At 34.3% G+C, this 72089-nt stretch overlaps 3 protein-coding genes across 6 annotated transcripts; all 3 read right to left on the bottom strand.

Moving 5' to 3' along the window:
* Positions 1-9010: 9010 nt before the first annotated feature.
* Positions 9011-21933, bottom strand: LOC132703933 (luciferin sulfotransferase-like). Its single transcript, XM_060673490.1, has 5 exons — positions 21602-21933; positions 17900-17996; positions 15817-15997; positions 13888-14008; positions 9011-10664 (listed from the first exon to the last, which is right to left on the bottom strand). The coding sequence occupies exons 1-5, from the start codon at positions 21801-21803 to the stop codon at positions 10276-10278; spliced, it is 990 nt and encodes a 329-aa protein (XP_060529473.1). The 5' UTR covers positions 21804-21933; the 3' UTR covers positions 9011-10275.
* Positions 21934-28215: 6282 nt separating this feature from the next.
* On the bottom strand, positions 28216-40736 carry LOC132703830 (rab5 GDP/GTP exchange factor). 2 transcript variants are annotated; one of them, XM_060673331.1, is made up of 8 exons: positions 40608-40736; positions 38338-38449; positions 35429-35614; positions 34993-35305; positions 34681-34937; positions 33971-34128; positions 31085-31327; positions 28216-29231 (listed from the first exon to the last, which is right to left on the bottom strand). In XM_060673331.1, the coding sequence occupies exons 2-8, from the start codon at positions 38432-38434 to the stop codon at positions 28467-28469; spliced, it is 2019 nt and encodes a 672-aa protein (XP_060529314.1). In that variant the 5' UTR covers positions 38435-38449; positions 40608-40736; the 3' UTR covers positions 28216-28466. The 2 variants fall into 2 exon arrangements, with proteins under 2 accessions (XP_060529314.1, XP_060529313.1); XM_060673330.1 differs by lacking the exon at positions 40608-40736 and having other exon boundaries at positions 38338-38763.
* A 3692-nt stretch (positions 40737-44428) lies between these two features.
* On the bottom strand, positions 44429-55708 carry LOC132703849 (uncharacterized). Of its 3 annotated transcripts, none has more exons than XM_060673365.1 (5): positions 54462-54544; positions 53895-53949; positions 49760-49828; positions 46867-46981; positions 44429-45007 (listed from the first exon to the last, which is right to left on the bottom strand). In XM_060673365.1, exons 1-5 carry the CDS (start codon positions 54511-54513, stop codon positions 44831-44833), a joined length of 468 nt encoding a protein of 155 aa, XP_060529348.1. In that variant the 5' UTR covers positions 54514-54544; the 3' UTR covers positions 44429-44830. The 3 variants fall into 3 exon arrangements, with proteins under 3 accessions (XP_060529348.1, XP_060529347.1, XP_060529346.1); XM_060673363.1 differs by lacking the exon at positions 54462-54544 and adding an exon at positions 55411-55708 and having other exon boundaries at positions 44432-45007; XM_060673364.1 differs by lacking the exons at positions 49760-49828; positions 54462-54544 and adding an exon at positions 55411-55708.
* Between the last annotated feature and the right edge of the window lie 16381 nt (positions 55709-72089).

The following is a 72089-nucleotide window of genomic DNA, read 5'->3' as shown; positions in this document are numbered from 1 at the left end:
TTGCCAATTAAATAGTGCATGACTTGCCAGCTGATATAACTTATCGGATTAATGCACGGCAGATGAATCATTTAGGTTATTACAACATGAATAGTAAACATATGACTAATCGTATTATACAGTTCGAATCCCTCAAACTTTTCAACAAAGCTTTTGAGTATATTTGAGTATAATTATTTTTTTTAACAATGCTGCCACAAACGGTAGTTAGCAACAGCTATCGAAATTGTGTTTCAATCAACGTCAAATTATCAAGCCCGTGATTAAAGTACCAAACACGCTTGGCCTGGCTTAGGACAATGCTGATGAAGCTGACGTCTGATCTTGTTTGATCATAGGGTGCTAAAATAATACTTTTTTGGGAAAAAAAATTGATAATGCATTCTCAATAGGAACCCAAATACAGATCCGAAGATTCCGGGTAGGGGGAACTCCTCCACGGTAAGTTCTGTGAGTTCCCTACAAGTTTAGTATTTTCAAATTTTCTTATAACTAATGATAAGCCCTGTAAGTGGGGATGTCAAATTCCAACAATACATTCTGTACGTAAATATAATTATATATTTTTTAAAATAGTATCACATTTATACATTAATTAAATTTATTTATTTGATAAATTTTACAGTAGTAGTAATAAAACAAAAAACGAATAAAACAAAAAACGTATGAATTTTGGTTTTGGTGTCGACAATTTATGGGCAACGTATATTGCCTGCCATTTTAATTAATGTATATTGTAAATAATGTAATATTTAAATAAAACATCTACTACTACTACTAATTACTAAAAACTGTATACAGTGAACGGCTAAAATATCTGACAAATTCATTTAAAAATGAGGTATTCGATTTCAAGGAAAATGCTTGCACGCGTCCATCATATTTTTTTTTGCGTTTTTCTGCAGTAAACAGAAAATATACAGAGTGCGTTAAAAAATAGATGTGCATTTTCGAATTCTCGCATTTCACGCGTATCTCTTACTTTTTATAAGAAAATAATCAAAAACAAATTACAATTACAAAGTGTTACAATTACATTTCTGTTAGTAGGAACTGAAAATGGTGCATCTAAATGAAACCCAGAGAATTCAAATGTTCATTTTTATTGAATATGAAGATAAAAGGAATACTCAAGAAGAAGTTTATAGTTTGCTCATTGATCCCCTTCTACAAATCCACTGCCAGTTAAACAACGTATTTAAATATTCACGCACTTGTCGAGAAAAAGGGGGGGAACATTTTATATTCTTTATTTAATTGTATATGAAATTGTTCCATCCAAAGCTCATAAATGACGTTGGCAAATAAACATAAATCTCAGAGGAAGTCGAAATTAAAGGCCCAGTTAAAATAAAATATTTATTAGAAAATATTAGGGGTCATATTATAATTGTTGCCTCCAACAAATCATTCATCTCGACGAAATTTAAACACCTCTGTCCATGAAAATTAGAGTATATTGTAGTGCCTTTGACCAGTTGTTCAGAAGAACCGAAGTTGAATAGAAGCTTGATTCGTGTCCACTGCCATTACAATTTTTTTTTCGGCCCCATTCAGTGATATTAAAAGTTCATATGACCACCAACACTTACAAATATTTTACTTTATGTAGGCCTCGTGTCGTTTATCAATCTTGTTGCATAATATAGAATTTTGAAATTGATTTAAAAGATTAAACTAAACCCTGGTGTTTTTGCAACCGAAATCACGTACGCACTTGTTTTCCGTATTAAGGTCGCACCTACTTGTTCAAAGTTCGAAATTTTTATTTTTTTGGTGCCAAGATCAATATTGACCCATATAAAAAAATAGATTTTCTGTTAATAACTACTTATAACTGTTTACTCAACACATCAATACAAAAGTTTAAATTACCCAACAAACTATGTCAAAAAGAAAATTAGTAATAACATATAACATGCAAGTAATTTTCAGGTGCAGTATTGCGAAATATAAATTATATATTATTAACGTCTACGTATTTAAAACAAAATATTTATGGAACAATTATTTCATTGCTTTTTTTTTTTTTTGGATCTTGGATTAGTTTTAGTTGTATAATTTGAGGCCGAAGTATGAAACCATGTGTTGTCACTGACTATTTGCACCAGTATGAAATATTAAATTATTTGTTTATGTTAACCCCTGTTTACGTAATTGTGACAAATGATGTTCTTATATTGTTCGTGTAAGTATACAAAATTTCGCAACCGTTGTCTAGTATAAAACTCTTAGGCTCGAGTACGTCCTTGCAGTAAAAAATACTTGTTCGACACACGATAATTTAACAGTAACTCGACAAGCGCTTCAGAAATCAAGATTACATTTTTCCTTGACCTAATATCTCGCAATAGATAAAAGTTTGGTTTTAAGAATCTTAATTTATTAAATAGGTAAAAAACATATTGTTCCCACTTTAATTGCTTCCTTAATTTTACGCTTAGGTATCGAGTACTAGTGCGATCTTTTCGGGATACTGCCCAATTATCTACAAAAATCTCGCTATGAGGTGGTCGGCTTTTTTCGAATATTTTAACCGAGATTTAAATTTTACTTTGGCGATTCCAGGATATTCTAAATAATTGTAAATTCAGTATTTTCCTTGGCTTCATAATTTGACCATCCCGAACAGAGATATTCAAGAGTTTTCTCCAAAGTAGTTTGTCCAATCATAACCTTTAGAGGCGGTGAGCAAGGCAGCAAAATTATAAGTAGCAAGGTTTGAGTTCATGTTAATCATGAGCTGTGGTTCGTTGATTATGTATAAGTAGGCTGTGACCTTAATGTAATGTCAATTAAGGACATAAGAATAATTAACTAACCGTTGAAATTTGAAATAGCAAGTCCAGTTGTTCAATACCTTAGTCTAATTGACGTCTAAAATTTAAAAGATAATTTAATCTTTTTAGAAGGGGTCAGCTTATTATGTTTTATTATTTTGTATTCTAATAAATATTGTCTTTTGTTTATTACATTAAATTTGTCGAAAATGTACACCTGATATTTCTTAAGTAATCTAAATTATTAAAATTTAAGCATCATATACTTTTCCCGTTCTACTTCCAACAAACAACTGGTACAGGAAAAATGGTAATTACACTTCAAACACAGTAGAGTAGAGAGTAGAGCGAAAAACATATTTTATTTATAGTATTTTTATGTATACATGGTGTTCCGTTGTGCTAGGCAGTAACCAGCTTCATTTTTTTAAATGGAATGCTATGAATATTTTTAGAAATTCTAATTATCCGCTTGATTTTAAGTATTTTTTTGTCACCATGGGGCATACGAAATTTGGAGTAGTTTTTGAAAAAAACGAATTTTCAGATCCGTGGAAGTGGTTAATATTGAATGCTTCGACCTATCTATGGCGAATATATATAATACACGGTGACAAATTGCCATAAATAATGTTTTTCATAATTTGAAAAACTTTTTTTTTTAATGGAACAATGGCGCACCTCGGGGAAGGAAGCCTTACCTCTGCATGCGGGGCTCTGCAGAGGTGGACCGTTTTTTTCCCTAGCTACTTGTGGGACCTATATGGAACCTGAAAAAGTTAAGAAGGAGAAGGGGCCCCAGGAGGCTTCAGCAAGCAGGGGCGTTCTCAGGAAGGTCCCCTACAAGGACGATCTGAGGAGGATCCCTAGGTCGCGAGCGGAGTGGAGGGCTCAGTACGAACCGGGAACACCACCTCGTCGACACACCTCCCCAGACACAGGAGTAAGGCGGAAAAAAGGAGGGCGAAGAAGAGGAATCTCGAGATGATGGTTCCGGAACCATGGACAGGCTTTCTTCCGGCCCCCAGGAATCCCACCACGCCGTCAACGGGGGGCTCCATAGGGGGCACACCGGGAAAGGCGGGCCGTCCCGGGGGGAGGACTCTGACAGGGGGCTCGGCCCTATGCGCAAGCGGGGGCGGGGGGACCTAAACTGGTGGTGGGTCTCAGAGGGCAGGAAACTAGCCTGTCTTCCGAGGACTTACCGCGTAAGCATGCAGGGGGGCAAAACACCCCTCCCCGGATACGCTTGGTTAGGCTGCGTAGGAGTCACCTCCTGATCGAAATGATGGATGAAGAAACCAGGGAGTGGGTTCACAGGGAGCTGAGCAACGTCTGGCCCTGGGGGCTCGCAAACCTGGTGGAGGTCGATCCAGAAGGATGGCGATCTGGATTCCGGGCCTGGGGGCGGGTGTCTCGAACGAGGCACTAGTTCGCTACCTGGCAGCGTAGAATGGCCTAGATTGGCGTGCTTGGAGGGTCTTGCAGAGGACGGAGGACGCGAGGGGCCCAAAGTTGGTGGTGGACGTGCACAAGAAATCGGCAATCGCCATCACGGCTAAGGGCTTCTGCCTGGCGACCCAGGTTAAAATGAACCTAGCGGCACCGAGGCCACAGGGGAATGAGGATGCCGCGGGGGCTCACACGAAGACGGCTCGTTGATGGTTCTGTTAGAGAGGCGGCGCTCACAGCTTCTGGGGAGGAGAATTCCGGATGGCCCTCAGAGGAAGGGAGAACCGAGGAGGAATCTCGGATGGAGGTGGACTGGGGATCTCCTCCACCAATCAGGAAGCGGGGCGGAGGGAGGTGCTACCTCTGGCTCAGATTCGACCTGAGGCTAGCATCGTGACCCTCACGTGGTATTAACGTAACATCTTCACGGGGATATACAACGTCCCACTTATGCAGAGAAATTTCGGAGGGTGGTACATCCATTGTACTGATCCAAGAGCCCTGGATTGCAAAATCAAGGGTTAGGGCTTATCTCTGGGAGGGTCGATGCTACATAGTGTCGACTCCTCAGAGGGCTGTTCCAGGGCTTGCATACTAACCATAGGGCTGGAGGCCTTTTTCCTAAGGGACAAGGTGTCCAGGGACCTGCTTCCTATTTCTGGTCACATCCCCCACTCGGGATGGCGAGAGGTAGGTAGTAGTCGTCTCTGCGTACTTTCCAGCTGCCCTCCGCAGGAGATCAGTAACTTGGTCTCCTACTGTAAGGAGGCGAATCTTCCTCTTTTGATTGGCTGCGATAGCAATGCTCACCACGTTCTGTGGGGCAGCGCGGCGACTAATCGAAGGGAGGGAGACCTCGTGGAGTTCATGGCCTCGGCAGGGCTGTAGGTAGCCAACAGAGGGGTAGAATCCACGTTTTTCATGACGGGTCGGAGCACGGTAATAGACTTGACACTCTGTACCAGGGCTCTGCCCCCGGAAAAAATTGGGTGGTGTGTCAGTGGGGAGGACTCTATGTCGGATCATAGATACATCACCTTTGGGTTGGAAATGGGTGTTCGGGAAACGGTTAAATTTAGGAACCCATGGGCAACAAACTGGGAAAGCGATTGGGAGGAGCTCGCTTGGCGCCTAGGGGGTTTACCAAGAAAACACCGGACATTGGAGGAGATTGTGGAGGCCGCCGACCGCGCCAGCTCCGCTATGATACCGGCTTTCGAGAAGAGCTGCCCTGACACAGAGGAGCATAGGGCGGACTCCTTGGTGGAGTGACCCTGCGGGAAGACTGGGTGTGGTCCGCAGGACCGGCGGTGGCGTCACAGCGGGATCAGCTTACATACTACAACAGTTGTTCACCACGCACTTCCCAGGGTCCGCTGATCCGGACACAGGAGGGAATGTTGAAGCCGCCACGGCAAGGAGGGTGGTTACCCATAGTAGACTGAGGTCTTTCAATCGTGGCAAGGTGGAGATGGTCATCTTCACCAGGAAAAGGAAGTTGGAGGTTAATCTCAACATTGCCTCCTTCTGCAAGCGGTAGCGTCAAGTACTTGGGGGTATGGTGGGACTCCAAGTTCCAGGCACGTATGAGATCAAGGATCAGGTCGACCTTTGGAGCTCTGTGGGCGTACCGGAGAGCGGTAGGGGGCACTTGGGGCCTGGGGTCAAAGATCATGCAGTGGATCTACGGTACTATGGTGGTGCCTATGCTTTCGCACGGGACAGTGGCAAGGTGGCCGGGGACCAAAAAAGCAGGAGCAAGGCTAGTTCTTGACAAACTGCAGGGATTGCCTTGCCTCTGTATAACGGGCACCATGAGTACGGCGCCCACGAGGACCCTAGAGGCTCTGGTGGGTTTGCCCTCTCTGGCGGATCGAGTGCGGATGAAGGCGGCCAGAACGGCTGTCAGGCTGGCGAACTGCGGGCTCTGGAGGGAGGGAACCTTCAATCGGGGCCTGTACGCCCAGGGATCGCGGGGTCATGGGCATGCCGAGTGACGTCATGATCCCGGCGATAATCTTCTTTGACAAATGGACCTTTCTCTTCCCATCAAGGGAAGAGTAGAGAGAGGGCAAAGTGGGCGCCTGGGATGGACTTGTCTGGTACACGGACGGGTCCAGAATGGGAGATTTGGCCGAAGCTGGAGCGTACTGCGAGATCGAGCTTGTCGATCCCTCTGGGTGAGTACTGCACTGTGTTTCATGAGCTATATTGATGGCAGCCAGAGAGGTGCTTCGGCTTAACCACGGAAGCAGGATGGTATTCTTCAGCTCGGAGGCAGCGGACGCCTTAGCCAGGGAGGGCTCCTTCCATAGCCATATGGGACCAGAGCCCCGCTTGGGGATCGCCCCGTGTGTGAAACCTGGGCGAGAGACCGGGCCGCGGTGGGCTGGAGGGCTGCTCCGGCAATGATGCAGGCGAGGCTTATGATGTATGGGCCCGCCCTCCCTCGGACCAGGGAGCTGCTTAGACTAACCAGAAGGGAATGTAGAGCACTAGCAGGGGCCCACACAGGAGGCAGGCTTAAGAGGCATCTTTGCGTGCTAGGCATTGGAGACGACCCGAAGTGCAGGTGTTGCATGGAAGGGGAGCTCACCTATTGCCCTGCTTTAACATGGCCAAGATTTGGAGTCTTCGGAACGGCTCTGATCGATCCGGACTCAGTGCACGGTATTGGGTTAAAGGAGTTGCTGACCTTCTATAGGAGGGGCGTCATTCTGGACGCCCTCTAGAGACGTCTGGGGGCACAACGGGCTCATCTGGTGCTTGGACGCTAGCGGGGGGTGCCCTTTAATACCAATACCAATACCAATAATCCATAAGAAATTCTTTGATTGTCATCCTCTTTTAACGATTGTGCATGATATTGTAAAGTATGCAACCATTCACAATGGCCATGGGAAAGGTACCAATACCATTTCGTTCCTCTGACATAAATATGACGTTTCTTTAGGAGCGAATAATGGTGGTCAACACCTCGAACAAGTTTATTGTAATTAATATTAATGCTTGGACGCCCGCGAGGTCGCCCCTCTTTAACACCAATACCAATACCACCCACTATATGATTTCATATATATATATATATATATATATATATATATATATATATATATATATATATATATATATATATATATATATATATATATATATATATATATATATATATTAATATATATATAAATATATATATATATATACCTACCTATATAATAGAAATAGAACTAATTACTTATTACTTATTGCTAATTACAAAAATTTATAAATACATATCCAATAACATTATTCGCCAGAATAGTTTGAATTTGTGCTATCCCTATCATCTAAGGATATAATTATTAATATATGACGTTGATCCAAGTTTTTTCAACTTGAAATTCATGATTAACGCATTCTTCCCAAGAGCTCTCGGGTATTAATTCACAATTAGTTTCAATTACATAAATAAATAATTATATTAATGCGTCTAACTTTGGTTTTTACTTCGGCCAATATAATTTCCGTAGGATTTAAATCACAGTGAGAGGGTGGGGTATATTACCGGACTTTTTTGTGTCTCGTCTACGAAATAAGTTCCATTTGGTTCTTAAAATTTCAACTAGTTGTTATTTTATATAATTAACTTCAAAATAAAGTTCATGCTGCCTAAGGAACTCTCGCAATACCTCGTATTTGGTGCTGATCTTTTGTAGTTTTTTGGCTAAAGTGCTGTGATAACTAGCATTATCATAAACTATTAGGCTGCCGGGTTATTTTTATATATTATATATATAATTTTTAAACCAATTTTTAAAAAGTTTACTGGTCATATCCTGCTGAAAGTAGCAAAAACCTGCAATCGGATCTATAAGTATAAAATGTATATTATCTTTCCTTTAGAAGTGGGTACATAAAAAGTGCAGTTGCATGAAGAATCTTTATAGTGGGTGTCGAAGCAAGTCTCGTCTAAATAATAAATATTTTGTTTTTTTGATGATTTTGATTTAATTTTTTTTGTCTCAATTCCATCAATCGTTGTTTCTCTTTAATGTCAATATTTTTAAAATCTAATACCGATATCGTGCAAAAATAGTCGCAGTTTTTCATGACGGTGATACGAGAAAAAAGGAAGAACTTAAAGCGTTTAGGGAACAGAAAAAAGCTATGATCTATCCTAGAGCCATAGAAATAAGAAAAAGGATATTTTTCGTTAATTTGACCGTTCGCAATATTACGAGCAATGCGAGGAGCAGATTTATCCATAAATATCAAAAAATACAGTTTTTATATGAAAAAACATCAACAGAATTGAACAAGAAATACCACCATAAACTAAATACATTTGTTTACGATATGTTGTTTGCATTATTGCAGTATATTATGCAACAAGTTTGCGAAATACCATTTTAGTTATGTTTGATTTGGCACGAACAGAGCGCTGTGTTAGCGACGTGCTGCAGACTATACTTTTTCTACGACAAGTGGTTTTCGGGTACATTTTTGCAAATCAGCACGAATATATTCACTAATTAATTTGTGACGTGACTTCCGCAAGTGACAAAGGCCGGAATTAAACTACAAAAATATATCGAAATCGTGCGATCGCTCCCAAACCGTGAGTAAACTGCCGAAAATGTCCAATGTGACAATGAGTTACGTATGTGACATCGGATATCGCACTACTGATGCGTGCATAGTTTGATATTTCACAGGAAAGAGTAGAAGAAACTTATTCAAAAGCAGATAGCCCTGTAATATTTCAAACAATAAGGGGAGATTTGGACCGTAAAGAAAGGGAGCCACTTCGGTGTTCGCACTAACCAAAACACAAACGATCTCAAGCTAGTGCTCCAAGTATACTTATAATTACCATTGCGTAAGAAATATTTCATCAGTATAAGTTTAAAGTAGACCTGTAACCTACGATTTCAGGTCTTCCCAGTGACGATGGTACTGTTAATCGGGTGAAGAGCGTTGTAAATAAAATCCCATTGTTATCAAAATAAATTTAATTGAAAATACATAAAAGCACCGGTCACCAACTTAAACTTGAATAAATCCGTAAAAAGCAACAAACAACAAATTATATCTAAGCAGCCCAGGAAACTCTCTGAACGTTCAATGGACCATGATTTTTGTACGTAGCGGATTTGGATATCCTTTAAATATTCCCTGTCGGATATAATATAAAATAATACAAAATTTAGGCGAGATGGATTATGGATTGGACTATGTAATACAAGTTGACGACTATATTGTGACACTATTTACAAATCTCCTGGATTCCTCCTGTATCCGTTCGTTTATAAATCACACTTGCCCACGTGTGGCAAATCATCCTGTTGGTTTCTTCAGAAAACAGTTTTAGTTAAGCTCCGAAGAAGTCAACAGGATAATTGACGAAATATAAGCAAGTTTGATTTATAAATTACCGACGCAGGAGAAATCCAGAAGATTTATAAATAATTAAATTTTTTTTGTAAAATTAACAAAACTGTTTAGTTAAGTCAAGATTTGCAAAATCAAGTCAGACCGATATAGTCATAATCCGTTACTATAATTTGAAACGATCGTTCTATATTTTATTTGTAAATATTTGTGGTATCATGTGACGTTACCGCCTAGAATTAACATGCATGCACAGTAAAAGAAGGATCGTTACTAGCTAAAGCGAAATTTAGTATGCATTATTTGATCCCAACCAAATATTGAATATTTCTTTCATGAATAATTCAATGTTTCTTAAAACAACCTACGTCGATTTCAAATGAAATTTGTATATGTGTTCCAAAAGTAATCCATATTTGGACTCCAAAAGTCATTCAGATTTCCAAATGTTTTACGTTTGGATTCCAAAACGACATTTAAAAGCTGACACTTGTAGAGTTGAATGGATATCCACAAGCTAGCCCAAGAGCCGCGGCAGCATATCTGTCCAGAATAGGCGTTTTTTTGGATTTCCAGTGGCTTAAAATATGGAATTTGGGTAAAGCAGGTTACTAGATAGGTGTGCGATGATTAGTTTAACTTCTAAATTTTGAATACCAACCAAACGCGGCTGTTAAAAACTGAAATCAGTATTGCCCGTATGAAATTCGGTCCATTTGTCGAATCTGTCGACAATCTCTGGAGTCATTTGCGACTTATAACCACCGATGGTTCCAGACCGCATAAAAGCGCCGTGGTGCCTGGTCAAGTTGAATTTTTTGTTCAACTCGGTAACCATTTCGTAATTTACTGCGGGATTGTTTTTCATGTTCTCGAAGCTTAAGTGGTTCGATAACGCGGCGACTTGCTCAGCGGACAAATTTTTGCCCAAAAATGAGGCGACCTTCCTAATGACGCCTGGTAGATCAAGCTTCATGTCTTCGTATTTAACGAAGAGTACATTTGACTGTTCCCTTTTTTCCCAGTAGCGTAGAACGTGGTCCCAGTAGGGCGCAAAATTCACTGAAACAGTGCAAACATTTTTCTTTTGTGGATAAAAAGTGCTAATTCTGTGCTGACAAGTAAAACTAGGAAGGTCATTTATAAATTCCATGAACCCAAAAATATTTTACACCCCAGGACTTGAATCTGTTATTAGTTATGGTTTAGTTGTCTGGTTTGGTGCGAACGAACTGACTTAACCATTAAAAGCATTTCGAAAGTGTACAGGGTGTTCCGAAATTAGTGGGCCAAAAAATTAAAATTAACAAACAATTCGGTTTCAAAGCCTACTTTCCAATTTTTTATGAATAAATAAGATGAGCATATAAAAAACTGCAACTTATTTTGGGCGAATAATATGAACCCACTACTAATTTCGACACCTTATACTGATTGAGGTAGGAATCTTATTAAAATTGGGTCTTAGGTTGTAATTTTGAAGTGGGTCGTATGTATTAGGATTAGCTTTAACATTCAAAATACACATAAAAATAAAAGACCTGAAAGTTGACAACAAAAAAAGGCTTTTGCAATTTAAATACTTCCCCAAAGCGTGAAAAATTATCCTAACACACAATAGGAATGTAGAAACCAATATCGTGTAGCATTTATTATTATTATTATCATTATTATTATTATTATTATTATTATTACTATTATTATTATTTTTTCTTATTAGGGTAGCAGCTTTAGTGGGGTTTATTAACCAGTCACTAAAGTTGGGGGGGGAAGGTTTATGTCTCCGGGATATTCAGGGTCTTTCGGACGATTTTGCAAGTTTCAAGTATTACGGACTTTTGCATTTTTGTAACGATGGTTTTATTCGTTATATTCAGTCTTTCCAGGTATCCTGCAAGCTTCTTGGTAACTAGCCCAGTGGCCGATATAATTACAGGGATAACATGTACTGCTTTTAGGGTGAGTATTTTTTTATATTCCTCTGCCAAGTCGTAATACTTATTAATTTTTTCTCTCTCTTTCTGTTCCAGGTTGTGGTCCGAGGGATGTGAGACGTCGATGAAATACGCCTTTTTATTAGCCTTATCCAGCAGAATAATGTCTGGTCTGTTGCTGGCTATTGGTTTATCTGTTACTATAGGTGTATCCCAGTATAGCCGATAATTTTCGTTCTCAAGAACTGGAGCTGGTATGTATTTAAAATATGGACTGTATTTTCCCTCTCCTAGGTTGCATAGCATTGCTAGTTCTTGGTGTACAATATTTGTTGTTAAATTGTGCCTTTTGGTGTATTTTATTATTATTATTATTATTATTATTATTATTATTATCATTATTGTTGCTCTCGATGAATGTTATTAGAATGTGTTTGATCTTGCGTCATTTTCATTTACAGATGTAACTTGTGCATTTTTTGTTCTTATAATGTATTTAATTAAAATTAAAAATTTAACTATGACGAATTAAAGAAATATAGGATAATAGGCGAAGTATTATCCAAAAAGAGTTTTTAAACTTTCTTATACAAAGAAAACGAAAAAACACATCAATCTAAACAATATATAGCTTAAAAATTCTACTCGTAATGTGTTGATTAATTTATTAATTACCTAAAAGATACAACCTTTTTAGACAAATAAGACGCCTGATGAGTTTTTAATGTTTTAGGTAAGATTGATGGGGTGAAGGAATCTCAAAGATTTACGCTTTAGGTATTTCTGTGTGCATATAACACGTTTTCTAAGAAATTTATGGGAGCTGACACAGCCACACAGTTTTGTGAATTGTATGTTAGTATCCATCCATAGCCCCAGATTTTTTGCTTCAGTTTTAAACTCTATATCAACCTCATCGATTGTGTTCCTGTGATTTCTGACGTAGTCTACCTATTTTTGTGGCCTAAAGAATTAAGGCACTAACTCATTGGTGTTAAGTTTAAGATATATAGAATGGAGAGTTTAGGCCCTCGTTAATCTTTATAGATTTATAGTTGCATCATTTGCTTGAAAAGAGAAAGTAGTTGTAAATCATAAGAGTAATTTAGAAGTAAAGTCAAATTGTATGTTAAGTAGAGTAGAGGTCCCAAAATCGAGCCTTGTGGTACTCCCTGTGTTACAGAAAAGGTGCTAGATTTACATGTTTGCATGTTACCACCGTACAAACTGTTTACAGGTACAAAGTTCTTTTTTTAAATATGATTTATTTGATTGGGCCAGAATCAGTCTCACTAAAACACTTTTTCTAATTCCTTACAACAAAACTGCAGTAACTAGCTTTTAAGCATTTAACCTTTAGGTTCCTGTACTGATAGTAATGTTGGCGCTGGAATTACTAGTACATAGTTCAAAATCATTGATATCAGGAAGTAGAAACAGCATTGCCAGCGAAAAAATGTCTGTAATTTCCAATAAAAATATCATTAATGCATGCAATAAACAAATGAGGACTTAATAAGCTCTCTTGAGAAAATCCATTTAACAATTCCCTACATTTTGAGCTATAACTTTTAGTTCCATCGCTGAACTTGAATTCATTTCTTTCAAAAAGACTTATTACCACGAAAACCATGACTATATAATTTGTTAAGCAGCAGATTAATATTTATAACTTGAAAAGCAGTGCGAATAACCAACAATATACCGGCTGTCTTTCGATGTTGATCTAAATTGACAAGAACATGATTTGCTTTTCACATGAAAGCAATCTGCTTAAGAAAAAATATTTTACAAATGGGAATAATCCTTTCCTGCATACAAGAGCTTCGGTTGGTTAAATTGAAACACAAAGACATATGCTTTTTATCGGTCCTAAAATACTACAGTATTAGGTGTAAGCCTGGTTATAAAGCCGAAAATAAGATTTGAAATTTAGGATAATTTCGAGGTAGAGTTAACTTAGTGAGATATACTATTTACAAAACTTCTGGATTCCTCTTGCGTCAGTTGTTGTTGAATCGAGTTTGCTGACGTTTCGCCAATTATTCTGTTGGCATCTTTCGCGCATAATTCAAAACTCAACTCCAAAAATAGTTTTAGTTAAGCTCTGAAGATGCCAACAGAATGATTGGCGAAACGTCAGCAAGTTCGATTCAAAAACAACCAATGCAGGAGGAATCCAGAAGTTTTGTAAATACTATTACAGTAGCCTGTAGAAGTTTCATTGAAAATTTAGCGAGATGTAGTTACAGAATTTTTTCTGTGATCATTGTATAGTTTTCTCTGGATAGTGTAAGCTAATTAAGATGTGATTCTAATAAATAATAAATAAATAAATCAACGAGACTTACGTTTTCCCGCTAAGAATAATCGTACAAAGTCATCAAAGGTCCCGGTGTATCCCTCCAGAGCCCTCGAGTGATGATAATAAGATACGCAAGTGTCTTTTGGATTTCTGGCAACGTATATTATCTGCAATTATGAAAAAATATAAATTTCAATGAATTAAATATTTGATAGTATCAAACACTAAATTTACCTATATAGAGTGGCGCACTAGTGCCAAAAGTATTACTTTTTTCGAAAAAATGTTCCAATTAGTCTCGCATAGATTCGAAAAATTATCTCAAATATACGGGTTGTTGCAATACAAAATAGATTTTTTAAATTGAACTCATAATATCCAATAATATTATTGGATCGTAATGTAGGCAAATTAGTTAAGAGTTCAGTAAAACATTTAAGCAATTATTGCGTACAGCGGATTTTCTAAAATTTTCTCAACTTAATTAATATAATCTATCTAACTACGTTATCGTGTTCAGTTATTGCGCCTCGACGACTTTTTTTAGATTTATAGTTTCATTATAAAGTAAAATGGTGAATTCACATTTAAAATTTGCATAATACCTAAGTATGACTTAAAAATCACAATTTATAATTTTCAAAATCTTTGACGTCTAAAACAGACAATTTGCGCACACCTGATCAATACATTATTGCATATTGCATTGCAAATTTTAGATGTTATTGGAGAATATTTTATACAAAAATGTAAAAAAATATAGTTTCTAGTTTGCGAAGTTGGTAAGACTTTAAAAAACTGATTAGATGAAAAACTTCTCGCTAAAGCATTTCATTTTAATTAAGGTCCATTTTTAATATTGAGAAGGATTGATGGGAAATAAGCAATTCGTAGGAAACCATGTTCTTGATAATATTTTCTAAGCAATTTTTTGGGCGATTAGTAATACTCAAAAATTTACAGTGTTCCATTAGAAAATACATATTTTTGAATTGCTAGTCGTTTATGAAACACCATACTTCTCGGATTTTTTTTTTATTTGTCTTGTGATTTGGTGCAACATCTGTCAAGACACTCGTTTTTAAAATCAGGAATATATAAAAATTTTCCAAGCTATTGCGCCACCTTGTATGTCATATTAATTTAATTTAACTTACGGCGGGCTAATAACCAACAACGAAACTGTAGTGGCTTCTTTGGGCAAATATATGTTAATGGCCATGTTAACCAGGCTAACGTTTCGGGGCCTAGATCCGAGTCATCTTCAGAGCTTTTATTTATAAATAATGACATAAATCATAGTCACTGTTGGAGAGTGCTATGGTGTAATTTTATATGGAATGTTTTTTGTGGTTATCGTTACTTAAGTTTGGTTTTAAAAGTAATAACATAAAAGATGGCCGCAGTTGCCAGTGATTTGGTACTACCATCTTGCACACTTGTTATGGAATGTGAAGAAGAAGAAGAAGAAGAATGGAGAAACGTCAACAAGTTCGATTCATGAAAAACAGCAGCAGTAGGAATCCAGAAAAGTTGTAATTAAATGTTTTGTTTTAAGCTCTTGTAGTCGCTTTGTAAATTTAAAGCGTCACTCAAACCAGCGAACTATTTCTTAACTTCAAACACAATTCTCTAATGTAATGGAATGTAAATTGTTTTGTTTTTTTTTTTATAATATGCATATTGGTAAGATGTATGAAGTTTTCGATGTTCCAAACAATTTCTCAAATAACACTTTTCTTCTCAATTTCCAAGGCGCATATTCTATTTGTCACATCCAGGACAAACACTTTTTGAAGCATTATTATTATTAGACTACCCCTGCATATTGCAAACTAACTGTTTTGACGTATACGAGCAAAACGAACGTTGCGTAATTTGCAGTAAAATGATACGCGCAATCGTAAAACGATTAAACAGATCATCACTAAACTAAATATACCGGTTGGAAATAATTAGTGGAACTTATGTTTACCTTGGGATTTTTGCGACCACTTTGAATATCAAGAGGTAAAAGGTGGAATGGCAAGTGAGTTTTGATACACGCTGGGTTTTCTTGCTCCTTCACAAATTTCAGCGAATCTTGCAAAAATGGTGGGGGTACGAAATCTTTGTTGTTCCTCATAAGGTTTCTGAAGTCGTAAATTGCAGATACTCTAGAAACAAGGTTTTATTTTATAGTAATATTCTAACAGGTTGCATATACATAAATCGATAAAAATTGAAACCTTCATAAACTAAATATTTAATCTCTGATATCCGTAAAATCATGCTTCATATTATAGATTGTAACGTTTTACCAAATTGAAAATTAGTCTAGAGCAAGTATGTCTTGGAATGTTCTTATTCTCATCATGAAAGTAAGAGCTTTCTTTACTCACTCTGCATATAATTTTTGAATAGAATTATATACAGTCTTAGTGATAGTATTTTCAATCCAATGCCGAAAGAAGTCAGGATGTGTCATTCAGTAAAAGACTATAAAGCTGACTACTAACCAGCTCGTTAGCAAGAGACAATGATGGTAACAAATTGTTACTGAAAAAAGTAGCAGACTGGCTAATGGCATATATTCAGATGAATCACTACTGGATTAAGAAGAAGTTCATAATCAAGGAAATTAATAAATTCCAGATTACAAATACAAATCCTGATGTAATATTAGAAAACTCTAATGACTATTCAAAAACTATATGCTCAAAGATCGACAACACCCTATCTAGAACATTTTTGGTTCGGAAACGTGTTAAGGCGCGTTAACTACATAAAAATAAGGATAATAATCAACTATGAACAAGAAAGTGCTCTACAACCACACCAGTTGGTAAATTGAGAAATCTTCAGAAATATTCGTCTCTGTCAACCTGAAAGTTGCTGATACATTCAATTAAGCAGATCCAAATCAAAACCTCAGAGAAGAAGTAAGGATATATTTACAACTTAACAAAGCCAGCAAGAGAAGTTAACAGACGAAAATGACGACAATAAATTGCTACACACACTGGATAGTTGCAGCAATACAGATGAATCACTACTGAATTAAGAAGAAGCGCTGCATTTTTCTCTTCATGTAGTTTCTTTGTGTTAGTTCACAACAAAAGATTATAGTCAAAAAAATTTAGAAATTCTAGATTGCAAATACAAATTCTAGAGTGATATTGGAATAATGTAATGCTAATTAAACAATTATATGCAGTCTTAAAGATCGACAACACTTTCTCTACAGAATTCTTGGCTCAGAAAGGTATTAAGCCTTTGTTAAGCTGTTGTTAAGTACTTTCTTTGTTTTTGAGATATGGATTGTGAAAAATCTACATAAAAATCATAAACATAATTACCAAATAGGAACAAGAATGTGCTCCACAACCACACTTGAGCAAATCAATGGTATCTTCAGTCAAATGCTGAAAGAAGTCAGGATATGTCGACGACTATGGAGCCTATGAAGCCGATTACTAATCAGATGGACGACACCATTGACAACTTAACGGATCCAGTATGAGAGGCTAACAGTAGGCAATCACTGCCAACAAATTGTTACTCAAAAAGAAGCAGGCTGGATAACGACAGAAATTCAGCTGAATCACTACTGGATTAAGAAGAAGCGCTGCGTTTGTGACTTCATGTAGTTTCTTCCGTGTTGGTTCTCAAGAAAAGATTATAGTTAAGGAATTCGAGGAATTCCAGATTAAAAATACAAATCCTTGTAATGTTAGTTAGTGTAACGAAATTGAGCAATTTCAGATTGTAAATACAAATTGTGATGTCATATTAAAATAATCCTAAAGTTATATTAGAGTTAAGCAAAAAAAAACTCGTCTTGCTAAATTTGAATAATACTTTTGGATAATCATCAGTACTTGCCGAAAAAATGAATACAATTTTTTGTGCTGCAATATTTTGACAACAGCTTTACAAAACGGTAGCAATATTTCTGAAATCGCGATCATTATTTTTATTTATAATGATCACAAAATAAGTTTGCGCAATATAAATTAATTCTAATTTTTTACGAAAACCTGAATAAACGTAAATATTTAAAAAATGTTTTCCCTTACTCAAGAAATGGCGATCTTTGCCCTAGGTTTACTTGTCCGCCTTCGAAATCCAGATCATGCATTATCATCCAAACCATTTCTTGTGTCCAAGTGGTTCCTAAAATTTAAAAAAAAAAAACAAGAAAGTCAAAAATGTTTTATAATAGTGCTATTAATTATTATAGGAAAAAAAATCGATTTTATTAGAAAACGTAATTATTTTTATTGGCCACGTATTTTAGTCAAAGTTGCAGCTAAATTTTTTCTAGTCATTTACATAATTTTACAATTACATTTTACATAATTAGTAAACACATTGTTTTTTGTTTGAAAAACATTTATCGAAGAAACAGCAAACTGAATTTGATACCGGGAATTTATGGATCAGGACAATCAGCAACAGAGATAGTTTAGAATTCAAAGCCGGCACTCTCAAGAGTAAATTTGTTTAGAAACATTGATCACGTACGTGATTTACTTACAGGATGAAATGATCATTAATTAGATTGAACGCTCAATAAGAATACAACAATTACACAGTACAACAATTCAACAATTTTCAAAATTTTTCAAATTAACGATTGTCCTATTGCCTATAGTTTCAATGTGGGCTGAATATTGTATATCTGTGACTTCTGTGGTAATTTCAAAATAACCGTATTTTACTCTGCGAAATCCAAAAACGTCGTCAAAATAATATTTGAATTAACAAAAAGGCTTACTAAAGCACATGTTCTTTAAATATTTATTTCGTTATTCTATTTAACGTAGGCCTTGAGTAAAACAATTAATATATAATATACGATGAAACCGTCAAATACATGTAATGTAATTAATTGTCATGAAATACTCGTTAAACGAGAGACTCCAGATTGTTGCGTTGTTTTGATAGTCCGAAAATGTCAGCGGAACAAGAAAACTAAAAAATAAAGGAAAAATTATTACCATTACCGCAGCTTCTAATAACAGAAAATTTTCTAAAATTGTGAATGTATTTGAATAATTGAACTGAAAGCAACTTAAAAGAACCAACCTACAACAATGGCTAATCAAAATATATCTGTCTACTATCTACTTTCCCATTCCCGCACTAATTATGTGTACCAAAGTGTCACTTTAAGAGGTCACACTATGGCGAGTCACTTGGTTCCGTAGTCACGAGTTTGGGAAGGATCGGATATTTTCACAGTACAGTATGCAACATGTTGATAAACTTCTTCGTTCACTCGTTTATTAAACACTCGCGCTGCTAGTGTAAAAACAAACTCGTGACTAAAGTTTCGTTGGTCAAACTTGTTGCAGAATATACTATTCTTAACTTTCAAAATCAGGAAATAATAAAGTAGATAAATATATATTCTTTTATTCCACAATTTTCATTTATACATTTGCATTATCCACATAATTATAAGCAAATGTAATGTTTGGGATCGTAGACTACATATTGCGCAAGCAAATTTCGAAATTATGTAATATCCGGATGCTAACGGCTTTTGCTCTCCGAGAACGAGGTGCATTCTAATAATAGTTACATACACATTTCCTGTATACTGCTTAAGATGGAGATAGACCTACCTCAGAACAAAAAATTTTGTATTATTCTTATAGAAAGTTATTACGTAATAACGTTTACTGTTTACGGCCGTAAGTTCTCACGGATTAAACAATGCACGTGTTGGTGATTATAATAAAAAAACATTTTTTTCATGTACAACACCCTCTTTTTCATTTATATATACTTATACTAATATTGTTGTACCTTTGTACCAAAGCATTATAAAAATTTCCCTTTTTATAAAGAACCCCTAATAAAACCAAACTTAACCATTTTTATATTCGAACCATGTTTTTATCTATGAAATAAATCTAAAATAATAAATGCCATTCTCATCAAAGCGAATATAGAATAGGTAATTTAAGTTATCACCCGTGATAGTATTCAAGCTAAAATGTTTTTTGTGTTTTTTTTTTAGTCAATTTAGACAAGTTGCATTTTTTTAGTGGCAACAAACCAGTTCTAGCCACGCAATATTAAGATTTGCCCAAATTTGACGCCAAAACAAGAAGACCTAAGATTTTTTTTAGACAGAATTTATGGAACCCCGAAAATTATTTTTTTATTGAAAACATATCTATATAAAACTACTAGTTCGGTTTTATTTTACCTTGGGAATTGGCAGAAGAATAATTTTTTTATAACAATATTACAATTTCAATTTTCAGTATAATAATAATAATATAATAATAATAATAAATATCACACTAAACAGAAAAGTCATGGTCCTGCATATATTCATGAATATACTAATAGGTTTTTGCATGGACCTTTTTTCCTGTTTTTTAGGGGTTTAGCACTCATATACTAAGCGTTTCTTTCTCGTGAGTGTAACGGCAATAGTGTTGCTTTTCTACCTCGTAATCAAACTACTAAAAAAACGTCAGAATTTTTAAACCAACGAAATGTTCACATAATCCAGCTCTGTCCAGCCTTAATATTATTCTAATAGCTTTCTTCTGTAGGATAAAATGATTGTTAGTGTAAACTGGTCATTTTATGCATTAAATATCCCAATAAACAGGCGATTCGCTTAAACTGAATCAGGAAGGAGAAGAAAAAATATCATCAGGAACTGAATTTTTCAATAACTAAGTTGATGTTAAAATACAGAACGGCAGGGTTATCATTGTTCTGCGGCATATTTTAAAGTTAGCTATCTAGAAATAAAAGTCCTATACAAGGTGCAATTTGAAAAATATTGTGCTTTAAAAAAGAATCTTTGACATCATGTAAATTGGACACTAAATATTGGAAGTATATTTTGACAAATGTTTTTTAATTTGATTTTTTCTTGGTTTAACGAATTTGAAATACAACAAAATTACAGGACGAGCCGGAAAGACTTTTCAACCCATTAATGGCAGATCCTTTATGTGAAATTATTATGTCGTTTTTTTATTTAAAATTTTCATTTAATTTTCATTTTAATACATATTTTGTTGAAACTTGGTATGTGTAATTGTCTTGTTTGTTTTGGTTTGGTTTGTAAATAAAAATCTGATATCGTCAGGAAAAAAGGTTTCCCTCTAGCCAATTACTTGATTCCTTGTGAATTTTTAATGACAATTGTGCTTTCTGAGATATCGTAGACTAACTAATAAATTAAAATTTAAAACACAGAATATCAAATTTAAATTAAAATTAAATGTTCTACATGTCTGCTTTCTTCGTTAGTATGTATGAGCGCAATATTAATATTTGATTCCACAACGGAACACAATTTAAATTTTGTCATTTTTGTCTACAAATGTTATCAAAAATACACAAGAGGGAAAAAATTATGTAGCGTAAGAGTTTGTTAAACCCCTGTTTTGTACCAATACACCGTTTTAATTATAAGATTTAAATTTATATCACAATGATAGATACCAAGTATCAAAAATACATCGAAAACGAGAATATTTATAAATTAAGTTTCTTCTAATTTGTTTTAATTATTTATTTCTTATTTTTTTATTTTTATTTTTTTTAATTATGTTCGACCCCCTGTATTTTAAAAACCGGTGGCAAAAATCAAAACGGCATAATTAAAAGCAAGGCAATGTTTTTACTTTTATTTTATTACATCTTCAAACATTAATAAACATAGTTTTAATTTTGTGAAAAATGGTTTAAAAATGTTCAATTCGAACTCTTCAGAAGAAGAACGTATATTTTTTACTCACCCGTCTTTGGAAAACTGCAAATCCAAACGTCATCTTCGTTTACCTCGAAGTTTAAGATTTGTTCGTGCAAATCTTCAAACCGTTTAGGCATTGTCGTCCCATCGATTGTTACGTATCCGAACCGAAAATTATTTGTGAAATGTTTTCGCAGAATGTCATCTAGTTCTTCATTGTTAAAATTCTCTTGGTTTGACGCAACCATTCTGGTAATCGTATATAAAGCGCTTTTGATCGGACTGAAGTAATGTTTTCTTGGGTGATTATTTTATATCAGCCATTCGATGCCGTCTTTATTTGTTTGGCTTTAGAAAGGATATTATGAAATCTTACTCGCAGAGATGATATAGACAAATATAAGCGGTGGAGTTTGGGTATCGTTGTAGAGAGAAGTATTAAGATTGGAGACTATAGTGTACAGTTTTTTGTAATAATTCTGAATAATTTTCATTAGAAAGGTTATTTGTAATGGTACCTCTCATTGTTCATGGCCATTGTTTGCCGAAGGAGTTAAACAGAAACACAATACTCTTGTTAAAGTTACTGGATAAAAATGCTTTAGTAAAAAACTTAGAAACCAAGGAATGGAACGATATTTACTCCGCTACTAATACTAATAACGCCACAGAAAGGTTTGTAAACAAATTAAAACACTATATTGAAAAATGTAAGAAACTCGTGGATAAATTCGTGAATCACAAAAATAAACTTTACCACAAAATGAAGTTACTGCAGATACCAGGAGATGTTAATACTTATAAGAACTATCGAAATTTATTAAACACTACTACAGCGAAATAAATAAAAATGAATGCTCTTCACAATCGAAATGGAAGACAGAGACGTAATTCAATTAAAACAATTAAAACTTATGATGGTCATACGACTGATTTTAAAACAATTGCAAATAACATTTGTCAGAAATAGGGGAAAAATTAGCACAAAATATAAAATTACAACGAGATTGGTTACAGTACTAGAAAATTCATTTTATCTTTCAAAGATTACGGAAGGGGATGTACTAAGAACAATTAAAAACTTAAAAAAAAAGATTATGTCTCCTCTTAAATTCTTAATTATCAAATCGTTTTCAGAAGGAGTATTTCTGACAATTCTTAAGGAAGCTATGCATCTCTTTATAAAAATGGATGTAAAGACTGTGTGTCGAGTTACAGACCCATTTCACTGGTTTCTAGTTTACGAAAATATATTTGAAACAATATTTAAACAGAAGCTGGTAGATTACTTGGAAAAGTATGACATTTTGTTGAAAATTAGTATGGTTTCAGAGAAAAACGTTCGACAAACGATGCAGTAGCTGAATTAATCGATAACATTAACAAATGTATAGACAAAAAAAGCTTGTATATCTCTCTTGACCTGGCTAAAGCATTCGACACAGTCGACCACGAACAACTTTTAGCTTATCTGCACGATAGTTTCTTAGAGGCGTTCCATACCAGTTATTACAAAGTTACTCAAATAATCGAAAACAATGTGTTCAAATTCAAAATGTTACGAGTGAATTCCAATTGATAAAATATAGATAGACATCAAAGGACTGGTTGTGAGATTTGCTGATGACACCGCAGTTATTTGTAGTGCAGTAAACTGGACAGAACTTAAGTTAATCACTGAACAGGACTTTAAAACTGTATTGAGTTCCTTTGATAGTATGTTGTTGACTGTAAATTGTGAAAAAACATTTTTCTTAGCCTTTACAGAAACATCCTTACTTATAGTACATTAAGATTTACTATCAATCCCAAAATTGTCCAAATAAAATCCAAAGAACATATAAAGTATCTTGGTATATATCTGCATAGTCACCTAAAGTGGGATGTTCGGATTGCATATGTTGTAAAAAAGATTAGCGCCCTTTTAGCCTCATTGAAGTTTTTGGCTTCGATCTTATATTAGATATAGTATGACAGCCTGGGGAGGTGCATCTTTTTATCTAATGGATCAATTAGAAAAATTCAAAAATAATCATTAAAAGTATTTTACATGAAAACAGTGATGAATTTTATGATTTTGCCAAAATTCTCGACCCGCATCAAATATTCTGCCACAATCTGTTAATACATCAACACAAAAATAAACACACTCTTGTAAAAATCGACTATAAATACAATACATGGAACAAACTCAACAAACACACTGCCAGATTTCGAGAAGACTATGGCATCGAGATACGATACATACTTTTCTTCAAAATTGTATAATTGATTAATAAAGATATTAAAAAATCAAATTCTTTAGATTTATTTAAAGAGAAACTTTGGAAAACTGAGAAACCACGAACGTTATGCACGATTTCATAGATTCTCGAAATATGTATTTATTAGTCAGTATATAAAAAAAAATGAATATAATGAAAATAATTAACTTATTCTTTATATATATATATATATATATATATATATATATATATATATATATATATATATATATATATATATATATATATATATATATATATATATATATATATATATATATATATATATATATATATATATATATATATATATATTTAAATGATTCATTTAACTGATGATTTTATCTTGTTGGCTCAATTAACATGTTTTACATGTATTGGAACTTAAGACAAACTTTGTTAGTTTAGTCATAATTGTAATCCTATAGTTGATTGTTGATGGTGATATAGACAATTAATTGTGTTACAATTAATTAGTGCTCGCATGAGATTTCCATTCTGGGTTTATTTGTATTATATTTGCCGTATTATAAAAAAGTAGAATAACTGTATTTTATTTAATGTTTATTTGGTAAACACATAATAATAATAATAATAATTGTAATTATTATTATTGTGCATTCAAGCTACTCAAAATTTCGAGGATTAATTCAGAAGGCAATGTTTTCTTTTAACAAAAAGCAAAAAATTATAATATTCTCCTTTAGCTGGTATTATTAAGGCGGGAAAATATAACATCAATGTTGCTATCTATAGATATAAATTAACCGCAAATTCCGTATTATGAATTTTGTGTTAATATTACCTATTTATTAATGTTTACTTATTCTTTGACCATATTTACCATTATTAACTGTATTAAGCGGTATTATCGAAAAATGTACTGGAACTTGTGGCTCCTCCAAATTGAATATACCGACATCTGTTTTTTAAATAAGAGACAATCAATTATAATTAAAATTGAATTTTTTTATGTGAATCAATTTATTTTGTTGTTTTCTAATATGAATCTGTTTTAAATAAAACTATTTTTCTGCTCCCTGCTCTAAAATACAATCAAGCATACTGAAAGTGCGATACTTAAGTAATGAATTTCAAATCTCATCTATTTAAATTTATTATAATCAAAATAGAATATCTACCCCCAGAAAATGTTAAATATCTACATTGTGCGTGAGTTAAAAAAACTGTAATTTATGCCAGCCTCTAATAACCATGTTGTTGTATTTGGAGGTCACTTTTAGTGCGGAATAAATTTAGTATTACATAAAACGCTTCAATTCGTAACAAAAACTGAAAACGTTTGTCTTGTCGCGTTTCATTTCGGTTTTTGTCAAGAAACTAAGGAAGCGTATCCACATTCTTTTGAATTTTACCGCGATCCTGAAATATCCTTGAAAGTATTACGGCGGTCATTTTTTCGTTTATTTATTATGACATTATGTATGCGTGGAATATTCTTTTTCAAATGGCCGGTGGTAGATATCAAACTTCTGAAAGTGTCTAATTTAATTTAACTAAAATACTGACATTGCTTTTTTAAACTTTTATATACCATACAAAAAACATCTATTTTATTAAGTATTTGATTAAATAATTAAATAGTGTCCGTTAAGTTTCTTATACAGGGTGTCTCATCAGGAGCTTCGTCGATCTGTTATGAAAAAACTATATGTAGCAAAAATGTAAAAATTTGGAATTAAGTTAATGTTAGTTGGGTCAATCCGACCAAAATGTTTTCAAAATGGCCACACATCCAAGATATACCGAAAGTGGATCTCAATGTTCTTATTTTAAATGGAATGCCCTATGCAGGGTGACCCAGGATTTAACAGTCAAGACTTTTTTTTCCCATATGTACTAACTTGTTTTGTGCTCGAAATACAGGGTTTCAAAGTTTTTTTTTCGTTTTTTTATTAATTATTCAAAATCTTTTTTCTGATTTTGATATAATTTGACATTTTCATTTACTTTAATAATGGGGTTCTTTTAATATAATTAGAGAAAAAATATATTTCTAAAGACGTCGCAGACGGTAATCTAATTGATCAAATCTAATCGTTGAACACCACTAAAAAATAATTTTTGTTTGATCTCTTTAAAAAAAATTTGCAGCCTGTTTTGTTTTTGAAAAGAAATAAAAACGATTTCGATGAAAAAACATGGAAGGTCGTGGTCACGACAGCCCCATTCCTGGGCCTGCTCGTTGTCCTGATTAACCACCTTGGATCTTGTCGAATGGAGTACAATGAAAATCAAAGTTTATGAACGATAAAGGTACTCTACGAGAAATGAGTGTTTAACCAGCCCCAAGAAATTGAACTAGCGGTGTATCATCGTAGGTAACAACTTTTTTTTGAAAAAGGTGGCGATCATTTAGAATAATTTTTAGGAATTTTTCTTACCCATAATAATAACCATGGCGGGTTGTGGCTTAATCGTCAACTACTATGTACTAGTAAAAATACACGCCCCATAAAAATCATCGCATCACTTGTAATGTTAAAAAATGTTGTTTCTGCATTGCTATATTTTTTTATGAAATAATTTATGTATGGTGGGAACGGTTTGAAATGAAAATAAATCCACATGTCAGATTGAAAGAAAACTTTCATTCTTGAAAAATGCAATTAAAACAAAAAACAAGATCATACGAATTAAGCCAAAGTAAACTGGTTAGTATCGTGTATTTCTTCCCATAAAAAGCATATTGAAGAAACCTCCGTTCGCTCCCGACAGAATCTTTTGTAATCGTCCCCAAAAATTATGGAATCGGAGCGGATTTAGTGTTTTTAGTGTCTAGTGTTTTAAAGGTGTATTCGTCGTCGGCCCTTCGGTTTTTTCCTATTCAAGCCTGTGTAGAGGCCGGATGGTCCGCGGGGAAGCGGGAGAGGCCGTTTTTTTTGTTATCGGTCAAAGTCTATATTGAAAGCTGAGAATAAATGTCGGTAATAGCATTTTTGTTAACTGTTAGTGTGTCATCAAAAGAAAAAATTCCTCGACGGATGTCGGTAATGGGCGAATGGCCATAGTAGTCTTGCCCAACTGCTTGTAAAGAGCAAGGTGAAGAAGAAGCTCAACTAGGCTCAAAGAACATGCCTTAAGGCACTCATCAGCAGTTGCCGAATACAATCACGAAACCGTGCATAAAAATTTTATTCGATAAAACTAAAATTCTTGCATGTAATCAATTCTTCTACCAAAGAAAAATCCGGGAGTCTATAGAAATCTATAAGCAACCTAACAATCTTAACCCCGACTCAGGTCTCTACCTGTTACCAATATTGGAATCAGTCATCCGAGAAGGTGTTTATGCCCTTCATTTAGCTCCGCCCCCCTGAAACAATATAAAAGCAGATACATAGTAAAATGCGAGCCAGTTTTAGTCGATCTGACGAAGCCAACAGGATGATTAGCAGAACGTTACTACTTCGACTCAACAAAAAGCGACGCAGGAGGAATCCATAAGTTTTATAAAAAGTAGCATATTGAGAGGTTGGTCTATGTTTCTAATTGGTTTTCTATGTTGTTGAATTTACCATAACATATGCTCTATCAGATTTATGTAAGGCCTTCTTGCTGGGCAGTTCATAGCAGTAATGTTAACCCAAAAGGGACTATGTAGAGTTCAACCATCTCTCTTATGGACCAACCAACGGTTAAACTGACCCTTTTTGCAGCCACCAATTCTGTCCATTATACGACATGCATGTCATATGTCCCCAAACCATAGTTGAGTCTCTACCAAGGCTCTACTTCGGAATAAAATGGAGTGACATTCTCCATATCGTCCATATACAGGCATATATCTATCTGAGGCACATAAAGAGATTCTGGCCTCATCTGTAAAGAGAACATTGGACCATGTTTCGAGCCCTCAATTTACATGGTCCCTGGCGAATTGCAACCTAGTAGCACGGCGTTTCTTATACTTCAGCTTGCAACATCCTAGCTGTACAATGCCACTGTAAGCTGTAATGCGGTGGCGACTTTGCTCTTCCCTTGTAGTGTATTGTCCTGTTTCTCTGCTACTGTAGAGATGGTACCTTGCTGGTCATTCAGGAATTGTGTCATGTACTCAACAAAAAAACTGCTCCAATGGCCTCTTCAGTACACACTTGTTGCTCTGATATGTCAAATTGAAATATGGACAGTATTTAGGTTATTTACAATTTTTGAAATAACAAAATTGTCAATAAACCCATCGCTTCTTTTTATTCCTTCTAGACCTTTTATTGCATTGTTGGTGAAATATTTTTTGCACAGCTAATAAAAAATAAAAACCTGGAATAGGTAAGAAATTTTATGTGATGTAGCGTGTATATTTTAGTCTTCTCCGGCACTATGTGTTTTGAATTGCGAGATTATAGATATAACAAAAAGGTATAAAAAAAAACATTTTTATTCATTAAACCACATATTTTAACAGCAGTATGCAGAAACAGAAACAAAAAAGCCGCTAACAGCGTCTTGATTAAAGAAAAAAATTACTCTGCCGAAGCATAACAAAATCCCGAAGCGCGTAATTTGTTTCGTCAAATCGTGTGAAATTAAATGACACTTCAACAAAAAGACAATTACCGAAATAAATAAACACAAATAACAACAACTCCGAATTATGGAGTAACAAAGCCACATGTCACAATTTTACTCTTTGCTTTCTGATAATGTACCGGGGTCTTGTATACTATCCAACGAATGTAAGTCTCCAGTGTTGCATGGAATGCTTGGTATCTGCCATCCTTGCGTGGAAAAGCCGGAATACTCCGGCTTGCTGGGATTAAGCGGAAGAGGCAAGTTAATTATAGGTGTCTCGTCAATCCTATCTATTAATGTCTCCTCCGACTTAACATCAGGAATGTCCTGCAAAAATGGCAAAACAAAATCTTCCTTCGTTGTGGTTTTTACATCAACTGCTATTTGGATAGGCGCGGAGGAAGGCATCAGGGGAGACTCTGTGATATTACAAGAAGTTGCCAAAGGGCTAAACGGGTCCGGAGTAAAGCTGGGTGTCGGCGATGATCTTTTTTCGGGTGTAAGTAAATCAGCTATGCTGTTATCAGCGCTTAGGTCTGATAGATCAATATCGTAATTGATTTTGGAGAGACCCAGTGAGCTGTTGTCGTCGGGCGTCATACCATCAACGGAATGTTTGCTGTTAGCGGAATTTACGAGGCCAGAAACTTTTGACTGGTTGAGTCCGTCGGGGAATGACATAAAGGGCATTATATCGAGATTCAAATTAGACTTTTTTTGGTCGTTCCGACTTGCAAGCGCAATGTTTGACATTAACGTGCCAGTAGGTTTATTTGTCTTTTGAACCCCGGCAGTGATGGCTTCGGGTAATTTTCTTGGTTTAATAACAAACGGGGTTCTTTCTAGCAGTGAAGAAACTCCTTGGTTAATTTCATCCTAAAAGAAAAAACATTGTTCAATCGTTAAAAATTGCATCCATTGCAATACAGGTAACTAAAAATATTATAGAGGAGATCTCGAGTGTAACAAACATTTGCCGAGGAGTCAAAATGTTACCAGCTTCGAGTTTGACCAAAACCATATATATAGCCTAGGAAGGATATTTATATTAGTGAATTTGAAGTGCTCAGACTTTTGGCAATAGGGTAACACTCGAGATATTCCTTTAGTAATATAATTTTCGTGTACCGGTAGAGAAGGAACTAACTCTTTATTTTAATTTAATTGGTTCAGAACAGAAACAAATTACAGCAGGATTCTGGTGTATTCCGTTTCAAATAACCCAAAAAAGCATCATTTAAATTAACCAATGATAAAAAAAATCTATTCCATAACATATTTTCAAAGTTCCAAGCACATTGTCGCACTTAGCACATAGTTAAAAAATTTTCGAGAGAAGGGTGCTAATAAAACAAGCAAACCAAATAATTCTTATAAATTTCAAATTTGCTTTGTCTTCTTTGAATGCAACGGTAAACATATGTGGTCAAATCTGTTTAATTCTGGAATTTGTTCAATAACTTAGTAGGGCGTGTGTAGAAAAACATATTTTTTTATAATAAATTTAATTTAACAAAACAGAAATTGCCAATCGTATAAAACATCTCCTCCAAAAAGTAAGACAAAAATTAATTAGTTAAGATAATTAACTACCTATAAAATAAGCGTAGCTATACAGATATCTTAAATTTTTATTGCAATCTTCTTGACACGTTTGAACTATTGAGTTGAGTTGAGTGTGTCTTGTAAGATATGAAACTGTGCAGTTTTGTACTTTATTTGTACAAAAAGATCATAAAACAGTACATCTTTTTTGATCTTAAGTGTCCCTCCATATACTTCTAAAAATTTTGGAGGAATAGTCAGACATAAATGACTATATATAATTAAGGTTACTAGGTTATTTTAACTATTTTTGTACAAAAACTAAATATTGTAAAATAAAGTTTTTTCTTTTTGTCGACCTATCTTCCAATTATTTAAAAACTATCCTTGTCTATGGAGCTTTAGATATTCATTTTCATTTAACTTTTTGCCGCTTAAACATGATTGAAAAATTGATAAATTAAGAATGTGCTGTATAAACTTAATTAGTTAAATGTTTTTTTATCAGTTAATTTACATTTTTTTGATAAAACTTGAGGGTTTTTATAGTTTTTGTTTCTGATTCTTTAGTGCAAATTGAAGAGTTTTAATTCTAAAACAATGAAATGCCTAGGAAACTGCAGGATAAAATAAAATATACGTTCAAAATTTATTTAAATCTGCAAGATGATTACTTATTATTTGCAATCTGTTTTATGCCAAAAGAAAAAAACAAATTTATTTGGAACTTTTTAGATATGCTTCTCGTTTATCTATTGCAAAGTTCTTTAGATAACTTTACAACTCCGAATATTATAAAATCAACTACTATGTTAAATATTCAAAGGAACACCAGTTTATTTACAAAAATAGCTATCCGTTTAAGGAATAAAAAAATGCAGCTAATCATAAAAAAATGGAATAGAAAAATGTCAAGAACTACACCCAAATATATATTTTTTATTTGACCGGATTTATTATATGCTGACAAGAAATAATTTTTTTAATAATTTTTTTTGTTATTTCATATTATTTATTTATTTATTATCATGTTTACTATTTAACTGTCTGCAATGCATTGGTAAAACATTATACAGCAAACTTTCAAACAAAAATCTTCAACTTTACTTCGAAACACATTAACAAAACCAACAATAAAACTACACAACGCCGCATATATTTTATTCAATGCCACGTCGTTATACCTTCAAACTTTTCATTTCGTCCATCAGTTTCCTTTTCTCCTCCTGCACAAGGTTGTTTCGTTCCTTCAAATTATTTAATAATGCCAAATGCTCACAAAGTTGATGCATACCTTCACAGGCGACCAACGCCGACTCCCAGGCGCTAATCGTTGTTACTTTGCCCGACATATATGCGTCGAATTCTTGTTCCGGCATATTCAGAGAATCGGCTGTTAAGTTTTCGATAAAGGAAACAGCGCAGCACTAAAATAAAGAACGATTATTTGCGTCAAAGGGCGAGTCTTTAATCAAGTCGATTATAAGGTTTCATCGTGGAGATTTAAGATTACTTTTCTATTTAATATGTAAATAGTTCAGTTCTATTTGCGGGCATTAGATTGCCTTTATCTGCAAAAATTTGCGAAGTATTGATGTTTAGCGATTTTATGCATTTTGAAATAAATCGCTGTAGAACAAATTAAATTAAACTTTTCTTTTTAACAAAACAGGCCTTTATCATGTGGTCTATAAATCAAAAATATTTTGGGTAAAAGATTAAGAAAGGGTAAATTTTGGTTAGTTTTGTAACAGTTTAACTTAAATTAATTTTTTCTAGATATCGCTGTAGAACAAATTAAATTAAACTTTTCTTTTTAACAAAACAGGCCTTTATCATGTGGTCTATAAATCAAAAATATTTTGGGTAAAAGATTAAGAAAGGGTAAATTTTGGTTAGTTTTGTAACAGTTTAACTTAAATTAATTTTTTCTAGATATTGTTAAAAATTTGGCAATGTACTTGTACTCTGTTAGCCAGAAGTAGATTAGCAATATTAAGTCCAGTGTGTGTATGGTTTTTCAAAAGGTTGACATTTTTTCAAATTAAGTAACTAGAAATAAAAATTTTTATCTATTTGCTTTTCTTCATTTCAAACCAAGACCAAAAAATCGTCCTAAAATGTCTAATTTTCAAAAATTCAGGATAGTAAAGGTTTATTTGTTACTAACTATCGAATTTGAGGAAGAATAAGTAATAATAACTAAACATTATACTAAAGACAATCTGCCATGAGAAAATCCGTTAAATCTGAAAAAATATCGACATTAAAAAGGTCAGTAGCGTCTCTTTTTAATTGCAATAATATTGGTGAGGACCAAATATATATGAGTGGCTTATCTTCAATTACTTCCAAAACTTGAGCCAAATTGTCACAATCTGGACAAATTTTGAAGTAGTTGCGACCTGCTTTGCTACACTTACATGCTTTGCTAACAACACTTTTATTAATTACAAGAAATTTTAGAGTGGTGGCTTAGAGTATAGTGCGAGCAATAAATTTATTTTTGTGTTCATCCAATTTCATTGATGACTGCAGGAAGAAGCGGCCGATGTTAAATTGTTTCCTACGTGCTAATTTTTTGAGGCACTGGTGCCTACATAGATGTTCAGTTCAAATCGCTTTATCGCCAGAATACTTTTTTTTGTAGAAAATTTAAGGTTGCCTGCTCGAATGACATCGCGTAGCAACAAGAATTGTTTCTTTTGTGCAATAATTTTATCTGGTATTCAAGAAATCTTTTCTTTCATAGGAATAAGCAGAGATATTTGCTTGCCTTGGTATGCCTCTAGGAATGACCCAAAGGTCCAATCTCTTTAACAACTAGACAAAATTTATATTTCATGTATCCTATATAGTCATTTTTACAGTAAGAGTAACGAGTTACCTAGAAGAAAATTTAGAAAAAGATAAAGAACTGTATTGCTAAATTTGCAAATTATCAGAAAAAAAGTTTTTTTATCTAGTCTATACAATGAACACTTCATATTTAAGTGGATGAATGGACAGAACATCACCCTCCTTGTGCTGCAAGAGTATTATGCATACGTCCATTAAAGACGTCAACTATTTTTATAATCTTGAACAATCTCTTTTTCACAACATACAATATGGAGATTGTGGACAAATCTTTCAAATTTGTACTCGAAAAAAGAAACAATAAATATTCTAAACTCATGAAATTTATATTGCTAATTAGCCTCTAATAATTAGGGCACCAAATGCAAGTAGATTTTTTTTCAAACGAGATCAGCTCGTGAATCACCATTGAGAGTGCTGTGAATTAAACAGTCATGTTTCAAGACATAATTTTTTGAAGTTCGATTATAGTGCTTTTGTAAAAATGCATTTGTTTCATATATATGTTTCAGGGCGGTCACTAATGAAGCAATGCTAAATTAAACTGAAATTACAATTACATTCCACTTTTTCACATAATACATAATTCTGTTTTTTTTTTTGGCAAATTATGATAGAGATGATTTCTAAGCAAAAAGGATACACTACATATAATTTGAGATATTTTTTGGTGGATATCCCTTAAGGCATTTTACTAGTCCCTGTAGTATGCAATTTTATTTACATTCAGCAATAGTTATATCTATTATAGTTTCCCAAATAGGTAAATCCATTTTGGGCCACAATGTATAACCATGATAGGATAATTTGACTATTAGTTCAAACTTTAAAATGTTTAGTTTTAGTTAGAAAATATTAAATTATTTTAATCTCTTATATACCATATAAATAACTTTATTTTATTTTTTTTTAATCACAGGTATAATTTCTATTTTAAATGGAACGCCCATTTCAATAAGTTTCTGCACGAAAATATATCAATATCTTCATATTATCAGCAAATTTGAAAATATTGCACTGGCTGTTAAAGAAAAGTGACGAATGTAAAAATTTGAAACGACATAGAATCACAAAATATTGAAAAAAACGCAAGTTTGGTCAAATAACATGAAAAGCAATACAATAAAATGCAAAATTGTAATTGGTAGGATTGAAACTTTACCCGAAAGATTACCTTTGACATCTTAATTATTCTAAAGAGAATAACTTACTAAATTTGTAAAATAGTATCCAGCTTCTCCTTGCATTAATCTTGAATCCTTACAAAATCTTGTAACATACAAAATATTACTTTTAAGTCTCGCAGGATTCGCTTTAAGTACCACAAATATTAGAGCAGGCAAAAACTCATCAGCGCTCACGGGACCTCCTAAAAAAAGTAAACATGTTTTACATTTGTAATTGGGTAACTTTTTCAATAAACATAAAATACTATCGTCAAACATGAAATTCGTTTTGGTTTTCCATATTGGCGGTTCACGCACCAACATTTTTATAACATTATTTACTATCAATGTGAATTTTCAAAAAAACAAAAGTGTTATGTTGAAAACTGGCGAAAGTATGAGTCTCTAACTTCACGATAATCATCAAAGTACTGTGAAGTGGTTTTCTTTATTCGCAAAACAGTGAAGCAAATATTTAATTATCCTATTTTCCTAAGCAATCGGTATTATCAGTCTACTTGCTCATGATGTTATTTAGAAATGCTAAAAATTTACAATAACTTTTTAACGGTTTATCGCAATTTGCATTTGCAAACAAAAACACTAAAAGAAGATCCAAAGAAATAATTACTTTATTTTACATTCCCTGCTTTTCAATTTGCTAATATTAAACAATTGTCAAGAGAATATTTCTTGCAATTTTTAAAATATGGTTCACAAGATCTAGCAGACATGCAATAAAACATCCTTAATACCTTGACAATGCTGGAGGACTTCGACAACACTTCTACAACATTTAACGACACATTCTAACTTTTCCTGAGGAGCTTTCATAGAATCCATACCCAATAAATCGTTTATTGCCGTATATACTAAATCTCTTACTTCCAGGCTGGTTTCGCTTATACAGCAATCCAAATGATGAGCATTAACCCAGGTAAGTTTTCGTATCCTATCTTGTATGGACAGATCTTTTTCCTCGTCATTAGTTGTTTGCGGGCAAAATAACCAACTGTCAAAAAGTAAAAAACCAGTCCAAAACGAAAAATAGAACAAAGGAAACCAACCTGTATAAAACAACCATGCCGTATCGTTCAAAGAAGTTGACTAGCTGCGTTTTCACTTCTGCATTTATTGGATATGAGTTAACCCTGGACTCGTACAAATTGTAATATGTTTGTGCCATTTCGGCAATTTCTTCAATAGGTTTTGCTTCAATCTCGTTTTGAATTTTTGTTGTGAAAGACCTAACACATTTAAAGAAATCTTTGGTCAAGTGTTCATCCAACGCTCCGTAATCTTTAAAAAACTCTGCCGCTAGTTTCTCTGCATCTGGATTGGACTGTCTAATACTCACATACTTTTCAGGCTTTCCAGAGTCTAGAATATAAAAGAAATGTAGCACCAAATCTGATCAATTCAAACATATAAAATCATTTTAAAACAATTGTGTGTAAACATACCGCACCAATGCAAATAACCACAAATAGCGAAATAAGTTACCTTTGGTACTAGAAGCTTTCCGAAAAACTGGTAAGCTTTTCAAATACTTTGTTTTCTTGTCAGTCTGTTGACGTTTTTTCTCTTCAAATTTACTGAAACCTGACACATGGCCCTTGTACGGTTCATCTCGAGATTTCTGTTGTCTCTCCCTCTCCATCTGATTTCGGTAACATTTTGAGCAATAACCTAAGTTGAAAAATTTTATAAGATTATAACTTAAGAAGTATATTCGGTGCTGCAGCTGCAAATTTTGATAATTATTAATAAAGAATATCTCATTTTTCTTAACATAGGAATTATAATACAGTTACTAGACAAATGTTATTTTACTTTTGGTAATACCTGAGCAGATGGACAAGGCATTGATTGGTACACCCATTACACTATAATTTACTAAATACAAAATATTGAATTTTTTATGTTAAGTAAAAAGCTACCTATAAAATAGTTATATTCTAAATAATGAGAACATATTTTATTTGGCATTGGTTTAGTATTAATGTATAATACAATTGTGTAAATATTAATAGAGTATTTCAAGCATAGTATAAAACTAAAGATAGAACCGATTAATGAAAACAAATTTATAGCACACTGATGTGTAAATACTGTTTTATTTCTCGAATAAATTTCGTTACTAGTTTAAGAAGTAAGTGTTAGAAAACTTTTAAGTTCTAATTATCTTATCTATTAAGTGAACCATGCGAATTTCATTTGATTTTTTTAGTTATGAAGGTTTCCCAGATAAGTGCTCGTATCAACATAATTTAGTCGTAAAATAATTTAAGCCAAATTAAGTCTAGCGGAAACAGAAACTGTTTTCAAAGCCATCATTTTGGAATATTCTACAAATACCATGTCACTTTTGAGTCGTAAACCACGTTAAAATAAATTTAAAAAAAAAAACACTTCCTTGATATATTATGACAAAAGGAAGGTCAACGTTTGAATTAATTGAACTAAAAAGTAAAATTATTAAAACTTCCAACGCAACAACTGCACAATAAACTATCATTCGTGCTCTGCAACTCCATTAATGTTGTCATAATTAAAAAGGTCCTTAGTATCACAATCTAAAATTTTTAAGTAGCTATAAAGGAAATCAGGATACGTATTGATCATTACTCTTTAACCGCTATAGTCAATTTCACTATTTTAAAGGAAGACAAGTTTTTAGATTGTATTTTTTAGCATAATAATAGTATATTTCGAAGCACGAGTTTTGTTTTGGCAAGAGAGGAACGAGTGTTTAATAAACGAGTTACTTAAAAAGTTTAGCAAACGTGTTGTATACTATAATTTTCTAGCACCATTAGTTGTTGGGTATATTTTTACAAAACAACAACAATATATTCACTGACTGACAGAAGTGACTGACGGGGTCGCATTTGTAAGTAACGAAACTGACGTTGGTATTTTAGAGAAAGGGTCTGTTGGTCTCTGTTTTGCAAAAATGTGTCCAAAAACCAATAGGCATAGAAAAAGTATGGCATGCAATATCTTTATAAACTTCTTTAGACACTCGCTAAAGTGATGCCCAAACAAGCTAGTGACTAAAGTGCCGTTTATAAAACTTGTGTAATATATCAATTAAACCACTTCTACTTTAAGTTTTGCATATACATATATATATATTAAATTAGATGACATTTTCTTAATATGTCAAAGTCTATGCAAATGCAAAAAAAAGATGATTATTAACATATTGTGAGTGACGTTAGATGATATTTTACTCGGTACTAATTCGTTGATACTTTCGAAGCTTTCAGCAATTTTACACTTCAAATAAAAAATGTTATTCTTATTAAACATATCTATTTTTTGAATTATTCAGGTACAAGCAAGTCATATAGAATTAAAATGTATCGATTTCTAATTGAAATCCTTAAATTTACCACTCTGTTTAATTAAAACTATACAATTTAAGAAAAATCTGCAAAAACATAACGATATCAGATAAATATTGAGCCCTCATACGCCGAAATCCTTGTCCAAATATGTTTTCCAATTTGCGGATATGTACGTTTGAAAACAGGCCACAATTTTTAACACGTTCTGAGAGTCCATCAGCAGTTTGCTTATTTTTCAAATGATTCTATTCTATGTACAACTATAGACCACGAGCTCATATTTACTTTGAAGATGGCTGGAAGTGAACCTTCCTTTCCTTCAAAAGTCTTGGTAGTTGTCCTCCAATTTCTATGTGTGGGGGGCTAGTTGATTGTTAATTTTTTATTTCTAGTGCGAAAATATAATAGCAATTATACAACTTTTATTTAGTCTTATGAAATCACCGTCCCTCGTGGTTGAAATGGCACTCCAAATTTAAATTAACTTAACGATGAGAGGTTTGTTTATACTAAAAAATGATAAGCTAACAGCATATCCTTGTCTGAACAACACATAAGCTGAAGTATTTATTTTTTAATTAAAAAAAAAAACAAAAACCACATTAAGTGTTGTAAGTAAATTTTATATACGTCCCGTTAAGCAATGGCCGTCAACTTTTTTGTCAGAATAGAAACATATACTTCATCATTTATGGGAGTATCTGATATCATGGTGTAACATATGGCGTTTTGCTAGAGTCTTCCCGAGATGTCAAGTGTGCTTGGGTGATTATTTTAATTATTTTGGTTGTCTACTTTTATACATTTTATAACCTGCAGCTTGCAAAACTGATATTGAAATTTTACTCTTCAACTACAAACAAAATCGAGCCTTCTATAGTTCTCAAAGCTGAATAGCCTTGTTCTGAAGCCATTTCATAGTTTTTGAATTTTTGAAATTTATAACAGTTAAGACACTACAGCAATGGGGGTGTATACCGAAATTTAATTTTATTAACCAATTACCCAATAAATGAAATTAACAAATGCTAAATTTATCCGAAGCGTCAAAATACATACCATCCCAATCCGCGTTGCCATAAAACCCGCATCCAGCTTTGCATTCGAGATCTGCCTGATTTATTCTTAATGAGGGTTGCTTGGTGGCGTACATCATGTACTTGTACGAACGCTGTAAAGGTATGATGGGCATGTTAATCGAAAAACGACTAAAAGTGAATTTAACTGAGAAGATCCGGTTGACTATATTATATAGATGAAACTTATTTGTTAGTGGAAAGCAAAAAAGCATATTTCCTGATTTCGCCCATTACGGATCAAGGCAGCGATCGCACAAATAAACCCGCAGTTCTTTTACACACTTTGAAAGCACGTGTAATTGTGGTAACTTGTCGAATCCGCAAGAGTTTGGTAAATCGACTGGCGAGTTTGCACAGAAGATGATATGGAATGCATTTAGATCCGCCATTTACACTATAATTTAACCGATACCGACAATCTTTCGACTAATAGAGCAGCAGCGCAAATTTCAAATCAATTAGTTACACGCGCGAGACAATTCGGCGACGATAGATACTTTTGAACTCACTCCAAATAAATCAGGATCAGTTGGTTTTATATTTTACTGCCGCTGATAAGTTTGTTTCGAGTAAATAGAAACGCATTAAGGCATAAAAGATACAGCACAATGAAAATTTTCTTACGATTAATTTGTAGGTTTGGCAAAAAATGAAAAAGGAAAATATTTTTTAAATATCACTTCTACAATAACCGCTAACTTTTAAAGGTTTATCAAAAAAAAGCGCCACGTTTATCTGTCTGCCAAATATTGTCTAGAGCTTTCGGCGAGTATTAACGCATGTTATCTTACCAAGATAAAAATATACAATTAAAATGGTTTTCGAAAAAAAATGACCTAGTTTTTTATCTGCTTTGAATGTAGAAAATTTCAGCGGTGCACAACTGAAATAACAATTGTGTAATGTATAGCAGAAGTTTTTAAAATAATAATGAAAAATGAACGTAATTATATACAAAATTATTTATGCATGAACATATTGCCCCACATCGCCCTAGGTAATCTACCAATTAGAAACACAAAAATATATATAATATTCAGTTACTTTTTTTTTATGAATACCCATTTTTTTGAAATAAACTATTCCCTGTTTTCATTTGGACATAACTTTAGAAGTTAATGCACAAAGAGGAAATAGGGTTGATATTGCTATCAATAATAACCAAATTTATTAAGAAGTCTGTCAAATAACAACCAGACGGCCAGTAAATACTACTATCACCATAACAAAATTAGTATCTTATTAATTCAAAATATTTTATCAGCGCGGCAATTATCATAAAGACTAAAGTGCCCAGTTCATTTAAACTTAATGGCAAAGTCTTTCAAGACATGGTCGTAAATATTTAACCAGGATTAGTTATTTTTCCAACTGTAAATAGATGGATATCACAAGTAAATAAGTGGGTCAAAATCAATTTTATTATTAGTAGCAACTAGGGCCGCAAAAAAGTTTCTGCTTGAGAATCAACCTCACCTTCTGTTTCGATGCCAATAGGAATGATTTCAAGCAAATATTAAACTCTAGGAAAAATGATAAACATAACTATACAGATACAAAACGAAAGCTCATCCAGAAAAAGTTGGCTTTTTGCATAATTATATTGCTTCAAATTTTAAATTCCGCTAACAGCTAACAGACAGAAAATATTTTCACAGGTCAAAACCAGAGCCCATTTTGCTTTGTTAATCATTTTAAAAATGCTTATCTATTATTTAATACCAAAACTAATAGATTTCATCAGTATGTTGTCTTATTGCGAAACATATCTAAATTTCACTAAGAAAAAGTTAACTTGTACAATCTCTGATGAGTTCATCATTCCAAATAAACCTTTTATGTACTAACATTGATAACATGCTTTGAGTCTACTGTTCACCAATCAGAGATGTAGATTTCCTTTAATATCCTTGACCACAACATACCTAAAATGCTTTGAGGTTATGTAAAATAGAACTCCCAACAGATGTTTTTGAGCTAGATTCTGATAACAGTCTGACAGTGTTTCATGTATGGTTTGTACCTGTTTAAATTGCTGTGGTTTACTGTCTTTTGCACTATTTATCAAGGTCTAAACTCCAAAAATATCTGGGGAACGGCTGAAACATCCCGTAGCAAAATTTTATTCCGTAGGTATTGAAAATTAATTTATCACATTGGCGACAAGGTGAAAAATGTCAACTAAATATATTTTTTAAATTGCAGCATATTAATCAATTCAACCCATCCAATAAAAAATAATCAACTTACCAACTTTTATTAACAAACAGGATACTTTTATTTAAATTTTCATGATCATTTTAATGTTTTTGACATCTTGCTCTAATAACTGAGGTTATGTTCGCCCACGGAACATGTTTTCCTTTTTTTTGTTTTACCTTAGTCGGGTAATCTTATTCGAGAGACATTTGCCCAATACAAACTCCGACGCAGCCACTGATGATATTTTGATGTTTGTCAGCTCTAATTATCACGTCGTACGTCATTCTATGAATCCTTGCTGTCTTGCAAAAAGGAACCCAAAAACTAAGGGCGTAGAAAAATTATAGTATGGAACACAGTAATCAACTTCTTCATGATTACATATTTTTCACTTAGAAATTTTCCCATTGGAAAAATTACTTTACTGGAAACAGCAGCAATGTCTTGTTTATTATTAGTTAAGCAAATCCGTCTTAATATATATTAAAACGTCGCTAGGCCACTGGCGCACGAAAAAATAATAATTACAATAATAAAACAGTTGCAAAAAAATTTTTTTGATTGTCATTCCATAAATCTTTACGCACTTCCCAGGGTCCGCTGATCCGGACACAGGGGAGAATATTGAAGCCGGGGGTCGTCTTGGAGGCGACTACGCCACGGCAAGGAGGGTGGTTACCCATAGTAGGCTGAGGTGGGCTATTGACAGCTTTGGCCCCTTCAAGTCGGCGGGCGGGGATGGAGTTTTTCCGGCTCTGCTGCAAAGGGACGGAGGTCTCCTGACCAGCCCGCTGATGGACCTGTTCAGGGCCTCCATTGCGAGGGGGTACGTGCCCGAGCTGTGGAGACACAGCAGGGTAGTGTTCATTCCCAAGGTAGGGAAGAGTGACTACACAGACCCGAAGTCGTACCGGCCTGTTTGCCTCACCAGCTTCATTATGAAGACTCTGGAGAGGCTGGTGGACCGGTATCTGAGGGACTGGGTGGAGCTGGAGGCCCCTTTAGAGCCAGCTCAGCATGCGTACCGAAGTGGCGGGTCTGTGGGCTCAGCTCTTCACCATCTGACTTCCAGGTTGGAGGAGGGTATGGGCTCGGGACGGCTGTCGGTGTGCGTGTTCGCTGACATCGAAGGGGCTTTCAATAACACGGCCCTGTACTCGATCTGCAGGGCGGTGGAGAGTACTGGAGTGGGGACGGCCATTGTAAGGTGGATCCGCTCCATGCTAACCGACAGGAGGGTCGAGGCAAGACTGGGTGGGGAGCAGGTCTCCATCGGTTCATCACGGGGTTGTCCACAGGGCGGGGTCTTGTCCCCGTTCCTGTGGTGCCTGGTGGTGAACGAGATATTGCATATTCTGAGGGAAGAACACGGGGTCTATGCTCAGGTATATGCAGACGACCTTGTGATAATGACGCAGGGGACGGACGTGAGGAGGATGCAGGGGCTCCTGAACGGGGCATTGGCAAGATTCTCACAATGGTGCCTGGACAGCAAGTTGGCTGTCAATCCTAGCAAGGTGGAGATGGTAATCTTCACTAGGAAAAGGAAGATGGAGTGCAACCTCAACATTTCGATGGATGGGGTGCCTCTTTCTGCAAGCGGAAGTGTCAAGTACTTGGGCGTATGGTTGGACTCTAAGTTGACCTTCCAGGAACATATAAGATCAAGGACCAGGTCGGCCTTTGGAGCTCTGTGGGCGTGCCGGAGAGCGGTAGGGGGCACTTGGGGCCTGGGGCCGAAGATCATGCAGTGGATCTACGGTACCATGGTGGTGCCTATGCTCACGCATGGGGCAGTGGCATGGTGGCCGGGGACCAAAAGAGCGGGAGCAAGGCTAGTTCTTGACAGACTGCAGAGATTGGCTTGCCTCTGCATAACGGGCGCCATGAGAACGGCGCCCACGAGGGCCCTGGAGGCTCTGGTGGGGCTGCCCTCTCTGGCGGATCGGGTGCAGATTTAGGCGGCCAGGACAGCTGTGAGGCTGGCGAGCTGCGGGCTCTGGAGGGAGGGAACCCTCAATCGGGGTCCGTACGACATTTTAGAGGGCTGTCGCGGGGATCGCGGGGTCATGGGCATGCCGAGTGACGTCATGATCCCCGAGATGACCTTCTTTGATAAATTGACCTTTCTCTTTCCATCAAGGGAAGATTGGAGAGAGGGCAGAGTCGGCTCCTGGGATGGACTTGTCTGGTACACGGACGGGTCCAGAATGGGAGATCTGGCCGGAGCTGGAGCGTACTGCGAGACAACGGGATCAAGCTTGTCGGTCCCTCTGGGCCAGTACTGCACTGTGTTTCAGGCGGAAATTTTCGCTTTATTGATGGCGGCCAGAGAGGTGCTTCGGCTCAACTACGGAAGCAGGAGAGTCTTCTTCTGCTCGGATAGTAGGGCTGCACTCATGGCGCTGAAGTCAGTGCGTACGCGCTCCTTGTTGATAAAGGAGTGCAAAGGGGTACTGAGGAGGGTGGCTGAGGAGAGAAAGGTCACGGTCTGGGTTCCGGGTCACACCGGTGTCCGGGGCAATGAGGCAGCGGACGCCTTAGCCAGGGAGGGCTCCTCGCATAGGCATATAGGGCCAGAGCCCCGCTTGGGGATCGCCCCGTGTGTGAGGCGGGGAGCTCTCGAAGCCTGGGCGAGAGACCGGGCCGCGGGGGGCTGGAGAGTTGCTCCGGGAATGAGGCAGGCGAGGCTTATGATGGATGGGCCCGCCCTTCCTCGGACCAGGGAGCTGCTTAGACTGACCAGGAGGGAGTGTAGAGCACTAACAGGGGCCTACACAGGACATTGCAGGCTTAGGAGGCATCTCTGCTTGCTAGGCATTGGAGACGACCCGGAGTGTAGGTGGTGACCTTCTACAGGAGGGGCGGCATTCTGGACGCCCTCTAGAGCGGCCTGGGGGCACAACGGGCCCATCTGGTGGCCTAAGTGCTTGGACGCCCGCGAGGGCGCCCCCCTTTAATACCAATACCAATACCATAAATCTTTTTTCTGCCACAGAGTCTACGGCCCATAGGGTGTGTAATTGGGAGACGTTGAAGATTTTAATAATTAAAATTTTAAAGCTCGATTTAAACTCCAATTGGACGGAGAAGCAAGGAGGGAACCCAGACAGAATAAGGCCGATCACAATGCTTATATTTTGAACACACATTAATGCTAAATTAAAGTATTTCAGAGAATCTCTGCGCTGGGCACGAACAATCACATCAACTTGTTAAATTTTGAACAAAACACAAACTTTTTCAGTTTTTTTTTCGATTGTTCTAGTTATCGAATCGAGTCGCTCGGTACCTGAATTATTTCTGGAACAACACTGTTAAAACTGTATGACATACCTACGTAAGATCTATTATATCTATTTAGAAATTTAAAAAACGATAATCAATAAAAAATAGTAAATGTTGATTAACAAATGAATGAACGTTTACAACAAAAAATCACGAAATACATTTTTGAGAAAATGTAAAAAGGTTTCCTAAGTACCTACTTACAAGATTTGTTTTGAATATGTAGGACCTTATATTTGTGTCTATTGGATAGTATGAAAGCCCTCAAATGGGGTTTGAGAAAGTTGGGAAATCTTCATAAAAAATAACCAAAGTTTTTCCATGTTAAAAAAGTATTTACTAGCACCCTTGTAGAGAATTTATTTTAACAAATACCATTAAATTATTTGGAATGATAAGTATTCCTGATAAATCAGTTAGCAGTTAATATTTTATTTATGAGGATTTTCAGTTCTGTGCTTTAATCCATCAACAACTAGACGAAATTAACATTTTTGCCTGAACAATCGGTTATCAGTTCGAAACAAAATTTGGGAAAACAGACTCAACTAGTTAGATTAATGTTTCCAAATTATGGTACTTTTATTTACGAAATTATTTTATAAGGTTAACAGTATTCAACATTAAATTAACAAAACTTTAATGAGAATTTATCAAGTCGATACACAAAATTTGTAATCTGTTATGGAGATGAATCATTAAAATTCTAAATTCTAAATAATATTCAAAAAACAAGTGTGGCAAGTATTTTTTTTTAATATTAGCTCAATAGTTACAATGTTTAGAGATGGACAGCAGCTTTTTACTGTAGGTTTTTGAATTGCTTCAAGGAAAAAATTACATTTGTCGTTCTGGCGTAATCAAAGAAATTTATTACTGAATTTTAGTCAATACATTTTAATAATTTTCTTAATTATATTTACTAACTAATATTAACACAGGACATTAGACTCAAACGGAATGTTTCAGATAGGGGGAATGTGTTATGCAGTGACAGTAACTGCAGCAACAATTTGTTGTTGTGGTTCTAATGAGATGTAATGATAGTTCGATTTTTCCATAGTTATAAACGCTTCCGATCGAAATACTGGAGGTGTAGTTTTGTCTTCTTTCATTTGAGTTGTCATCGTTTCTGACCAATAGTATGGTTGCAATTTATTCTGCAAAAGACGAAAATTAAATTAGTAGCGATTTGGACTGTCGGGAAATATACAGGTCGAATACACAGATTCCGAATGTTTCTACTAGCTATATGCTTAAAAAAAAATGTTAAGACATTCATATGACGGACGTTCAACCTATATTGTGTGGCATAGAAATTAGAACCCCCAGTGTGTGCTTAACTATTTATTAGAATGTTCTGTTGGTTGCTTGCTTGCTAAGAGTCATACTGTCCTTGGTATTGCTATTAACCAATAGGCATGGTCTGCTATCAAAAACAGGCTCACTGAACTCAGGAGTGGAATCGGCTCATCCGCCACTTTTTTGTTTGTGCCCTCGCGATGATTGTACAGGAGTTCGTTGAATATTAAATATTGAATCAGAATTGGCACATCCACCGGAATGATCAATATTTGATTCGCAGAGTGTTACGAGGAATTACTCACTGTTGAATATTTAAGAACTGATATTCATATTTATAACAACTACTGCCCTATATCCCTACTACTAGATTTATGTTGAATTCCAACATAAATTGAATTGAAATAAACCATTTTATGTAACTATTAAGCTCAGTAACGTCTGTTGGTTGTTAAGGAACGGTGCGATTGATAAGTTGTAGTTACTTGAACACATGACATTACAAAGGGATGTCAAATATGCGAAAGGATCAAGGTAGTGGCTGAAGGTGGGTGAAGACAAACACCTCATCAAAATTATCTCCAGATCTGTACATTAAGTGGGTGTGAGATTTGATGATTAATAACTGAATAATATTTGGATACGTAGAGTGTTCAAAAAGTAAGGAGGCTTTTGTAATTGCGCGGGCTACGTACATTGGATCTTCCATATTTTTGTTTGCTATTTTGGTACTAGTACTAACATATGTTCACAGTTTCAGCCAGTTTGCAAGTTTACTTCTGTTTGTGAGACAGAAGCGTTAGACGTGTTTTGTGTACTCGGTGATCTTCTGCTGTAAAAAAAAATTGAACTTTGCATAATTTTTTTTATAAAAAATGGAATACAGTGCTGCAAAACGCTTGAAATGTTGACAACCGCATATGGTGCATCTATTTTGAGCAAAAAAAAATGTTTATAAGTGGTACAAGCTGTTCCAAGATGGCAAAATGGTGTTGAACAATCACCGAATCACTATTAGAGAAGTGGCTTAAGATGTCGGCATCTCTATTGGCGCGTCCCATGCAATTTCTTCCGAATTTTTTGGCGTGAAACGTGTAGCAGCAAAATTTGTTCTGAAACTTCAGTCGTCCCAATGGAAGAACCTAGAAATGTCAAGGTTTTGTTACTGTTTTCTTTGATTATGGTGGCGTAGTACATCAAGAATTCTCACCACAAAGTTGTAAGGTCAATAAAAAGTATTACCTTGCAGTTATGCGCCCTTTGCAAGAAGCAATACGAAGAAAATGTCCGGGATTGTGGGAAAACCTGCTCACTCATCGTTGATTGTGTCTAACTATTTGGCCAAAAATAGGACCACAATCATGCCTTAGCCACTATATTCATCGGATATGGCCCCCTCCGACTTTTTACTGTTTCCAAAATTCAAGAAACCCATAAAAAGAAGGAAGTTGGGAACGATAGAGGGGATTAAGAAAAAATAAGTGTATTATATCTGGGGAGGATTACTTTGCAGGGGACAACATTAATTTTGATGAATAAATAAAATTTTTTTGATAAAACTTAAAAGTCACCTTACTTTTTGAACACACCTCGTATTGTGTTATGAAAAAAAATTATGCCATTACAGGGACATCCTCTATCTTAACGTAGCATTTAGCGAATGTTCCTGGTAAATCTGATTTCGTTGGGATGATGTTTAATGTTAATAAATTTTTACCTTAAAATGCACTTTTTCTTCGTATCTTCTTTTAGTTGAACCAACATATATCAGCAATGACTCTGTATACCACGTCGGAACAGTCTTCGTCTTGAAATAACATTTTGCTACGTATCTGAAATAGGCACGAAAAGAAAAATATTTATAGAAACTGGTAAAAATTTTAATGTTTAAGTATCAAATTTGCCATAATATATATTAAAATAATGAGAAAAAAAAACAACTTTCTGTTTTTCGTGAATGAAGCATTCGCGAATGGACAATTTGGAAAAAAAATCATAATAAAAGAAGTGAAGAGAAATGATTAATAATAACTTTCAAATTTTCAGGCTGGCCGATATAGTGGGTAAGGATTATTGTTATTATTATATTTATTATGTTATAACATTTTTTTTCTTCTATATATCCGCTCTTTCTTGCACATTTTTCCCGTAAAGTTGTGAACTTTTCGAAATTCATGAAATACATCCGTTGACAATTTCATAGGACACTCGCTAAATAGGCTAAAGTCATAGAAATCATTTGAGATTCCTGTTTTTCTTTTTTTATTAAAATCAGCCAACTTTCCTACACGAGCCCTAGTTTCCAAAATTCAAACCAGATAGCTCTACTAGAACTACCATGAGAGGGCATGCCTATGCCGAAAATACAAGAATTTATGAAACAACTATAAACAAAATTTTGAGAAGTTTCATTCAACCTGCGTATGAGCGAGATTTAAAATTTCGTGCTATGCAGTATTCAACAACCAACATGGCCTCTGACAGATCGTCAATAAGGGTGGATGCGATATTTTTAGGCCAGTATTTATAGGAAATAATTTGGTACAATGTGCAAGTTAATAAGCAAAACGCAGAGGCATGTGCGGAAAATCTTCGAATATATCAATGCCGCCTGCAGCGCATCAATTGTTACTGTAGTAATCGAATGAATAGACAGTTTGATCAAGATATCTAAATAAAAAATGTTAGCTATCCGTAACTTATATGTATGTATGACATGTACGATGTACGCGGTTTTCATGATGAAATGTAATAGCAATCTTGGATTTTCAAATACATACGATACAGTCAGATACGCATTTATACGCGGTTATTTATTTACAAAAAAAGGTAAAAACTCGTCTATAGAAACCAAACTTTCGCTTGTAGGCTTCTTCTGAGCTTCTCAAAAATATGCAACACAAAAGAGCTACTGGAAAAACAAGGCACAAGTATTTAATTTTATTACTAAACTAAATTTGCTTTTCTGTGTGTAATGTTAATGTAAGATCATTGTCAAATGATTTTAAAATAAAGAAGCTGACTCATAGAAAATATTATGTTTAGTACAGAATGTCTAAATTAAGCTTCTCTATATGGTTAACTCGAATACTACCAACGATAGAAAAAAAATTGATTAGAGTTGCATGTTTCACCTTGAATTTTTAATTTTTTATTTTTCATATATATTAAATAGAACGCAGTTCATTAAAACAGGTCTAGCAAAAAAAGTAAAAAGTCAAATTTTTCGAACGGAAACTGACTTTGTATATTTGTTCTGGAAATTTATAGTTTTCGAAAATTTGACAATTTAACATTTTTCAATTGCAATAATGATATAACATATATGGCGGTCAAGTTTTGCTATTAGTTGGCCATGCTACTGAAGCTTCTAAACAAATTAGGAACGAAATTCAATTTATAAATGAAAGTGGTACTGTCGGAAAACCAGTTAGCAACTTAGAACTAATATTTACAACCTGTATCGCCGAATATACGACTTTGTGTTTTGGAATTTTATTTGTTTATTTTTAAATCTATAATTCTGATTGTGTCATGCTCATGCCGGCTTAAAGAACGTTTCTTTCAAAAATTGTTTCATCGGGAATTCTTCATTTTGGATTTTTTCTCTGCGTTTCTCTTGTTCTTAAATACGATAATTTGTTGGTTTCATTATATAACATTTATCCACATCCAATCTTTCATTTTCTGAATACCTTCTGGGATTTAATGGGAAAAAATCGGACAAGTTAAATCAAATAATAAATCAATGTCAACCTGAAGTGTAAATAAATATTTTTTGTAAAGTTGAGTTTCTGTGCTTATAACATTTGCATATTATGTGCCATAATATAGCAATATTACAATGGGAAAATGTAAAATTGTTTTTCGTTTATTTATAATTTCATTTTTGAAATTGTTTTCGCTCATCGTGTAATAATTTACATCCAAAATATTCAATGTATGACAATAGTCACCCTTTCACAACGAATCCATCCACAATTATATAATTAGGAAAAATTGTTATTATTTTTGGACCTGCATTGGACATAAAATTCAAGTTTTGTTTAATATTTAACATTTTTTCAATACCACCCGCACAACCAATCTATGCGAAAGCTTAGTGTTACCACCTATTGTGTCTTCTTGTGTCCAGATCTGCAGCTTAGGATTCGCATTCAAAAAATTCAGAGTAGCAGTGGGCTTGCTTGCAATCATTAGATGGAAAAGCGTACGATTCCCCATTGCACCAAAACTTTCTTTAAAAAAGTTAAAAATACGGTTTATTATTATTATTACTATTATATATCTAGAATTTTACGGAGAATCGAAAGAATATAATAATACAAAGGGAAATATTTAAAATACGAAAACTGGTACTCACCCCAGAACAACAAAACACCCTGTATACATGAAAAATTAAAAACTGAAAAATCTGGATGAAACTGCGCAACTTTTCCATTGAACTTTTTTTTTCTATCTTCGTAGTTTTTGAGTTAATGGGACAGAGAACCTTATTTCGGACACCCTATACATAATACAAAATTCATAAATGTTTCTTTAGCTAATAAAAAATCTTCTAAATAACGATCAAAGCTCAACTTTAGTACATTTAAAAAATATTTTATTACCTTTTGGGGAAACTGCCGCCGTAATCTGTCTTCGAAATTGAAACGTGATTTTCCTGTTGCTGAATCTTGCTGCGAAAAAGTGTCATGAGCAAGTGACAAAGTGTATTAGTGATCTTAACCTACACCCTCATATTTCTGTTAATTTTTTGCACATAAAACGAGTTTGTTTTCGGACACCGCTTCACGACTGCCGGCGCAAATTTACAACGTCTTTCGATTCTGTATTTTATTACCGTCATATTCTATTTGCTCGAACAAATTGAGACGCAAAATTGACGACAGCATTAACAAGTTGAGTTTTTGTATTTTTTTTTTATAACGATGTTTGAATATGGGTATATAAAAGGAACAGTATGTAGGTTGTCAAATTTTACACGTAGAAATCAAATCTTTGGATTAGTTGTGCAGTATATTGGAATTTTGACGAGTTAATTACTTTGACATGGTCATTACCGAATAATATCAATAAATTTAACCTGAGGCATCAACAACTAGAATTTTCTAGACAAAAATATAAATCTATATAGCTTTTCCGTTTTATTTTTAACGATTGTGAATACAACAATTAAAAATGTGTGAGTTTTCACTCCATCCATCGAATGAAAGTGTGACAGATTCTACATTTTTTACCATAAAGTGAGCTAGTCAAAATGAAATAAGGACCACTTTTGTAATTACTTTGTATTTTTCCAAAAAGTAAAATTTTTCTTCTTAAACCTTCGGCATTCTAACAAAACATTAAATTTAAAATAAAGTAAAAATTTAATTTTTGAACAAACTAAAGAATAATTGCAACAAACCAAAAAAGTGAATTTCGAGAGTTAAAGAATTTTATATATTTTATGTATTCCTTCAAAAAGATTAATTGCTTTAGCTCGTACGACCTCTGCAGACCGACGACGGGGCATAGATTCAACTAAATTGCTAATTGTCTTCCTCCTGATGTTACATCACTCTCCCCAAGTTACTCTAAATTTTGGTGGGATTGGCGATTCTTAATCATGTTTTTAAGATAATGCCAGAAGGTCTGGAGCGGTTGCTGGCCACTCCATAACCTCAATATTTTGAGGGTGGAGGAATTTGGTTTCTATCCTGGCACTCTGATGTCGGCCATTATCATGTTGTATAAATTGTGAGCCTTCTTCATGTAGTTCCCACGAAACACATGTAAGTTGGGCCACTTCCAAATTGAACACTTTCTCTAACGATTTCGTTCACCCCTTCGTCTTCAAGTTTCGTAAAATAAAAATGGTAAAGAAAGTAAAATTTATGTCCCCAACGATCCATAGTCCAACTTTAACTGTGATCTATAACAGCTTTATTTCTGGACCGCATACCAGCTGCTTGGAGTTTGTTCCGTACTGTTTGTGTGGATATTCCCCTCCTTGTGGCATTAAAATGAAGATCTACAATGTTTCACGCCGTTCATGCTGTATCTTCAAAGCCATATATTCAACAAATCACGTGCTGTTGTCGCCCTGTCTCTTGGAGGAAAAGATCTTTTTGTACCTATGCCAATCTCTGGATATCTGCTTATAAGCCTACACATTACTGAATGATTGGTTTGAAGTCTTAGAGCGATATTTATAATGGAAAAACTTTCTATTTCAAGTAAATGTCTTCTTTGTTCAACAGGTGTTCCGAATGCATCGATGTTCATGATAATTTGCTTTTTTTAAAGAACAATCAAATTATTAATCTCATCTTTGAAAAACAAGTTTTTGTACACACATTTTGTGCATATTTATTGTAAATGGCAACAAAAATTATACCAAGGTTACTAAAAAAAATATAAATAATAAAATAAAATAAAAAATATAAATATAAATGAAAATGAGTGTTTTTCATAGTGTTCGTTATTTTGTTTTGACTAGTTTATTTCAAGACTGTGGTCACCTATAAAGTCTCGTAGTTGTTGACATATTTTCAGGTTAATGAATATTCTTGCAGCTGATGAAGGGTACATTTCTGTAAATATTTTGCCTTTCTATGTTTTTTATAATACCAACCCAGTAAAACTGACGTCTTTTTTTGCAGTTGCTTGCCTTCTTGTATAGTTATGAAATTCTGATTAGCTGAACGTAAAAGCTCAAACATGTTATTTGTCAAATAAAAGTTCTTTTTCGAAAGAAGTTTATTTGCTAGTGCACACAAAGTTTGTCAAAACTGGCGAAGCTACAATTTTATAAATTCACACAAGTTTGGATGTTATTGGGGTTATTTCAACATAAATACGTCTTTGCTGGTATACCTCGATAGCCTTTTGTGAAATTAAAAAGATAAAACTGACTGTGTTTTTTAGCCATGATTGTTTTTTTTCTTCCGATGCCTCGTTTTATTTCTATCTTTCCTTTCATTATAAGTTTTAAGAACTGGTACTTGGAATTTCAAAATATGATCCAGATAGGTAGTTTTCTTCTTTTTATTATAGGCGACAATTCTCTTTCTCTGCCCATTCGATTTAATACTTCAATATTTATTGTGTGATCTGTCCAGGGAATTGAATTGAGTAGTCTTTTAAATAACCACATTTCAAAGGCATCCAATCGATTCATCACGTTGGCCCTTATGGTCCAGGTTTCTACACCATATAGCAGTATTACATCAAATGCTATTTGCCATTAGGCAAGTAAAGAAAAGTTTCATTTACAATTTTTCACATGATCAGGTGGACCGGTCAATAGTATTTATGATGTCACAGCCTCTTAGACACAATTTTCAAATTTAATTAAAAATTTAAAAAAACAAAAAAAAAACAGAAAAACCATCCTATCCTACGTAGAATCCTGAATCCAAAAATGCATTTAAAATTCGAAATTGACTACATATTGTCAAAAAATTGGACATTCGGCCTATATTAACCCTTCCAAATTTCTAATTGCTATCTCAAGCCGTTTAAATGTTATAAAGTGTTCCACTTTCTTGTGTCACCCGATATATCACCCTTACAAATTTAAACTTGGTCAGCACTTACGTCCCATGGGAATAATGACTGTATTGTAGTTTCTGACAATTGGCAAAGAGAAAGATATGTTATGGTTAGTGGTAATGATACCAGGAAAATTAACACCCAATATTTTCTAGGTTTGATCTAAATATGTCTTGCCTCCATATTAAGTGGGCAAATATATATTTCTACTCCCGTCTGCAAAATACCTAATTATCAACCGATCTAGCGTGCGGGAAGCGTCGCTTTACCACGTCAGTTTGGTTTCTCACGAATCCGAGCCACTTCGGACATTTCCGGGATTTTACCGCACGGGTTTGGGAGCAATCGGATGTTTTCGGAGATATTTCCCACGCTTTGAATTTTGACGTTTGTCAATTCAGACAGTCATGTCAGTGAATATATTCGTGTTTTGCGAAAATGTACCCAAAAATTAACGGTCGTACAAAAAATTTTGTATGCAACACGTTCGGTAAAATTTTTAACTCACTCGTATATTAAACACTCGCTCCGCTCGTGTCAAATAAATTCGTGAGTCAAATTGCGTTTAGCGCACTTGTTGCATGACATACTTGTTGCATAATATACTCTTTTTCTACATTTGAAAAAGAAATTGAAACCTGAATCCCTACTTAGAAATTTGAAAGTTACAGAAGATTAACATGTAGATGATAATTAGGAAAATACCCCATAGTAGGCAAATTAAATACGTCCCCAAAATGAAAAGGAAAAGTCATTTCAACTACCACTAAATGCATTCGAGCTTTTTTTTTTTTGGGCACCCAGTAGATATAGGACGACACCGGTTACCTTCATTACAAAATCTTGTTACAGTAATAAAGTTATATTCTCTATAAACAATAAATAAGTAAATTAAATTAAATTGTTACTGATGGAACGACCGCGTGGCACTGTAACCAGAAGATAAAAAACAGCTTCTTAGATTTTAATTAAGTACGACCTTTGTTGGTTCCTTATTTATATTATTGTTACAGTAAAGTTATAACCCTTTCTACACATAAAGTGAAAATATTACAATAAATAAATATTCTTTGTTGTGGAATTTAGTCAAAACTTCAGTGATTGTGACGGAGATTGTTGAGTTAACGCTAAAGAGAATAATAGTCCCCCGGTTAATTCAAGTTAAGGCGAAGGCGCAAGATTATAAATTTCTGGCAGGTTTCTTACCTTGACGGGGGTTCTGCAGAGTTTGACACAATCTGACCATTTTTGATAACATCTTCTGAAAAGAACAATACAATTTTGGATTAATTTATCTTAGTTGGCCGTAAATTTAAAAGAATCTTGAGGTAAAAACCCTAATCTACTTTTGATTTTATTTGCTTTTGATAAACAGACGAAATACAAAAAAATAATTTTCCCTCCGTGCTCTATAAAACCGATAGAAATATGTTGGCGCCTTTTCATACAATATATAAAGTAACGTAAATTGTATTTAACATAGTAAGTTTTCAGCGAATATATTATTGAGGAAGCAATAACCCATTCCACATTTTGATAAGATAACATTACGCATTGCTATATTTAGATTGACTTTAAAACATATATGTGGCTAAATTGGAGAATAGTTTGTTATTTTATTATCATTATTAGATGACTTAATAAAAAATATCAATTTACCAGCGCACAAAATCTTGGACCCCAATTTAACATATATAATAATAATAATAATAATAAAATTAAATCGCAATTTTTGTTTCCCTACTCCACTAAAATGCAATGATTTAATCTTACCAGTACTTTTTCGAACTTTTCTCTTAAAAATATTGCTGAAGGTTTTCTTCATCTTCAACGCACAATGTTTTTAGAAGCTCTTTTAATCGTGTGAGTAATTATATATTTTTTTAATCGATAGCTATAATCAGACATTTTTAAGTGTTTTCAAATCCTGATGTATTTAAAGGATGTATAATTATTCATTCTCACACATTATACCGGGTACTTAAAAAAGATACATAAGATATGTCCAACGGGGTGACTCCTTGGGCCATTTTAAGACTAAAATTACTATTAACTATTGCGCGGTAAAGTTTATTAAGGAAGATAGTAGATGTTAAAATTACATCATTTTTTACTTTTTTTTTATATCGCGCCTCTGTGAGTGAAATCTTTTCTTGATAAATGCAAAAGTGTAACAATATAATCCGTTGGCGCAGCTCACTGGCGACACAAAAATCTTTTGGAGGTGTATCTCTGTATCAGATCTCCGAAAATGCATGACCCTCTAGATATGGAATGTCCCTAAAATTCTTCAAATTTTGATCTTGTAGAGAGAACTGAAGGTTCCAAATTTCAAACCGAAATTTGCAACAATAATAAAATTCTAAGCGAAGTACAACTTTTTATGGATATGGATAATTTTTTTTTGTGAAAGTTTTATTTATTTTCTGCCCAATATCTGACATTACACTTGAGTATGAGTGAAAACAATATAATAGATAAATAATTATTGTTTGTAAATTGTGTGGTAATGGGAATAGGCATTATCTAAATACACGAAGATGGAAATGTGATCAAAATCTTAAAAAAGCTGTACATTATTTAGCATTTTTCTTTTCTTAAACTTCTTTAACAATGCAAAAAACGTGTCTTAGTTACTGAGCGATGGCTCTGTTGCGGAAAATGAATAAGAGTATATTATAAGATATTTTATTTAATAGATATAGTCAATTAAAGTACTTACTTGATTGGTTTTCGCTTAATTGTCGTTCTTTCTGCTTGCCCATGATTTGCCAGGAAAATATTTTGTAAAACGACTTGTCTATTCTACCAACGTTTTGTTGGTGTTCCAGTTCAGTATTCGTCTTTTCCGTTAATATGAAATTATAGCTATACGCTTTCATGTAATCAAATTTACTTAGTATTTCATTTTTGGACTTCATGATTTTTCCAATTTGTTTGTTGTCGGAATAACCAGAATGTGTTGTTTGTTGTTACAAACTCGCGGAGATTCCTCTCGCGTGCGATCAGACTAAACCATTGCCGGCAAAATATACAGTCTGTCAGCAGGTTCCAGGATTCGGTTACGTCATATATTAGCTTAGTCATTAGTTTTTACGGCGCGGTGGTTCACTGCCAATGGTCTTTGCTACTGATCTACACAAATTTTATCTTACTTCGTGCCTGGTCGATCGATATCACTGTGAATTGTATTCCTCCTTTGCTTTGTTTTCCCGAATATACTGTTCAAACGGAAATGGATAATAATAATAATTATTATTATTATCCATTAAACAAGTACGAGCTGCTAACAAAGAATACAAACTCATCTGGAATATGAGCATCCGCACAGATCGCACAGTCCCAAATAACTAACCTGATATTTTGGTACATGATAAAGAGAATAGAACGCTTACCGTTATCGACATAACCATTACAGTAAATGAAAACATCCAGAATGCCTACACTGGAAACGTGAGAAAGTACCAGCATACAATCTTGTTGACAGTCGCCCTGAATAAATGTTCAGTCGTCATTCCTGTCCACTGATATTTTTCAGCCACGATGTTCGTCCTCGCCCCTGACCACTTCGCCCTGCAAGATTAGTTGGGTAAATTGATATTTGTCATTACTCTTCACATCCCCAAGGTACCCCTCACTTTTACATAGACTTCGAGTTGCTTTTGCATTCGCTGGATCACGGTGTTGTTTGTGACATGGTGGGAGTATGATATCCTCAGTATGCGGGCACCACATTTTAAAGGCCTCAAAGCACTTAGATGTAGCATCTGCCAACGTCCAGGCTTCCACTCCGTACAGGAGCGTGGAGAATACATAACATCTTAGAACCCGTGTTCTTCCAGTAATATTCAGGACTATTCTGAGGCAGTTAAAAACGGTTCTGGCTTTTTCTATAAAGTATTTGAGCTCCCGTGTATAACTAACTATAAGAATTTTGGTCTTCTTGTAGTTGAGCCATACATATGAGTTGATACCATACATATCACATGCCTCCACTACATGATCTATCAAACTCTGCAATCTCTCAGCACTATCTGCTATAAGAACTGTATCGGCCGCATACCTTAAATTATTGATGGTCTCTCCATTGATATTAATGTCTTCCTCCGTTTCACTAAGTCCTTGTCTAAACAGTATTTCGAAGTAAGTATTGAACAGAATTGGTGATAGTATTCTTCCCTGAGGTACTCATATATTAAATTTAATTATTGGGAGGGTTCGTTGTCTATTTGCACTGTAATTATAATAATAATTTCGATGTCGATATCTCTTCGAACACCTAAGGGTGCTAGAACAGTCTTTAAAGGTAGTTTATGAGATGTAGCCATGCAGTTTGGCAATATCAACAAGCAGCTGGAAGTCGAAGAAATCTACAGATACCTCGGTGTCGAATAAAATCGCTTACAGGATACTGAAGGAATGAAAGTTAAGCTATGAAGCAGGCATAGGCAGTGTTTAAGTAAAATATGGTCCGAATGTGTTTGCTGTTCCTGAGTTACTTTATCCCTTTGTAGTGCTGCATCTTCAACGAAGTATTCACCATCGCTTATCAGTATCTTGTATTTATCTCACACGACACCTGGGCCGCGTGGCCTTGTGGGTCTGGAGTGCATGCATGAACGATTAGTCCTAGGCATAGCGTGTCGCGTGTGTTAATAATTATGACCAACTCTTTCAGCTAGCAACAGTTACTCTCAGTGAGTTCCGTGCTTGCTAAAACTAGCTATGTTGGCACAATAGACACAAGCACTTTATTTTCATTTAAGGCATTTCTCCAGTATTGACGAAATAGAAATTTTTTCATTAGTTTCAGAAGCTGTGGTTGAGACTAACGACTGTCATTTCTGTTGGAACTATGCATTCCCTACATACATAGGGTCCATGCTAATAAACCTGAAATCGTTCTTCTCGGTAAGGAAACTCTCTGCCATTGAATTTTCGGATTCAGCGGAGTGTAACATTGAAATTAAAATAAGTGAGAAGCAAATGAAGCACCTAGAATTAACTCCAGAATTTCGTAGGCTGTATTCAGAATGTACTGTGCAATTGGTTATCTTTATTGAAGGAGCCTTAGGAGGCACCAAGGATGAAGTGCTTGGCGAAATAAGTAAGATCCCAGCCTGATGAAGATGCAAAAGTCTGTTGTCCTTGAGTTCTTACATCTGTGGAGGAGTAAGGTGGCCATATTGAATTCTTTTACCAAATAACAATCATTATTGTCTAACAGATTAGCATCCATTCAAAAGACAATTTTATTCTCCAGTAAAATAGCAAAAGTACATGATATTCAAATACTCAATAACTCAACAAAAATAACCTCAAATCAGTAACCAAATTAAAACGTGACTTTTAGTGGTGACAAATGAAAACTTCATCCACCTTTATTTATATATTTTTATTCGCTATTAGCTACAATATGCACAAAATTAAACCTTAGTTTGTCGATCTGAATGGGGCGAAAAAGGTTGAGTGATCATCCAAGTAATACAAGTTTCTTTGGGAATACAAAACTTATTCTTGTTAAAGGCTGTCTATCAAACCGTAAAGTAACTTGTAGACAAGAAACTAAATTTGCAATAGCTCTTCTATCTTGATGGAATGTCTTTTTGTTATTTCTTAAATCACCGTGTGTCGATGTTTTTTTTTTGAGAGACATAATTTAAATATTTGTTTTGTTTATTTTCATTTCATTCGTTTCAATGAATGTTTGATATATTGTGGCTTCCAAACAGAAGAGCCACAGCAAATAAACAAGTTAGTAAACTTTATGAAGGCGAACAATTTTGACTCCCTGACCATTTAACCCACGCCACGCGTTAATTGTTTTATAATGGTTTTGATGTTTTCATTCATAAATCATTTTTAATTAAGTTGACACCTTTAGTGATGTGCTCATAAGTTTATTATCAAAAATTAGAGAGTTTGCGTTTCTAGCAATTGTTGTAGTTTTGCATTTTTCAATATTTAGAAATAAGCTTTCACTTTGACAGGAAGATAAAAAACTCTCAAGATCGTTTTGGACTCTGAAGCAGTCAGCTAAGCAGTAAATTATAAAGTAGCCTTTAAAATTATCTTCGAACACAAGCATTTCGCAGTTAATGAAGAAGTTTTTTATTTTGTTATTTATTTCACGCTCCTTTTATATTATTATTCTTGTTCTAGTCCACCGCTGGCGGAAAATGCCTATTCATCTTAAATATTTGGGAAGGTTGAAATTGATTTACATTTCAACGGTCGAATCTTCATGATTTAAACAAAAAATATAATGGTGGATTATTGAATCCGGACCGTTGATTGTGTATCAGGTAATTGTAATTGTACATGCAACTAATGAGAAATTAGATTGGAATTTCAAAAACTAAGGTAAGTTAAATTTTTGAAAACGATTTATCCTATTTAAATATCAAAGAAAAATTATGATTGTTTATGCGGATTTAATATGAAAGAATTTGTACTTTTGTGGCTCGAAAAATCCATATAAATTATCAGGAAATAGTGTAGGTATACAAATTTTCAAATTCCTTTGAAATTATTCGAAATTACACTGTTATTAGTTGAAATACCTCGTGAATTCCTTCGTACTCTGCACCACATTTTATTCTGCATCAAAAACAATATTTCATTGAAAAAAATCTAAATTTTATCTAAAATCTGACAAAAAAACATGTAAATTTATACTTATTCTACAAAATTTCGTGAGAAGTTTAAAAAAATTGTAAATTTTTGGTCATACATATACATACATACAGATGAGTTTATATATTTTTTTTACGAAAATGTGGGATAGATTTGCAACTTCGCTCAAATTTAAAATTTATTATAACTTTATTATAAATTTTATAAAAAAGGTGTCAATTTACAGATTTGTAGGGTGATTCCTAATATTAAAATCGAAAAAGACATGGTACCCAATAAGGATTGAAATTTCTAATAATTGGTGCAGTTTCCCATGGTTTGTTACATTTTTATTATAACCGAAAATAAGGGTCGTAAATACAAATTGCTTCGGGAATTCCAAATGTCTTCAAAAGTCTTTATTTAGAATAACTGGTCAATGATCAAAAACTGTTTCGCCGCATATAAAAAACGATTAATTTTTCATAATTATTATCTGTAGGCTGAGTAATGACTGCTCGTAATACTAGATTAAATTCCAGTCAGAGCAATTGTGTAGCATGACATCTTCATCTAGTTTATTGCTAGATGTCGTAAATTGACACAGGAATTTTGTTTGTCAGTTTTGAAATCCATCTAAAAATGGTAGCAATATAGGTAAGACATAGGAGAAGTATATCTTTAAAGTATATCTTTAAAGTAGATCTAAAGATTTTGTTTACTTATTACATATTTTCCGCGCCAAATAAAGATCAGTAATTTATGTGGGGGACTTTTTCCAAAAATTTGGAATAGCGTATGTTCGAATTTGCTGTAAAATTTGTTTTTTTTAAAAATAATATTGAAATAAATTAAATTTATATTTGTATTTTAAATACTGGCGAATGAGCCGGGTTCACTATAAAGAGAGTGCTTTGTCAGTGTGACTCGGTTTTGCAGTAGGTTTAAAAGTTGATTTGAATTCTGGTATTTTTTAAATAAGATTTCGGTTTTGATTATTTTGGCATAAAACTAAAAACAAAACTATCATAGTTTTTACATATCAATATTACAACAAATAAATAAATCAAAACTAACCAGAGCTAACCGAAAACTGAAATCTTAATAGTCAACGGTGAAATTTTCATCAATTAAAAATTCAATATCTCTATAATGACTTTCTTTATAAAATAAAAATGATAATTATGAAAATGTATAAAATATGATATTTCATAATAGCAGCGTATTTTATAGACACATGCCATAAAAACTATATTCCAAAAACCACCAACAGATTTAACAAGGTTAATCACGAAAAATAATTGTGCACGTTTCGCCCTCTACATATTTACACAAAATTTATATATAATGTGTTGTCCCCATTTAAACTCATTCAAAAGCTTTTGAAAGTTTTGTAGTTAAATAAAAAATTCGAAAATTCACTATAACTTTTTACTTAATTACTTTTGCACTAAGGTATGCATGGCTCAAATGACTATGCAAAAAAACCGCTACGATTTGGAACTATGCATCCTTCACAGTTTTAACACCATTAAATACCATAATATCCATCCTTTTGTTACTCCGTCCGAACAATATATTGCGTCATTTTTCTTTGGTCATTTGTTTAGTCGTTTGTTTACCCGATACAGAACATCGGTCCAAATTGAGACGCGACAATATTGCATACTATTGAATTGTTATAAAATTGAAATTCACATTTAAAATGTAATGAGCAAAATTCGACCATAATATTTGTTGCCAAAAAATAAAATTTTTATTGCTAAAATTATCACAATTAAAATCTAGGATTTTTGTTTAGAACTTCAAGGACTACAATAGACTAGTTTTTTTAAACAGCCGGAAGTAAAAAAAAAACTGTCAAATGGCCATAGAGACCGACAATCGGACAATGGTAAAAAATCTTATTACTTTCTACTTTAGCAGGGATTTTAAATTGCATTAAATTGAAGGCAAATTCGTGTAAGATTGAAACTTCAGATTAGCTTCTGCCGAAATCCTCTATCCTTTTCGTTGATGCAATCGCATATTCTTGGGCTATATGTTAAGGCTTGACAAAGCGGTATGCACATTTTCGCGAGGGAACTAATTTTTGCCGAACATTTTTCCTTTTCAACGTTATCGTCGGTCGCGCTTATGCAAACTGCAAGCAAAGGATTTTCTTCCCTTAAAAATTATCAGAAACGTGCACGTGCAAACCAAGTTTGATTTCTAGTTGTTTTGGCTATTCAATAAAATAGTTTATTCGAAGAGTAAAGCAAATTACGAAGATTCCTACTTGTGTCCATCTACAGTAACACATTTTAATGCCGTTTTCAGTGAAGAACTTCAGTTTTGCTTCAATGTTTTGCTTACGTTGTTACAAAGTTTTTTTTTTAATTATTGAAAAAGAAAAATTTTTAAATGTCGGGATTACTTCAAATCGAACACTTTCTATGATTATTTTAACTTATCAGGACAGAATATGTGAGAAAAATATAAAAATGCAATTCATTTACACCGAGAGATAAACTTCTTTAAATATAATTCATCGGAATTCAACTGTAATTTTTCGGAATTTTTTCATACTGTGCACTATAATTCCACTACGGTGTACCCCTCCATCTACGCGTAACTTTTATTGAATACAAAAGAAACGCATTGTTATATAAATGAAATTCATTAACTTATTTATAATTATATCTTTTTCTTCTTCCCAACCAACAATTTTTGTAGCTTAAGGTAAGGTGGTTATAATAAATATTAGTTTTTATAACATTGCTTATAGTTTTATAAGAAGTTTTGTCCAAGATATACTAAATTACCTTTAGATTTATAATATTGCACCCATAACATTTCCGTTACTTTATTTATAAAAGTTTAGTGTTGGTTAGTTTAGGTTTTTTAAACAGCTTTTATAGCACTCTTATTCTTGGTTGGTTTTATAGCTTATTTCATAAAAACCCTTATACATCTTAAAGCATCTAATAAATATTTCACAGCTACTATGAAATGAAACCTAAATATTATTCCAACCTTCATAGCCCAGTAGTAAACATTTTCCAGCTTGTGATGTTTACTAATTATTGCTTTCTTAAAAACATTGCCAAAAAATTAAATGTAGTAGCAACCTTTATACAACGTTTGTGTGTGATAAAGTGATCAATCATTTAAAAATTTAGGGGTGTACCTAACGGGCATGAATAAATGATGATATCAAGAGATTCTAATTAAAAACAAGAGAGTGGGAGAATACTGAAATTAATAACTACAGTAATAGATTGCGAAAAAAAATCCAAATCGGGTCGAGCATTGTATTTTTAGCACATTGAGAAAATATGTGAAAATTTTAAAATATTTGTTCTTGGTGTCGACAGAAATAATGTGTCCCCAGAAGACTAAACTACTGATGCATACTCCAACTTGACTGACGCATGAAATATATATTATTTTTATCACTTCTGTATTTTTAAAGTCTTTAGTGCAACGTACTTTATTAACATGAGTAGTAAAGGATAATTTCGAGTCCAGTATTACTCCCAAGTCATAAAAAGTGTTAGACTGGGGGACAGTTTTATCAAAAAGATTCACAGGTACACTAATTGTGGCATTACACTTGGCTGTATTAAGATGCAAGTTATTTTTTGGGAGACCAATTAAAAAAATATATATCATTAACGAAAATGTTGAATAAAAATTGCGCCAGCTTTGAGGAAGGGAGACAGACGTAGTCAGTGCGGTTAGACAAGAAAAATTAACAAGCGATTCGGGAAATCCAAAAGCAGGAAGCTTGTGGATCAGAATTTTGTGATCTAGGCGATCAAACACTTTTGAGAAATCAAGATGATATCCATTTGAGGACCTTCAATAGCCTCAAAAAATACTGAGACATAGTTGTTGTAATGGTTAATCTTCCTTTAAAAAAATCATGTCGTTGAGGGCCTATTTGGTTCTTAACAACATGAAATATTTTGTCCTCTAGGAGAGGTTCTAAAACTTTACCGAAACTGCGGATTGCGTAATTTGTGATTTACAGTCTTTTTTGTGTACCGGAATAGTTTTACATATTTTCCATATACTAGTAACGGCTTGGTTTTTCAGGCGTATATTAAAAAGTATTACAAGCGGTTTAGCCGCAACAAAATAACAGTCATGTATAATGCTGGAATTAAATCCATTGTGAATTTAGGTTTAATTATTTTAAGAGCTTTTTCCACCTCAAATTCGGAGAACTTCTTTATGTTTATATTTTCAGAGTGGTGTGTTAAAAATGACTGTCAAAAACATATGCAAAAGAGTTGAGAATGTTTTGCGGAGTATGTAACACTGTGTCGTTAAAATTCATATAACTGGGTACAGCTGAGATTTCTTTTTTGTTTTTAATAAACGACCAAAATATTTTAGGAACTTCTTTAATGTCATATCATAAAGCATTTAAAATTTTGCATTTCTCAGAGACTACCGGTACTTCTGAACCTTTTGTGACATCCAGTTTTCTTTTTTATGTATTATATATAAGATTTGAATTAAACCAAGGGGCATACTTATTATAAGCTGACTTTCTAAAACGAGGAACACATATTAATAATTGTATACAGTTTATCATAATACAAGGAGCAGGCGGACTCAACATCCGATTCATAGGAAACAAATGACCAGAACATGTTTAAAAACATATGTACATGAGCAGAAAGTTAGCTTTTTTTAAATTAAAATTATTATCCAGTGACATAGTGAAGTCGTGTTTTCTATTTAAGGAATGAAGAAATTGAAGTGGCAGAAGAATTGCTAATTTAAGACGTTCTGGGACTACCTGGACCTCTTTTGCCTTCTAGTTTTCCCTGTGTTTTCTGCAGCTGCTGTAAAAGTTCAGGGCTCCACACCATAGAGCATTACAGAGAGTAAGTAACATTTGAAGAATCGCAGCCGTATTTGAAGATTACAGAAAATTTTTCTGAATAATAATCCCATCTTTAGTTCAAGCTGCAACCAAGATACGGAAATGTTCCTACTTTTTCGAGTTTAGTGTTTTTCACTTGCCAATTAGCTTGGGTGTTTGGATTTTTGTTAATGATCATAATCATGGTCTTCTTTGTATTTAACCTCATACCATATTCTTCGCATATATTTACGATTCTGTTCGATTCAGCGCTGTTTGATCTTAGGACTGTATCATCCGCATATCTGAGATATCTCCGTTATACCATTTTGAATTCATTTAAAGCTTCATTGAAGAGATGCTCCAAGTAGACATTAAATAATAGAGGCGATGACGGACACAATTTTGTGTATTTATATGTATGGTATAGTATGTGTCCATGTTTATTCAAAGCTTCTATTGATTGTTGCTTTGACCCGTTCTCTGATGTTGGGGTCTTTCATTTTCTGGATATCTATTAGCTGTTGATTATTTATTCTTCTTGTCTTTTTAAGTCTTAAGAGAAGAGTAAATTGTGGTCAGAGTTAATGTTAGCTCCTGGGTAAGTTTTCGCTGATTTTACGGCCTTTCGATAGCCTGTATTGATGGCAATGTATTCAGTCTGGCTTCTTTTTATATTGTTATTGTTGTCGGCGGGGAACTTCCATGTGTATAATCGTCTAAGTAGGAGTTTAAAGAATCTATTCATTAAGGCAAGAATCTGTTCTTTGCAAAACTCGACAAACATCTCTTTCGTTGCGGGTGTCAAGTCTGTATTTTCACACGTTAGCTTTCACTTCCAACTTTGGTTTTGAAATCTCAAAGGAGCAAAGTTATATTTTCTTATTCAATGTTGTTTCAAGTCATGGTAAGATTGTTGGGTGTATTCTTCATTGCTGTCAGCTGTCGAAGCGTAGTTCTGAATAATATTGATATTTTCTGTTGTTTTATCTTTAAGACAGTGGTTGACCGGGGTATTCTTAGTACCCTCTCCCCACTGAATGGGTACCCGGAATTTGATTCTCAGCCATTATGCGGAAGGTTTTAGTAGCCTCGGTAGTTTCCCGTTGCTTTCCGAGGTTTTGCTGTTCAGCCGCTCCTTACATGGAGATCAGACGCTGTCGGGTAGTGGTCCTGGGTAGTAGTAGTAGTTATTTCCCCAGTTCCACCCATATCTGGGAGGCGTTCCTCTATCCGCTACCTGGGGAGGCGCCTGATGGAGAACTCTACACGGGCTGCATGTATTAGTAGCACTAAAATTGCGATTTACTCGATAAACATTATATTTATTTTAATCACCTCGTTGCCAAAAACCGAATCATCTAGCCATATCTCACTTAACGCAATTATGTCAAAATTACTAGCGAACAATGCAACTAGATATATCCCATGCCGCATGATCAGTGCTCACTGTGCTACAGTTAGTGCTACAATTAGAACAATTTAAAAGCTGAGATTGACAGTCAATAACAGGATGATTTTGTCCACATCATGGAGTTAGTTGCCGAATAATTAAATTCGTTACATTTAAAACATCGGGTCATATCCAACAAAGACATGGCTGACTCTTATGATGCGGTCATAAGTGTCACGATCGATCTGAGGTTGTACTTGGTATCGATCTGTATTTTTTAGTTTTTCTTTAACAAAGTAAGAATTAATAAGAAATACGTCTTTGTTTCGCTGTTTCAAATTTAGTTCTAATTGCCGTACATTATAGGTATCAGTGAAGCCAACCACCCGGGCCCGCAGATTAACTCCTTTGACTTCCTTGATTTCATAAGTCTACTAATTGTTGTTCCGCAAATTCCTTAAATCTTCGGATGTCCTCAGCATTTTTACAACCAATTAGAACACCACCATTGTTAAGAGGTTTCACTATAGACAACTCAAGTTTGGAATGCACGGGATCAATATTTTCAGACACTCCTTGCTTGGTTAGACTCTTCGATTGCGATTGGCCTTTGGGTTTTACATTTAGAAATTTTAGAGATTCGAAAAATATTTTACTGTATTCTCTCATGGTCGATTTACTTAATTTTTTATTGTAGTTTCTTGCTTATAACTATAACACAAATCTGAGACAAATTTTCCTCTTGAGTGACATTTATTTACAGTTCAAACAATAAAATAGATATTAGAAATCGCATCATGTCAGTTGTTGTATTCAATAAATAAATGCGTCATTTACTATTGTTAGAAGTAAAAAGGTGTTCCATTTAAAAAAGTTCGTAATCTGTAATTAAAAGTAGCGTTTTTCCCTCTTAATTCAGAGCAGAAATGACACTTGGCAACAGCGTACGCGAAAACACGAAATCATAGAAATTATGTTAAAACTGCGTAACTTGTTTTTGAGTTATACTACCAGGAAGCAGTTCAAACAATTCTGAGCGTATGCCATATTGCTCCGTATAGAAAAAAAGATTTCGGTTCTACGAAATCACAGTACATTACGTTTTATTGAATTTGTCTGCCAGATGAATTTATCGACCATTAATCTTATTTATGCTTTGTTCTGCTACTCCAAGTTAGTCAAAAGCACCGGAACGCTTAAATATCTCCAAAACTGTCAAAACTGGAACGATAAAATTCAATACCTGGCTGTTTTTGAACAAGCACAATTTAAAAATGCGGTCAGCAGTGTTGACAGATTTACCCCTTTTAATCAAAAAATTATTAATATCTCAGAATTCTGGAGCTATTGCACAAAGGTAACTTTAGAAGTGTGTCAGTGAAAGATTACTGGTATTATAAAGATCATCACGTAACCTGACACCATTGCTGTCAGTCATTGTTTATTCTGTGTTCAAAATCTACTAGATATTGAATTTTATGGTTCCAGCTTTGGCAGTTTTGGAGATATTTAGTCGTAATCCGCTATATGAATTGAAATGAATATTTATTTTTGAAAAAAACGTAACGTAAAAACTAATAATTATAAAAAAAAATGAAGAAGGTTAATTATTTGCATTTAAAAGAATGTGACCCTTTAACGCCTACTATTTTATAAAGACATTTATTTGCTTTAATACTGCGGATTTTTTTAACCACCAAAAAAAACGAAACCGGAAATTTCAGATTATGTGAAAAGTTATTCTGAACATGCTAATAATAATATTTGGATACTTTTCTTGAAACAATTTGCAAACGCAGCTATAAGAATGTCAGTAATTTTGGATTAGAAATAGTCTTCTTTCTAAAGTCAATATTTTCTTTATTATTTAAAATTATCCAGTTAGCCACAAATTAAAACATATAAACTGGTTTAGTATGAAGTGCAGACGCAAATTGCTCGGTGCGTTAATCTATCACAAAATAATTTCATTTAAAAATCCCGCATACCTTTATTGAGTTTCATACTGATGTTCATAATTTGAACATATGATATTAAGGGAGTTATAACACCTCCATTACGCAGAACCGCAATTTTGCAGAGCGGTATCTGTCTTTGTCTAGAAAGGTAGGATTGATGTTACGTAAAGACCTGCTCGAGTTTCACAAATATTCTTGTTTTTCTGAAAATTTTTTCCCTAGAGTGCACTTTATATGTACTTACTATAATTGTTGCGTGATATGTGTTGCTACTTAATTGGTTAAATGGTAGAACTCTTCTTAATTTTTAAAGATAGAGATGAACTTCGCCAGTTCAGATAGTTCAAATAGTCACTGACTTCAGTAATTGCTACATTTATGTGGTCTAATGTATAAAAATAAATAAATGTAGAAGCGTTCGCGAATAATCTCTTCGATCTCTATGAAACTATCAATGCTGCGTGCAAATCATCAATTTCCAAAGCAGTAGAGCCACTCTATTCTCTAATAGCTATGTTTGTGGTTTTAACATATAAGAGTTATAAAGATATAATCGTAATAAACTTCAGCAAATAGTAGCATCCTAAGCTATCGTTTCCAATTAGTTTGCTCTTTGCTCTTGAGCCACCCTGTATCTCTTCCAGGTAGGAGAAAGGAAACCTGAACAAGCCAGCTTTATTTCTTGAGCAGACTCTAAAAACGGAACTATATAGAGGGAGTTCAATTTAAATCGGGCAATATATGGCAATGTTCCTGTAGAAGCGACAACGCTGCATGCTTGCTTAGAGCGATAGAGTGATATTTCTGGACCGCTCGGTACAAGTAATTAAAACCGTCTCTCATTGTCGAAGTCGCTGAATCCGGTCAAACAATGTCAACCGGTAATTAAGGGAGAAGGCAAATTATTCGCAAATTATATTACATAAATTTTATGCGTCATATTCCGGGAGCCGCCACGGTTGATAGTTTACGTAATACAATCGGCACACTCCCTGCTAGGACCCCTCGAAATGACATTTGCGCGTAGTCGCCGACCTGAATTCGTCAGTCCTGTATTTGTATCCTTGCATGTTTCAGAATAATAATACAATAATTTGCAATTAATTGATTTCCATTATACGTACGTCGCTGCGCGGCCATTAATGAAATCCGACCGGTTGACAGAAGCGGGTGATGCGATGTAATCAGATTGAATCCCATCGCACTCCATACGCGTTATATGGTGTTGCGAGTGACAATGGTTGATATGATTTATAAAGCCGACGAATCAAAGTGCCACCGATACATGATAAAATTCAATTGGGGCGAATTGTATTGCAGAATTCTATTTGAAACCCGTTAATTGTTTTGTCTGTTTCTTTTTTTTTCTGGGTAACGCAGACTGAAACTGGTAATAATAATAATAACAATAATAATACTTTTCAAAGAAATTTCCACAGACTATTGTAATATTTTTCACAAAACTTCTGGATTCCTCCTGAGTCGGTTTTTGTTGAATCAAACTTGCTGACGTTTCGCCAATCATCCTATTGGCTTCTTCAGAGCTTAACTGAAACTGGACCGCATTTTGCCCTATACTTGCTTATATATTTTTTGAGGGGGGCGGAGTAAAATAAGGGGCATAAACACCGTCTCCGATGATTGATTCCCATCTTGTTGACAGGTAAAGACCTGAGTTACGGTTAAGATTGTTAGGTTGTTTATAGATTTCTATAGACTCTCGGATTTCTCGTTGGTAGAAGAATTGATTACGTCAAAGAATTTTAGTTTTGTCGAATAAAATTTTATATCCGGGATGTATTCTTTGCCGCATATGCATGGAATGCCGTAAACTCCTGGCATCGCAAATGGAGGCATGCGAGCCAGTTTCAGTGAAGCTCTGAAAAAGCCAACAAGATGATGGGCGTAACGTCAGCAAATTTGATTCAACAAAAACCGACGCAGGAGGAATCCAGAAGTTTTGTGAAAAGTAATAATAATACCATTTATAAATCTTTTGAATTCCTCCTGGGTCGGTTGTTGATAAATCCTCCTGTTGGCTTCTTCAGCGCTTAACTGAAACTGACTCTGGTTCTACTCGGTACCAGCTTATATAAGGTTGAAGGCGGCGGGAGCTAAAAGTGGGACATGAACTTTGTCTCGGATAACTGATTCCTGTATTGGATTTTTTTTGGTAGAATAATCGATTATATGCAAGAATTTTAGATTTTTCGAATAATATTTGAGGTCCGGTTCCATGATTGAATGTTGTAACATGCTATCTCGGAATTTTTTCTTTGACGGATCGAAGATGTTGAGAGATTTTGGGACAAGTAGTAAATCTGCTTTTAATGTTATATATGCGAAGAACTTTTGATATGTAGTTAGTGATGATTTGGCTGTAAGAAAGGATGACAACCTCATGTGTAGGGTGCTTTCGAACTAATTTTCCTTGAAAGATAGTAATCAGGTGTATTTTGTGATGGAAAATATTTGAGAGAAGAGCAGATGTAGGTGTTTTAATTCTGGGTTCAGGGTCTCGGGATGAGATGGTTTTAGGGCTCTGTAAACAACAGATCCAATGTTTTCTATTAATAAGAATATCTAATATTATTACCAGTTTCTAATTCATTGGGAAAAAGGTATGTTAGGGTGTATTGAATTTATATGGTTAAGACAATCTCACGATTTTTTACCATGAAGTCATATAACAAAAGTATTATCAGCATAGCGTTTCCTCAATTTTGATTTTAGATGGATGATAGTCACAAGAAAAAGGTCTTCCAGATAAGCGTTTTTCAATTAAGATGAGAAGGTTTGATGATTTCTGAATATAATGTTGAAAGTTTCAAAAATGGTGACTTTAGTAAAGAGGGATTCTCCGTCAAATGTAACCAGAATATTGTTTGTATCTAATGTAATGGATTTTAATTAAGTACGAACCACTTGGTTTTCCGTGTAAAGGGAAACTAAATATTTTGTTAGAGAATATGTTTGAGAACCAATGGTGCTGACAACGCTCACAATAAAAGTCCTGGAACATGTTTTTGCTGTAACGGTGAAATTTATGAACAGATATAAGGAAATATGCTATACGCTCTCCATTATAACCAGTCATTACAAATATATTTATGGTGATTTTTAAGAAGAAACCCTCGATATATATAATCTAAAACCAAAATTATGGAAACGTTGATGACACATTTGTTATTTGGTCTCATGGTCCAGATTCCGTCCAAACTAATAATAATATATTTTAAACGATAATATATTCTTACTAATAGAAAACCAAATCAAACATTGGGTCATTCTGTTTACAGAAAGTCGATGCACACAGACCGATAACCGATAAAAATCATCGTTTATCATATCAATCATATGGTTTACAGAGCCGTAAAACTATCTCAACTCGAGTAATCTGCTCTTCTTTCTAATAATTTCCACATTAAAGATATTAAGCATTCCATTACAAAATACACTTTACTAAACCTTAAAAGGAAAATGAACTATTCTCCCAGTTTCTTTCCCTTGTATGTATGTATGTATGAGGAAAAACCACAGAAATAGGATGGTTTAATTTTTGGAATTACATAGAGAATAAGGCAAATTAATGAAAATATCCTAAGTAATTATTTGAAGGAGTTGTTAAAGCGATTAATATATTACCAAGAAGTTAATGGTGGGCATTTTCAACACCTAATAAAACAATTTCTTTGACGTGTTCCGTTTCTATAAATTTTCTCTCAATATTGCTCTCTATATGGTGTGGTGAGTCTTTGTGGAAATTTTACCATAAAAAATTGTCTTTGTCTCGATATCCATATAATAAAAAATAGAATAAATTCTTGCGGTTTCATTTAAGTGCACCATATTAACATTATTGGTTAGTTGGAAATTAATTTTCTGTTTTTCATTGTTTTGCTCAAGAGTAAGGTGTAGAGTATGCTACATGATATGTGAAATTTGACGCAAAAAGCAACTTGTTATCCACTTCTACTTTTTGACCTTCCGGGAATTTTTCTTGAAATGCAATACCTTATGTTTAATTTGATCCATATTTTAGTCGTTCACTGGATAAAAGGTTAAACAGAAATAGTATAACATATTGAAACGCTCAATGCGGACTCGTGCGTATGTGATATATGAGCGCTATTGGCTCACACTGTCATTACGAAACCGAACAAGAGATGAACTTGTTCGCTCTCGACAGAAGGGAGTTTAAAATCTCCAGCTTATTCGGTGTACGCGTGGACGCAGGTGGTCCATTCAAAGCAATTCGTGTTGTGATTGCCGTTGTAAATCGGGTTCACACATTTCATTTCGATAAATTTGCGTATCCTTCACAAATTCAATCCGTTGTTGATGGATGAAAAGTGATTTCGGTAGATCGCATTGTTTTGAGTATTACCTAAATTGGTTGGGATATGTCAGCCTTTGATGTTTTAACTTTAAATTTCACGGGATTGTGGAGATTCCATACTTTGGTTTGGTGGGTAGCTTTAAAACTTAGCAAGCATTGATTAGCTTTAAAATGCGGAATTCTTCAGAATGCGAATTCTAAGAATGTTCATTTTTTTGAATATTGACTATTTCAAGGA

Source organism: Cylas formicarius, unplaced genomic scaffold (genome assembly GCF_029955315.1).
Source record: "Cylas formicarius isolate icCylForm1 unplaced genomic scaffold, icCylForm1.1 PGA_scaffold_6__28_contigs__length_40554024, whole genome shotgun sequence".
Classification (NCBI taxonomy): Eukaryota; Metazoa; Arthropoda; class Insecta; order Coleoptera; family Brentidae; genus Cylas; species Cylas formicarius.
The sequence above is the reverse complement of the archived record's forward strand: the minus strand, read 5'-3'. Positions and strand labels throughout refer to the sequence as shown.

What these genes read in the sequence shown, in the direction of transcription:
- LOC132703933 (XM_060673490.1), bottom strand. Translation starts at nt 21,803, where the DNA reads ATGGTTGCGTCAAACCAAGAGAATTTTAACAATGAAGAACTAGATGAC. An exon ending in TTGCAGTTTTCCAAAGACGG is followed by an intron (nt 17,997 to 21,601) that starts GTGAGTAAAAAA and finishes TTTAAATTTTAG; the next exon opens with GAACCACTTGGACACAAGAA. An exon ending in ATTATTCTTAGCGGGAAAAC is followed by an intron (nt 10,665 to 13,887) that starts GTAAGTCTCGTT and finishes GCACTGTTTCAG; the next exon opens with TGAATTTTGCGCCCTACTGG.
- LOC132703830 (XM_060673330.1), bottom strand. Translation starts at nt 38,569, where the DNA reads ATGCTTTTTTGCTTTCCACTAACAAATAAGTTTCATCTATATAATATA. An exon ending in TGGCAACGCGGATTGGGATG is followed by an intron (nt 35,615 to 38,337) that starts GTATGTATTTTG and finishes TTTTCAACTTAG; the next exon opens with GTTATTGCTCAAAATGTTAC. An exon ending in GAAAGCTTCTAGTACCAAAG is followed by an intron (nt 35,306 to 35,428) that starts GTAACTTATTTC and finishes TTTATATTCTAG; the next exon opens with ACTCTGGAAAGCCTGAAAAG.
- LOC132703849 (XM_060673363.1), bottom strand. Translation starts at nt 55,609, where the DNA reads ATGAAGTCCAAAAATGAAATACTAAGTAAATTTGATTACATGAAAGCG. An exon ending in ATTAAGCGAAAACCAATCAA is followed by an intron (nt 53,950 to 55,410) that starts GTAAGTACTTTA and finishes TGTTCTTTTCAG; the next exon opens with AAGATGTTATCAAAAATGGT. An exon ending in AAGAAAAAGTGCATTTTAAG is followed by an intron (nt 45,008 to 46,866) that starts GTAAAAATTTAT and finishes CGTCTTTTGCAG; the next exon opens with AATAAATTGCAACCATACTA.